The sequence below is a fragment of the Prunus avium genome, chromosome 8 (genome assembly GCF_965620075.1).
Source record: "Prunus avium chromosome 8, drPruAviu1.hap1.1, whole genome shotgun sequence".
In the NCBI taxonomy this organism is placed as follows: domain Eukaryota; kingdom Viridiplantae; phylum Streptophyta; class Magnoliopsida; order Rosales; family Rosaceae; genus Prunus; species Prunus avium.
This window is the reverse complement of record NC_142291.1, coordinates 27049025-27102329: the sequence shown is the minus strand read 5'-3', so window position 1 is coordinate 27102329 and position 53305 is coordinate 27049025. Positions and strand designations below refer to the sequence as shown.

General features: G+C 35.0%; 5 protein-coding genes across 6 annotated transcripts; 1 reads left to right on the top strand and 4 right to left on the bottom strand.

The window, feature by feature from the left end:
* Positions 1-3491: 3491 nt before the first annotated feature.
* On the bottom strand, positions 3492-5250 carry SRS3 (SHI-related sequence3). Its single transcript, XM_021972244.2, has 2 exons — positions 4462-5250; positions 3492-4210 (listed from the first exon to the last, which is right to left on the bottom strand). Exons 1-2 carry the CDS (start codon positions 4763-4765, stop codon positions 3816-3818), a joined length of 699 nt encoding a protein of 232 aa, XP_021827936.2. The 5' UTR covers positions 4766-5250; the 3' UTR covers positions 3492-3815.
* Positions 5251-17891: 12641 nt separating this feature from the next.
* On the bottom strand, positions 17892-18804 carry LOC110768477 (uncharacterized). The gene has a single exon (XM_021972220.2). It carries the CDS (start codon positions 18709-18711, stop codon positions 18115-18117), a length of 597 nt encoding a protein of 198 aa, XP_021827912.2. The 5' UTR covers positions 18712-18804; the 3' UTR covers positions 17892-18114.
* A 5925-nt stretch (positions 18805-24729) lies between these two features.
* Positions 24730-30968, bottom strand: LOC110768482 (uncharacterized). Its single transcript, XM_021972225.2, has 11 exons — positions 30819-30968; positions 30562-30671; positions 29915-30020; positions 29115-29213; positions 28941-29006; positions 28697-28813; positions 28108-28182; positions 27531-27633; positions 26336-26383; positions 25240-25361; positions 24730-25137 (listed from the first exon to the last, which is right to left on the bottom strand). The coding sequence occupies exons 1-11, from the start codon at positions 30900-30902 to the stop codon at positions 25036-25038; spliced, it is 1032 nt and encodes a 343-aa protein (XP_021827917.1). The 5' UTR covers positions 30903-30968; the 3' UTR covers positions 24730-25035.
* Positions 30969-35029: 4061 nt separating this feature from the next.
* On the top strand, positions 35030-36670 carry BZS1 (B-box zinc finger family protein). The gene is made up of 2 exons (XM_021972252.2): positions 35030-35700; positions 35794-36670. The coding sequence occupies exons 1-2, from the start codon at positions 35515-35517 to the stop codon at positions 36232-36234; spliced, it is 627 nt and encodes a 208-aa protein (XP_021827944.1). The 5' UTR covers positions 35030-35514; the 3' UTR covers positions 36235-36670.
* A 766-nt stretch (positions 36671-37436) lies between these two features.
* On the bottom strand, positions 37437-48182 carry LOC110768500 (Kinesin motor family protein). 2 transcript variants are annotated; one of them, XM_088245294.1, is made up of 25 exons: positions 47469-48182; positions 47234-47331; positions 46975-47064; positions 46765-46817; positions 45796-45861; positions 45227-45280; positions 44835-44894; positions 44552-44630; positions 44386-44453; positions 43828-43884; positions 43628-43732; positions 43147-43251; positions 42770-42877; positions 42522-42656; positions 42240-42422; positions 41590-41809; positions 40863-40999; positions 40550-40669; positions 40383-40433; positions 40165-40212; positions 39871-40008; positions 38741-39475; positions 38148-38277; positions 37952-38062; positions 37437-37764 (listed from the first exon to the last, which is right to left on the bottom strand). In XM_088245294.1, the coding sequence occupies exons 1-24, from the start codon at positions 47807-47809 to the stop codon at positions 37977-37979; spliced, it is 3267 nt and encodes a 1088-aa protein (XP_088101420.1). In that variant the 5' UTR covers positions 47810-48182; the 3' UTR covers positions 37437-37764; positions 37952-37976. The 2 variants fall into 2 exon arrangements, with proteins under 2 accessions (XP_088101420.1, XP_088101421.1); XM_088245295.1 differs by having other exon boundaries at positions 42522-42653.
* Between the last annotated feature and the right edge of the window lie 5123 nt (positions 48183-53305).

Here is a 53305-nt window from a genome sequence, read left to right as displayed (position 1 = left end):
GAAACATTAATACAACACAATCTGGTTGTTAAAGATAAGGAGGGAGTGAGGGTAATGGAACTAGCCCTTGTCACAAGTGTGGTTTCACCATTCGCAATAACTACATTATCTTTGTTTCTTAGTCTTCTTAGCAACTTCTATAATTTTATTTTATTTTTGAAGTTTTAGGTTTATGACTTATTAATTTTGAGTTTAAATTTTTTGACACCCTTTTAGCTAAACCCTAAGTGATTAGTCGAATAAGAAAAATAGTTTACCTTTTGGCCATTGTCACGGAGTGTGTACAATATTTTACCTTTTGGTGTCTATTATTTTGAATACTTTACTTTTTGCTGTCTGCTATGCAATGCCTATAATATTTAATATTTTAGAGACTACGTTGATGTGTCTATTTTAATGTTAGTGTATGTGCGCATGCGTGGATACACTATGTTGTAGCGTCTATAATATTTCAAACACTATGTTGCAGTTTGTATTACATTGTATACTTTGTATTGCACATCGTTAGCTTTATATATATATATATATATATATATATATATATATATATAGTTATTCTCTTATCCGGATGTACGTATATTATTATCATGCAAATACTATTGTAAACCGGCAGGAAAGTATAGAGGGGTAATACAAAATACATGGCATCCGTACGATAATAACGTCTGGATGTCCGCATAAGAGAATTTCTGTATATATATATATATATATATATATATATATATATATATAATAAATAATGATTTAAAACTTGTAAATTTGTGTAACATTGTATTGCAGTTTGTATAATATTTCCAATCCTTATAGACCTTTATGTTGCAATGTCTATAATATTTCATACACTACATTGCAGTTTGCGTTGCATCGTATACTTTGTATTGCGCATCGTTGGTTTTGTATATATATATATTTTATATATAATATAAATAAGGTTTTAAAACTTGCAAATATATATAGCTTTAAATTGATATATTTATGTAGAACTCTATAGCTTGAGTGCTTTTGTACAATTGGTATTGAAATGAATATTTACAACAACAAAAAGCCCTTTTAACTTTTAATATAAATATTATGCAACTCAAGAAATATCACAAAAATAAAATTGGTGTGGTGGTTTGTCGTTGAGGTTTCGTCCTTTGAGGGCCAAGGTTCAAGTCCAATGGCCGGTAGCCAGAGTTTGCTCATCGGGGAAGGTTGCTGGCCAAAAATGGTCGCCGGACAACTGGATATATATAGTTTTTCCTTTTTTTTTTTTAAAATTGTATTATTTTTATTTTAGATTATCTTTTGTATTGATTGACCTTATGTTAATATATATAAATAACAATTTCACAGAGATTATCTTTCATGCCATGTACACAATTTTTTTTTGTTCAGTTCAGCAAATAAACAACAAAAAGAAGATCATATGTTAAACTTCGATATAATTCACATTGCAGTCATTGTCTAGCTATGACTATTTTCACTGCAGCACATAACACAAAGAAGATCAGCAGCTAGGCTCAAACTATTGCGAACTTGAACCGTAAATAAAAAAACTTTAGAAAAACTTCATGTTTATACTTTCAAGTGAAAAAAATTGTAATACAATAAGAACCGATTAGAAAATGACAAGTGACTAATTGAGGGCTTTTCTTGTTCCGCCAAATAGATTCTCAAAGGGGTATTATACAAAATGTCATGTTAGAATGGTCCATTATGAAAACCTCGAAAGAAAAAAAGTTTCTCCACCATAAGCTTTGTTTTTGTTCGATTTTAACGCTTGAATTTGACCTGCAACTCCTTTATGCTAACATAGCCAATTGATGCCAACATATATAAGATACCAAAAACACAAACCAACGATTCACCGTCTTGCAAGAGAACATATTACAAGCAATCAGTGAGAAAAACAGTCATATTTTCTATTAAAAAATCACAAATAACTTAAGACAATCTTCTTGCCATTACTTATGAATATTTATTTCACACAGTGAAGAACAAATTTTAAAAGCATTCTTTCTGTAAAAGTTTTTCATTGAAAATTATCAATACTGAATTAATCTATACGAAAATTATAACATTGGTTGACATGCAAATTAACAAAGATAATGCATCCATCCACTGATTTTGACACTGCAGCTGACAGTGAAACATGAAAAAAGCTGCATAGAAGGTAAGATTGTGGATTGTGCATAACCAAACTTTCGACCAGCTAACCTAAAAGTTTGAATAATTAATATTAATTAATTGAGAAACACCTTTTATGATCACTTCCCACACAACACTAAAAATTAGAATAAAGTCCATGCACTCAATTATGAGTATTCAAGAATTATAAAAAACTACTTTTGGGAGTGGTTTAATTTAGTGCCTGCATGGTTCCAGGATCAAAATTTAAAGCTTTTATAACCTAAAAAAGAAGAAAGAAAAAAATTCAAAAACCCCCCCTTTACTCAAAAGCTATACAGAGATTTGGCCTACCCTCATTCATTTTATTTTTCTCCCCAATCATGTCTTCCTATTGAAGACTTTGTCCCAACTATAATAGGCAAGTCCTCTACAAAATTCCTCAATTATATATTTATATATCTGCAAGGCCTCTATCTTTTCAAGTACTGAGGATATATTCCATTGGTAGTGTGATTGTGGTATCCATCTTTTTCCTATATAGTCAGTGTGTGTGAATGTCTTTTTAGCACAAAAGATGTGAAAGATCAGGGCATGGGTGTTTGTTTAATTAATTACTGTTTTCTGATTAAAGTTTTCAGATGCCCCAACTGATCTAGTCTTTTTTTCTTGTACTGTTAATAATAAAATATCCACCTTATGGGGTTAGCTTTATGCATGGTTCTAGGTCTATAGCTATAGGGTTATGATTCCCCTCAAAGGCTCAAACTAGTCTCTTAACTGTGAAAGAAATTAATATACATATAAAACCCACTTTGAATCATATAAAAGTATGCATGTTAGTGCTACACTTTATAGAGAAATCAAAACATAAATATATACATGATTTAGAGTAACTTTCTAGTTTAGACTATCCCTTATACTCGATAAAAAATAAATCAGAGAGTCACGCATTAATTATGATGACAATGAGCAAATTATTAAAATAAACAAAAACAGCTTTTCAGCAGCAATTCCTCAAATCTATATGAGTCATGATTCATGCTCTGTGATTGTGTCTCTACATGTGTATATTTTCTTGGACATTTTGGTTGTAATTTTATATTTTGATGCACATGGATAGTACTTGAAATTATATGATAAAGAAAACAAGCTTGCAATCTTTGTAAATTTTGTCCAGACATTGCTCCTAGCCGGCAAAGAAACGGAAATGCTGGAGAAAAGTGGTTTCGAAGTTCATAAAATAATCTGGTAGATTAACCTTGAAGATGAGAATTAACCATAAACAAATATACAAGAAGACAAATTGCAAACCCTGCTGTACACACAACATTTCACAGAGAATATATCACATAATTTAGGCATTGAAATTTGAACAAAGCAGAAGTAGTTAACTAAAGCTCATCTAGCTTCTTCTTCTTCTTTCTGAATTTATATATCTTTCTCATTTTTGGAGTACTACATGTGGTTTAAATGTACAAGAACAGAAACTATGTATCTTGCTTTAAAGAGAAAGGGATCTGATCACGAGTCTCTTTAATTATTTACACTCCAATAATTAGCTGAACATATTACTAAAAATGGTTAAGATCATAAGAAAACTATTCAGAATTATTACATTAATTATATGTTTCCTTATTTTTTTAGTCACAAGAACAAATTACAGAGAGAGAGAGAGAGAGAGAGAGAGAGAGCCTAATTAAGACTCATTTTGGGTTAATGAAAAATTGCGTACCAGCCATGAAAGCATTAAAGGGAATCAATGGGTATGAAGAAGGGTGATGATGTGGTACTTGATCTGCAGGATCAGGAGCTGATGAAGTGGAAGCAGTATTTTCAGCAGCATTAATAAAATTACTAGTTTTCTTATTTAACAATAAATGATGGGAGCTGGAGCTTTGGCCTACAGTAGTGTAACAATTTTGATGATGATGATCAGGACCTTGATCATAGAGAATTCCCTTAAATACATGCCCTCCGATCACCACGCTCGTCTGATAAGCGTGCTGATCAACCATGTCTTCCACTGAGCTCACTCGAACACACTTAAAAGTTGCCATGGAATTCACTTCAGCTGGAAAATTCACCTCTTGATCTAGCCCTAAACATAAAGGAAACCCAATTAACCAAAATGATATCTACATTAATATTGATCATTATGAGAAAACAAAAAAAAAATAAAAAAATCAAGCCACATAATAAAAGTGGTAAAGTATTCCTAAACAGTATATCAGTACATGTACAAGTAAAGAGTAAAGGAAAAGGAACTTATCACTGTTAGGGTTAGCATATGGACATCGCATTTCCTCAAATTTTGAAAAAGAAAAAAGAAAAAAGAAAAATTAACAGTACTTGTTGAGGAAGACGGATTGGTCAGGTGTTCAGCTGGCCTCTTAGGGTTTTGGTGGTGATGTCCTTGTTCATGATGAAGCTGAACGTGCTGTTGAGAAAGAATAGCTGCTGCAGGAAGCTGCTGGTGGCGTCTTCTGTAGACAGGAACCCAAGTGCTTTTGACGTGGGTTTGGCAGTGAAACCCTTTGCTCTTACAGCAAGTCCTGCATCTCATGTACACACACTCCTTCTTTGCTTGGTTCCCACAGTCTTGGCATCTTGAAGCCATTATCACTCCTCCTTCTCCTCCTCCTTGCTTCACCATCTGAATCTCATCATAGCCAGCTAATTAATCAAGACCAACCCCTTAAACATTTCAACTCATCCATGGCAATTTTGATGATCTTTTCTTTCTCTTGTTTTCTCTTTGATTTTTGCAGAAAGATAGATGGGTGTACTTATGGGAGGTGGGGGTGGCCTTTGAGTTTTGGGTTTGTGTTTGTGGGTCATTTAGTACTTGTGAGCTCATGTGAGGCCAGCAGCTCTTTAAAAAAAAAAAATTAATCTCTCTTTTCTGAAGTGCTAAATAAGTAGGAATTTCGGGGAGTTTGAAAAGGATTCAGAGAGTTGAAAAGTAGAATTGCACCATTTGTTGTGCAACTTGACACCTCCATCGATTCTGATTTTGAAGCATAAACTCTCTCTCTCTCTCTCTCTCTCTCTCTCTCTCTCTCACACACACACACACACACCCTTTAGTTCACTGCAGTCAGCTCAGTCTTAAACTCTTAATAACCCGGCAGGACCTGAACAGAAAAGCAAATTAGAGAGAGAGAATTGAAAAAGGTGGTATGTTCTTTAAAGATAATATTGATGATAATGCAAAAGCACGGTTGTTTTTGGAAGTGTGTATTTTGTCTTCTTGTGAAATTAACTAATTTACCTCATCTACCTCTGCTTGATTTTCTTTTACTACTAGAATGTCTTTCATCAAGCTGAGAATTTGAACCATCCACGAATTAACGTGTCAAAATAAAAATATATTTATTTGGAAACCTAAGTATGTAATTAGAATATTACAATGCTTATTGAAGCTCTTCTCATGAGGTTTAAGTTGATAATTAACTTGAAGTTGCTCTAAGAAGGTCTTAGTTAATGACTTTAAAATTGTAATATACGTAGTTAATGATAATTTGATATGTCTTAATTCCCCACTTTACTTATTAGAACTAATCTAATTATAGTGATATAGTATATGTTGGATTAGCTAGCCTTATAAACTTGAAGTTAACGTTTAATTAGATTCGCATTTAGTGTATGTTTACAGAAATGTTATCGTGTTGTACAGTCTAGTAATATAAATATGTGTTGTTACAGGCTACAAATATTTTTTATTAAATAGATTAATAGTTATATAAATGTGTAGTACAGATTCACAGTTTTAGCAAACGACCGCAACTTTTAATGTATCTCATATTGAAAATTTGGTTCCGCCAAAGATGCTTACGGGCAACATAAGAGAATTGGTACTTAGCATGATAAGAGAACATTCTCTTTGTGGTGTAGATACATACACACCCACAAAGATGTGCCTTTCCTTTCTCAATTTCCTTTTAGCTATAAAGCATCAACATCATTTTAAATGGTAAAAATTGCTATAGTTTGCCTAGAGCCACAAATTTGCTCATATTCTCATCGTACAATTTATACAGTGTTCGAGATGCTTACTATACATGATCTAGTATGATGCATCTCCGTGAGACTAGTCTGTCAGCTTTTACAAATATATTTGGGTCCTTGCTCCCGAAAACTCGCATTGATTTCTGACCAATCTTCTTCTTCTGGAGGAAATTTGTTTGCCATGGTTTTAATGGATTGTCTTCCTCTATTTTCTAGTTTTCCCCATTAAGGTGCAAGTATTATAATATCTCTCTATTTTCTTTTTTGTTGTTTTAGAATTAGCGATAGCATTTTATTGAAAATATAATCGGAAACAAGTATACAAAAACGGGGCTAGCTACGTGTTCTAAAGGATTAAATGAGCATCTCTACATATAAGGATTAACTATATAGTCTTTCCTCTCAACCGCAAACGAAAAAAGGAACTTTACCCCTAATAAAGCGTCCCCCATCCCCAGAAAAATCATGCCGGTAAAAGCCACTTGTTATAATCTCTTCTTTATTAAGATACAAGAATTGCCGTGCTGATTTTAGAAAAATATGAGACCTCGCATTTCCTGCTTTATTATTTAATTTTCTTTTGATATTTTTTGTTATAATATTTATACACATCTCTCAAGGTTGTATTGTATTGAACAATTTGTTGTACTAGCTAGCTAGGGGCAGACTGGTGTCAGGTGTGCTTGTAGTTTGCACTATAAACAGTAATTTCCGGCGGAAAGGTCTTCCGCGCCCCATCTGCCTGCGTACGTACCTGGTTGAGGGAGACTACTCCTAATTACCTAACAAGTACCATTAACACATAAAGGCAATTTTTTTTGTACACTGTGTGTGAGGACCATAGAGTGAATATATGATTAAATTTTGTAAAAATATCTTACCATTTTTTTAACGGTTACCATGAGAGCTTGAATCCATAAACACTTGGGAGCACACCGAAAGCCTAGGTCAATCCAACTAACACCCCATTAGTTAAAAGTGTATTACTATTTAGTTTGATCAAATCGTAATTTAATAATTTTAAAATGAATCTTTAACCGGTGTTTAATCGCCAAAATTTGAGAATTTAAAACAAAAAATCGGATCAAATGGTTCGATTAGATTGATTTTGTCGATTTTTCTATAGATTTGCTCACCCCAATCATTTGGTTCAAACGCTCTTTTTCTCTTAAGGTACATACATGTGTCAAGAAAATCTCACTTAAATTGAACCTTTTTCTTACAAGAATTATTATTTATAATATAATGGCTTTAGAGCTCAGATTTTAGATTCGAAGTATTGGATTTTGAATGAATGCAACCTAAAATCTAAGCGGTTAATGGATACGAGACAAAAAATATAACGGTATGTTTGGATAAGGAAATTTAAAAGTACTAAGAGATTCATAAATAATGTAAATTAATGATATAGAATTTGTAAAGTTTCTTATTTGGCTAATGAATTTAAACATAGAATTTAATATTTTATAACTTCCACTCGCTTGAAATTTTAGAAATGATAAGTTTAGATAAAATTAAGTTATGATTCATAACCTCCAAATTCCATGTTATTTTTCACGTAGAATTTATAAATTTCTTTTTTTTTATTTTAATCCAAACACGAGAATTAATGTATATCAATTTAGAAATTCATACTCTTATCCAAATCCCAATTTTGTTTCCCTCGTCCAAACACACTGTAAAAGCTCTAAATGGTGTTTGTTTAAGTCCTATTTATATATATCCATCCATAGAAAGTAAAAAATTGTACTTCTAGTTGTCTGTCAACACGAGAAAGCACGGCCCCCCACATCCACCCCTATCGTCAATCCACGCTGCCATGGGTAAGTTCGGTTGGTTGTCCGCGTTTATATACCATAGTTACTTTTTTATTGTTTCAATTATATACCTGTTTAAATTTATACGGGTACGATATTTTTTACGTTGTTTCAATATATCTATACATATTTATATGGAGACAATATTTTGAATTTTTTAGAATATATCTTCACATAATAATATGGGTACAATGTTATTATATTTTAGGCACCCTTAAAACTAATATAACTTTAAAGCATGTAAAAGAATTTGATATTGCCAACATGGGTTGATTCAGTTGGTAACGTTCGAGCTGTGCGTTGGGCCTCAACCGAGCAGTAGTCCTATGTTTGGTGGACAATCTAGAAAATGTCATGTTTAATTCCACACCAAGAGACGCGGGGCATAATAATTCCTTACGTCAATCCAACCGGCTCTAGGTTGCGGGTTTGTTTTGTCCTCTCCTAAATTCTGTATAACCAAAAAGAAAAAAGAAAAAAGAAATCGATATTTCACACCATCTATCGAAAGCATCAACCAAAAAAAAAGAGATTGAATAGATGGTTTTGGGTTGGCTGTCCTTAGGAACACGTTCTACTTTTCTTGTTGTCACATCGGACGTGGTAAAGAAATGCTTTGGCGTTGAAAACATCTTGGTGGCTCCTGAAACCGCTTTACATTAAATCGTAAGTGGCAAAAAATAATTAAGATTTTAAGTGGCAGTACGACATAATTATGATGAGCAAATGGTGTCATTTCATGCAAATTTGTGTAGGTTTTGCCGTCAAAATTGGCACCATCTGGATGCAATTTACAACAACCGCAAGATGTGTGATGCAGACCAAAATGACACAGCCATGATGAAATGGGCTAGTCACGCACGAGCAAGACTCAAAGAATTAAAACTTAACACAAAATTAACGAGTATTATAATTTATCCTGGACACAAGCTTTTTATTTTTATTTTTTTGGTTCGCAATTTTCTCTCTTTCTTTTCTTTTTGGTTTCTTTTGATGGTATTTTTTGACTTTTACAGAATTAAAGGATTTCAATATTGGTTATGCTATAATGTAATATTTCATTTGTATGAGATAGTTTGACTTAAAGATCATGATGCTTAGTTTCTAATTCAAGAGATAGGTAAGTATGGTGAGAGAAACTTTATTGTATCTCGAGTTTACTCATCTTATCTATTTCTCACTCATCATGTGACTGTTCAGATGAAAATGGATGTATTCCCCACAAGAAATTTTTTATTGAGTACCGACACATGTAATAAACAAGTTGGACTAGCGTCATGTCATAATACAACAAGATTTTTTGGTCAATCATTATATAACACGATTAGTTATATGGGTGGGCTAAACATAATTCAACATAAATATGAAGTGACATAATTGGAAAGGGATGTAAATCGACCCCGTCGAAAGGTCAACCCAACCAAAAAATATATGAACTCAACTTAATTCAACGAGAATTTGGATTAACTTGAGTTTCATTTTGATTGCCCAATTTTGCAAAATATACCTTGGTTATTAAGAAGGAAGAAACAAATTACGAAATGCATTGGTTAGATGGAGTTTTATTAATTTGGATTAACGGGCTGTAAGGCGTTTTGTGGTATATGGGCCTAGGTAAGTTTAGAAGAAAAAACAATAATAAACATATATCTATATGGCCCACTACAAGAAGTCTCTGTCTTTTGGTTTTTTCATCTCAAAATATGCTGTCGGTTTTTTTTTTGTTGAACTTATCTCCTGTCTCACTTTTTGGGTGAAATTATATGTTGCCTTTGGCAAAAGGTTTTCGAAGAAGGAAAAAAAAAAAAAAGGAGATTCACTATTATACCCAATATACGAGCCCAAATAAAAAAAAAACCTCATATTAAATGGACTTTAGAAACACACACAAAGCCCATTTAAAACATAACAAAAAGGCTTTTGACTTCTTTTAAATTACAAAACTGCCATTGATTTCTTAAAACAAATCCAACCTCAAAACACTCAATAGGGCATTAAAGTAATTTAATAATTAAAATTAAATTCAATAGGGCCAGCTGTCATTTTTGGGGTGTTTTTTGAGTTTGTTTATATAAATTAAATAGTGTAGGGTTTATTGATAGTTTTAGTGCTAAGAATGAGTATATGACTAAATATCTATAATAATAAATTTAAAAACCATATGGCCCACCATCAACTACAACGCATTAGGGAAATATTATTTTCTCAAGTTTATTTGTATTCTTGAAAACGGAACAATATGTTAACCTAATTTGCTAATAAATAGGGATTTAAACTGCAAAGGTTTTTAAAAAAATCATTAAATTTTAATCTAAAAATGTTAGCTAGCCAACCCACCGAAAAATTCATAGTTCAGCCATTGCTCGTTAACATCATTTACAACAACATCCAATGGATGAGTGTTTTGCTCACATGATGAACCAGGGACTTACAAGGTTTGGAATCCAAATGGTAAGACCCCAGGACTGGCAATATCAATAGCCTTTGGCAACTATTGTGTAAATGACTTTGTGCTTATCTCAGTACATGTTGTCAGTCAAAGACACATAACCATCAGAGATCAGTTTGTCATTCTAGCAACAAACAGGGTTAGCACATTTCATTTTATTTGCCAACTTTGTTCCAGATTGTATCAAGAAAAGTCTGCGGTTTCCAAACCATACTGTTATCTTTGACTTTTAAAATAACAGAAATATTATTGTTGTGTTTAATTCATTGAAGAATTGTTCAATGCAGGGAGAGAGAGAGAGAGAGAGAGACTCACGTGGCCACCAGCCCAAGGAAAAGAGAAAGGGAAGCAAAAAACAGAGAGAATAGAGAGAGAAAGTTGGGCTCCGCACCTGGGCTTTTGAATTATGATTGGAGTTGGGCCACTGAATTTTTTGAAGAGAATTGGACTCTGAAACATTGGGCCTATAGAACTGGACTATTTTAAAAAATAATTGGGCCAGTCCAATTCAATGCTGACTAGTTTACTGAGGTGTAAAACCGGAACCGGGTTAAACCATTCTTTTTCGGCTTTTTGACTTTTGTTGACTTTTTAGCCAACTCGGTTTTCAACGTTTTTTTCTTCTTTTTTTTGGTCAAAGTGACTTTCATTCATAAGTAAGGATTACAAATAAAGCCCAACATAGCAAACATCAAAAGGCCTAAAACAAATAAAACCCTAGCAACTCGTTTTTTTCAATCTGGTTCAATTTGGTTTTTCGGTCTATATTCCCATCCCACCCTTAGCTAAAAGGCTAGTGGGACGAGCCACTCTTGCATGGAATAAATAAACAAGGCATTGCCATGGATGACATCTAATGGTGGACCCACAAAGACGTAAGGAGGTGCAGCTGTACCCAGTGGCGGATCCAGCAATTTTTCAGGGGAGGTGCAAAATGTCACTCATAATTAAAACAAATAAAAGTTTTACGTCTACAACTAATTGATTATAGTCTATATGGATATCAATTAATATGAACAAAATCCTTGTCATTGACACAGTTAGTTTACCAAAATTCATATCAAATATGAACAAATTCCATGTCAATTACATAATTAATCTAACAAAAGTTAATACCTATTAATCTAACCAAAAGCACATGTAAATTGGAGGTCATGAAATAAACGTACACATGATTAGAAGTTTGGGGGAATTTTCGTTGAATTTTTTGGCACACATATGAGTATTTAATAAATTTTTAAGCTAGACCAATTAGAAATAGACATGTGTTGGCTTGCTATTGGGCCATTTAAAAAAGAATCAAAATCAGAAGCGCTGACGCAGAGTCTTCTTCTTTCTTAAACTGTGCCTCTGCAACTTAACTTCAAAATATTCAAGAAAAACTTCGAAAATTCATAACTTTGGTTGTGTAGCTCCGATTGATGAACCGTTTTCTCCTACATGCTCGTGAGATCGAGCCCAACAATATAAGGTAAATATTCAGGGTCTCACTGTTGTATTCCTAAAAGGACACAAATTAATGTGCAAACAACCAATTAAAAATACCCGCAAGTGCACAAATCTATTAACGTATAGATTATGTAAGTACGGGGTCGATCCCACGAAGAACTTGTCGGCTTCTTATAAGTTCTAATTTGAGTACGTAAAGAACACTAATTTACAACAACACACAAACACAGTACAAATTGGGAACTAAAAATGAAATAAGAAAGGTAAAAGAAAAGAAACAAAACAAGAAAACTAAAGAAAAACACAAACAGCATTTTCTATCACCATTTTATCACCACTGTATCACCTGTAAACAGTGTTTGGTGACCGGTCGTATGAACAGTGAGACCGGTCGTTTTTGTACAGATTCGAAACTTGATTTTTGCGTGACGCGTGACCGGTCGCAAGGCAAAAGCGACCGGTCGTTTTTGGGTAGATTCGTTCTCTCTCTTTTTCAGTTTCGACCTCTGTCCAGTTTTTGACCTATAACTTTCCAACCGTTTATCCAAATTTCACGTTCTTTATACGGTTGGATTCAGCACAGAAAATGGAAGAACACAACGCGGACCAAAAGTTAAAAACAATTATAGAAACAAACAAAATTCAGTAAATAAGACACACAACGTGTCAAACACACAACTCACACACACATTAGGGGGGGGGGGGATTGGTTTGGTTCAAGTGACCTATTTCTATTGCATGAAAGTAAATGGACTTTGAAATTAAATGAGAATGGCATAGATGAATTATCAAAAAGTGAAAGTACCAAGTAACAAACACTAGGGTTTCAGAATCCACCCTAAACAATTCTACCAATGTTCATGGATACTCAAGTGATGAGCTCTAAATGTGTTGATGAAGATGTTCGCAATCAAGACCATGGGTCATGGCTCAAGACGCATTGATTCTCTCTAATATATGTAAAGTGCATGGTTCGTGTTACAATACTTGTGCCCTCCCCATAACCGAACCTAGGTATGGTTCGTACTTCGATTCAATTACAAGGAAAACCCATTAAGTTCAAAGAGAATATGAACATCACAAGAATCCTAATAGCATGGTGTTTACATTAGATATTCAAGAAACCAATTCACATGGATGATTCTTACTTCATCCATTTATTGCTTAGGACAACATGAAGATACACATAATCCCAACAATCTCAAGAAGCATGCTTTCAAAGATGGCCAACCAAGGAAAAACACATATCAAGGATAGATTAATTTGGTGAATTGGAATTCATCAACAATATCTAGAAATTCATACACTTAAGCATCAAAACAATAAGGTTTTCATGTTTAGGGCTTCAACCTAAGCCCTAGCTATGGAGTTTAGTTCCTCATAATCATTTCAAACACAAATTCGAAATATAACTGGAAAGAGTTTACAGATTTGGAAATGATGAAAGCTTGAAGTCTTCAATGGTGGAAGTCTTCCTTTTTTTTCCTTGCTTGCTGCACCTCCTTTTCTCCCTTGGTCCCAGCTCTCCAAAACCTGCTCAATCCCTCTCCAAGGAGGAATCCTACGTTCAAAAGCTGAGCCATTTCAGATTGCACTCCCTTTGCCTTTGCCCATCATTTCCAGCTCACTTTCCAGCTTTCCCTTTTAATATAAAACTCATTCTTTTTCCAAAGCCTTCACCCCTTGTCCTTGTCAATGATGAAGTTTTGTCATTATAAATATGCTCTATGTCTCAGAAAATCCCACTCAACCAAAGTGATTTCTTGTTACCAAAAGGCATGGTAACAAGTAGAAATGAGGTAGCACCAAGTGAAAGTAAAACTGGCCCAAAACAGATTTCCAGAGCTAGCATCAATTGCTAGATCAGTTGGATAGGCTACACTTGTCCAATGGAGCTCAAATTTGGATATGTTGTAGTCAACATCCATTGGAACAAGTTTCATGACGATCATCACCTTATCCAAGCACCGGACCATGGTGATCCAAGGCCACGAAGTTGACCTACGAAAATGAACAAAAATCAGAATATATAATCAATAATGCACTTTTAGCTCATTTTCATTCTAACTAAGGTAAAACCTATGAAAACACAAAAAGGAAGTAAAAAGCTATAAAATGTCAAGAACTAACTCAAAATAATGGGTGAATAACATGATAAATCATGTGTAAAAATGAACCGAAAACTCACATAGCAGCAAACAATACAACGTCTTTGAGGCATTTAGTCAAACAATTGGTGGGCACTAGCGAAGGGGCAAATTCCAGCATCCCCAAGGAAGTTTCCGGCGAGGGGAGGTGCAGCTGCACCTCCTTGCGCCTCTGTGGATCCGCCAGTGGTTGTACCTCCATTTGTCATAAAACAGCTTGGAGTTAGTAGAGTTTGCACCTCTGGTCTGTTTTGGAGCTGCCCACTGAGTGCTTGTGGAAATGCCGCAGCACAGCTTCTATTTTGATTTTCATAACGCTCGTCTAGGGCCGCCAAGGGGGGAAGTGGTCACCAACCCTTCTCCCCTCCCCTTTTTGCCTTCCTTGTTCCTCCTTTCCTCCCTCCCCCCCTTTCCCCCCCTTCCCCTCCCTCTTTTTGGGTCTTTTTTCTCCCTCCTTCTTTCTTCTTTGGTTCCCTCTCCCCCTCTCTCCTTCGTCCCCCCTCCTCTCCTCCCTTTTTTTCTTCTCTTTTCCTGCTTTCTACCTCCACATTTATTATGTTTATGCTTTTGCTTTGTTTTCTTTTTCTCTCCTCTCCTTCTTTTTTCTTTCTTTTATGAGTTTCTCCTTCACCCCTTTTTTCCCTACATTCTCCTCTCTCTTCCATCTCCCCTCCCCCCCCCCCCCTAAATTTTCCTTTCTCTTCCACCATTTTGGAGTTGTTGCTCTGTTTTTGCAAAGCCAATTCCTTTTCTATTTTTCTTTCTTTTTATTAAAGTTTAATTTGTTTCATCTTTTAGGCCGTGAAGGCTTCAGTTTTATTTTTCAGGTGCTCTTTACAGGTTTCTGCAATGCATTTTCTCTCCTCATTGTTGGAGGTTGCGTCACATCGTTTGGTCTTAACCACTGTCAGCGGCTCCTTAACTCCACAAATGTTTCTTCCATTGTTTATCCTCAGTGGAACTTATGGAGTTTGGAATGCCCTTAAAGTGCAAATAGCACTTATTGCTTGGATTATGGTAGCACTACTCTTACTAGGTGTAGGTGGCTTGCTCACCACTATTTTCTGTTGGTTACTGGTTTCTCTTTGGTGGTTGTCGGCTTGCTTTGGTGGCGCAGCTTATGGCTATTGGATTGTGCGGCACATATTTGTTATTGGTGTTAGGGTTTCCAAATGTTGTGTTGTGTTTTGTGGGCTTTTGCCTTTTGTAGGCTTTTTGCCATTATGTGGGCTCTTTGCCTTTATGTGGGCTTAATGCATTTATGTGTGCTTTATGCATTTTGTCAGTTTTATTTGTAGTGGGCTCTATGTATGTTTGTATTGCATTTTGTGCGAACTCAATTATTTGAGTTCATTTTAATATAATCTGGCTTTGACCTTCTATTTAATGAAACTCGATTCTGACAAAAAAAGAAAAAAGAAAAAAAGAATACCGCTCTTCTCTTGCTTGTTGCAGTGCAGAGGTGAATACACAATCCTAATCCAAACAATATATCAATTAATTGAAGACCCAATCCCAATCTCAAATCCCAAATCATTTTTTTTACTTTCAATTTTATTTCTTCTTATGTTTTTTTTTTTTTTGGTATTTTTGCTTTAGTTTTTTTCTTTTCTTTTTTATAATATATTTTTTTCTTATTTGTTTCTTTTAGCTCTCTCTATATCAGATATCAATAGCAAACTCGAAGATGTTGTGCGGCACACAACTCGAGGTCTGAATTTTGATAAATTATAAATGACAGTAGTATTGATTATTTATTTTAAGTATTACTTTACTTTAGGATATAACATGGAGGAGGGATATGTTCAAATACTAAATGGTTTATCAATTATTTATTTTCATTGAATTAGTCTGACAATTGGGGTCAGTCACTTGAGAAATCTTTAACTTGCTCAAGATTGTATTTTGTTAACTTTCTTGGATTTCAATTGTAATAGCTTCTGATTTAAAGATAAAGGACTCATGATAGGTCTCAGTACAAAGAAACTTTTATGTAGTGGAAATATACTTCTTTTGTGTCTTTCTCACTCGTCATGTGACTATTTATATGATAAGTCAGAAATAGAGTAAGGAGATAGTATCCAATACAAGAAAGTTTTTGTCGACTACAAACACGTATGATAAACAAGTTGGACTATTGTAGTTACGTAGATTCGACAAAATTCAACATAAATATAAAGCAACATAATACGATAGATTTCTTGAGGTTGGAAAAAAATGAAATCAACCCAACCCAAGGTGAATTTAGGTTAACTCAGGTTGGGTTCAGGTTGCCCAATTTTATATGGGTTGAACTCAACCCCACACTATAGAATTTTACTAGCAAGGTTTATCATAACTTCTTAGAAAAGTGTTGCTAAATTAATCCTAAAATTAATTGAATACACCCTATTATCAAACTATTTATTGAATTATTGACTTATCCAAATATAAAATGATGAAAAAATGATTTATTTAATTGTGAAACAAATGTAATTTTAATAAGTACACCCTACTCATCATCGTCAACCCTAATCAAAGAAATGTTGTCACATATTGATTCCAGTATGCAACTAATAAAAGAAAAATAACAAAAACAAAAAACAAAAAAACAAAAGAAACCCCGCCACCTTGGCTTCATTTATACTTAGTTGCATAAAAGAAAAATAACAAAAACAAAAAACAAAAAAACAAAAGAAACCCGTCACCTTGGCTTCATTTATACTTAATTTCAAAAGAGGACAACATTCATGTTCCATGGGGGAACACACCCAGGCAAGCCAAAGAGCACAGTGACATGAATTTGGCTCATGTAAGTAGGAAAGCTCTTTGAGATTGATCGAGATGGAAATGGCACTGTCTTGGATTTAGTTGACATGATGAATAAAAGAATAAAAGTGCTAGCCCACTTGATGTACGATGGTCAAGATGATAATCTGGGAGTACGGCAGGGGGTTTGGTACCTTGATAAATTTTCTGTTATTTTAAAGGGATGTGTGGTAGGGAGGGTGTAGAACTTGGAGATGGGTGGTGGTGGAGGAAGGAATGGGCGGGCCACGGGTGGGGGTTGGGTGTGGAGGCGGTTGTTGGAGGAGAGGGAGAGTGGGGGACTGGGTAGGTTTTTTTATATTTTAGTTTTATGAATAAATATTTTCAATTATTTCATTTGTATGGGTATTTTTGGTAGTTAAATAGGATGTACTTAATTAAATTTATATTTTAATTTAAATATTATGATGTACTTAGATCTTAGGGTGACCGGGTTGTGAATTTTACCCACACAAACAATGCTGCTGGCAGATCATATTTTTCCAGTCTCATGGCAAGCACTCCCTAGTGTCTAGAGAAAACCTTGCATGAAATTGGTTAATGTAATCTCTCACTCTATCTCTCTCATCACGTGAGCGAGCGAGGGTTCGAGCGAGTGTCGAGTGATGGGAAACATTGATATTGTGTTGTGGAACATATATCTAAAAGAACACTCAATCCCTACATACACCAATGTATTTCCAAAATCAGAGCTGATAGGCACAAAACAAACAAATTGTATAGAGCAGTTGAGGAAATGGTTGTGCCAATCCTCTTCAAGGAACAGTCTTCTCAAGTGCTTTTCAAGGAACAGTCTTCCTTCTAATAAATTCTAACCCCAAGCAAGAAACCAAATATCAAGTTTTGCAACAATGGTTACTTCAAGGAGAGATCAATGCCCCAAAGTCAACAAATCAACTATCAAAATGATCAAATGAACAGCAGCAATTGCACCAGACATGAACATGAACACCCAATTCCAAAATTGTCCAAATGGGTTTCATTTTAACCCTCCAAATTTTCATTTTCCAATTCCAATACCCTAACATCCATAAAATGTAGAAAAAACCATTGATCCCCAGCCACATCAAATGCGAAAGTGTAAAACATATACACAGTGAAGTCATCAACAACAGAAATTTGATTCTTATATAGACCATTGAAATATAACAAGTAAGAGATTCAGAATCAACAACCACATGTTAAATCCAAACCCCATATTTACCCAAATTAACATAAGACTACTTCATCCCAACTACAAATAATTACATCCAAAACCAGTTGTAAAAGATACCCAAATCTCCAAAGATCTAATCTTTCCCAGCAATGAACTGAAGAAATCCTTTTAGTTTATGTGCTTCAAACCCAGCCCATGCTTCCCACGGACGCAGCCAGGCCTCACAAGCAAGTAAGGCGATCGCTTCGAATTGTTCATCTTCGGAAATGTCCTCTTCCCCAATTTCCTCATCCTCTGCCTCCCAAACTTGTCGCTCACCGACCACGGCACGAGCTCGTCATCTAAACCATACCCATCATCATCGTCATCATCACCATCATTACCAAGGCCCTCATCCTCATCACCACCGTCAAAATCGTGACGGGGTTTGAGATTGAGGCCCACATCGAGAAATCGAACAAGATGGGGACGACGATGGCTATGGGCACCGACTGGAACTGCCATTGGCGGAGAGGTCGAAGAGATTGAAGAGGAAAATGAAGAAGGCCCGATACTGAGCCCATCAGACCCATTTGCTTCTTCGTCTTTGTCTTCTTGTTGTTCGGAGTCAGAGTGGTGGTTGTGGTGGTGTTTTTCTTCTGAGTCTGCATCAGAGGCATCAACGAACTCCCAGTGCGAAAGACCCACATAGTCTTCTTCTCCAATTTGCAAGAATTCAAATTCTTCGTCCATGGAATTTTGCCCTTGAAACTTCCCCAATTCCATTTCTCTCTCTCTTGTTTTTGGTTCTGTTTAAGTTTTTGATCTTTTAGTTTTGAAATGAATTAATTATTGGGTTCCTTCACTAACTTCAGTTTTATAAAGGCTTCGTTGCCTTTCTCGGGAATCTGATGTGCGCATAAAGGATGAGATGTCCGCCCCGTCCGCAAGTTATCTCGTTCCATTGGTGCACGCGACTCTGCCCAATGGCTTTCTTCCACCTGTCACATTCCAGTTTCTAATTTTTTTTACTCTTGCCTAAACCAAAACTACCCCGCTAACAAAGTTAAAATACTTACATGTAACGGAAGGGCTTGTTACTCAAGTGCTCAAGATTCTCGGGAAATCCATTTTCAGTTTTTGTTGAGCGGCCTATTGCTCAACGCTGCTTCCCCATGGGAGTTAGAGACGGGATCGAGAACGATGTCCTAAGTTCAGTTTCCCCTCCCTTAATATTGCGTGTATAAAAAACAAAAATAAAAAACCGTCACGCACTAAAATTTAGCTTTTGTTAAATTCTCTAAATTTAGCTTTATAATTGTTCACAAAACTACCTTGAGGTATAGTTTTTATTTTTTGAGTTAGCTCTTGGAGTAAAGTTTTTGTGGTTTTTGAGTTAAAATAGCCAAATAACATGGTTTAGTTAGACTGTTGGAGACGCTCATTTGCCCAACTGATGACAGAAGATGAGAATCAATCCTTTCCAATATAACCCAACACAAGAAAACTAAATTGTAATAAAATGTTTATTTTTTCAGTCATGTATAAAATTGTGTTGCCTAAAGTTAAGGTATGGGCTTCAAAATCCCCGATGCTTGGTGTGAAATTGAGTTTGGGTCGGAAATTTGACTTCAAATATTTTGTTTGTTTTTGTGGCAATGCTAATTGTGATTTATTCTTTTTGACAAACCAAGGAATTGAAAGTGTTCGTGGACAAAGAAGCTGTCAGTCTCATCATGATTTGTATACGTTTCGTGGGCACTTTTTATATATCTAAATTGGCGCCTAAATTTATTATTATTACTTTTTTCATAGAAGCGATATTGAGGAAATGAGGAATCGAACTTAAGATCTTGAATACATGAGTACTTTTAATTACTTGAGCTACAAGCTCTTACATTGCACATGCACTTTAATAATGAATGGAGTAGATTAGTTAATTGAATATTTGCGTACACGTAAAATAAGTGAATTTCATAAATTGTCATCCTTCTCGTGTTCAAGAAAAAATGTTAATGATTTTTCAGTGACAAATATCTATATAGTTTTACAGTTGGTGAAAATCATGAACAAATCTTCGGAATCGTGGAGGAGCTACTGAAATTTACCGTAGTTTTATGTTACATAAGTTTAGATGTATATGCTTTCTTTTACCGATTTAGTTGGGTATGGTGGTAGGCAAGTTCATAAACAAAAGGCCGAAATCATGGAGTAAGCTACTGTAGTTTATGTGACATAAGATAAGATGTATATGCTTTCTTCTATCCATGATATTCTGCAGTTGTTCCCAAATTATCTAAAATTTTATTGGATGATGTGTGAGGGTTTTTCTACCGGAAAAATAAAAATTTTATCTTTTAATAATATTATGATAATCTCTTATTACAAATGAAAAAAAATTTCAATTTCAATCACGAAGAAATGAATTTGAGGGACCTAGGGTTTTTATTTTATTTTTGTAAAGGCTGTTCTTGTTTTGTATAACTGAAAGGAATTTCCATTAAACCCTAGTAAAGGGAACAAAAATAATGAAACCAGACCAATACAAGGAAATTCCCAGCAAAGGGAACAAAAACAAACGAAACTAGAGTCTAGACCAATACAAGGAGAACTCCAGAAGACACTACCTACTGAAACTTTCGAAAACATACGAAGGGAGAAGGGAGGGGTGGTGCATGGCGCTTGGGATTGGAGGTTGTTGGCGAGATATATCCTATTCTATTTGGGTTTTATTTATTTTTCCCTTTTGTATAGATATTATGTAATTAGGATTCCTCTTATTTCCTAATTCAACCCTACTAGGGTTTGTAACCTTGTATTATAAATACCTCCTTTCGGAGAATGAAATATATCTGAAAATATTCTACCCATATTGTTTGACTGAGGTGGTGTCTTTCATATTTTTTATTTTTTAAGTTTTAGGTTTTTTTTAATAAATTTTTTAAGTTTAGCTCTTATTTATTTATTTTAAAATTGTATTCAAATAGTTATGTTTTTTATATTAATATTTAAATAGTTTTTAAATTATTCTAATATAAAATTTAACAGAACAATCCACATTGGCTAACGGTCCTAATACACAGGCTCAAGGACCGCTATGAGCACGTTCACAGTCAGATATAGGTATCCAAATTGTTATATAAAATATAGTTTTCCTCTTTTTGTAAAAGCCAAAAGCAAAATTCTTTATAATATAAATAACATATAAAATAAATTGGAAAATCTTTTAAAGTAAAGTAAAACTAAATAAACAAATAATAGGTAAATAAAAGTAAAATAAATTAAGATTATGAAAGCAAGCCAAACACAGGGACTGAATTGGCCAGATTGCAAACACGGGGGCTAAATTGGCCACCATAGTATAATATTTTAAAGAATAACGTAGGGCTAAATTTTCCATCTCTAGCCATGCAAGACTATATTTTAGGGCCCTCCATATTTTATTATTTTGAGAGGCACAAGGAGGTGCATCTCCTCTTGCCGGAGAAAAGGTTGCATGTGCCGGAAAGTTGCCCCTTTGCTCAGTTTGTAGGGATGGCAATGGGTCAAATCGGGGGTGGGTATATCATTCACATTCTCATCCCCATCCCCGTCAAAAAATTTTCCCCCATTCCCGCCTTCATACCCGTAATATTCATATCGGGGATTCCTCATCCCCACCTTCATTGGGGAATAGATTCCCCAACCCGCCCCATTACGGAAGAAAAAATCAATATATAACTACTTTGTTGAAGAAGAAAAAAAGTACTAAGGCAAGATAATGAATATATATAATAATACTTATAAGACAATATAAGAATATTTATATATATTAAAAGTTAACTAAATAAATAAGTAGTGTGGCTTAAGATTTGTATAAATTATATAAGTATATAATATATTAATATAAAAACATAAAAATATAAAACTTAGTTAGCACAATCACTTTAATAGCATATATATATTCTAAACGGGGAGGGTTCGGGTTGGTGATTAAAATACCATCCCCACCCCTCCCCGAACACCATACCCAAAAAATTCTTCGTACCCATCCCCATACTCCTTTTTTATCCTTCATACCTGACCCATTAGGGTTGAATCCCTGAGAAGACCCTTACCCGTGGGGAAAGTAGCCATTCCTATCAGTCTGGTTGTGCACTCTACCTGTTCGACAAAAGGCCTACTTTCCTTTGTTGCGTAGCACGAGCGCTTATATATTCTTTTAAAAATTCTTGATCAAAACGATGTCGTTTTGAACCAGGAAAAAAAGAAAAGAAAAAAAAAGGTATGCATGATGTAGACGGAAAGGGAGGGAACTCCTTCACTAAGAAGGAGATTTTGCTTTTAAAAAAAGAAAGTCCCTTTTTCATTTTTCTTTGAATAAAAAAAAGTCCCTTTTTTATTACATCCCACCAATCAAATCCAAGTCCTTATAAAAGAGCAAGAGCGCTAATATATTCTTTTAAAAATTCTTGACCAAAACGACGTCGTTTTGAATTAGAAAAAAAAAAATGTATGTGTGATGTAGATGGAGGGAACTCGTTCACTAAGAAGGAGATTTTGCTTTTAAAAAAAGAAAGTCCCCTTTTTATTTTTCTTTCTTATTAATTTTTTTTAAAAAAAAACCCCTTTTTGATTACTTCCCCACCCACCAATCAAATCCAAGTCCTTGTAAAAGATCATCAAATTCACAAAAAAAATTTCGTCTCCACCACCAAATATGTTTTTTTAGAGAACTCGAGTCTTCTATAAAATCTGATTCATCAATCAAGGCAATGGCGAAAGGATTTTATGTGTGTGTCAGCCTCTAACAAAATATAAACAATAAAAGTTGAACTCAAGAAATACCAAAACATCAAAATAATATTGTCTATTCATTAGAATCATAATTTTGATCGAAAAAAATTTTCATTACAATTCATAATTGTCCTCGACAAGTTTTCATATTTTGAAATCGTTGCATAAAAACCATGTCATCTATACTATTAAAAATGTTTTTCTCAATATATGCAACCAAGCAATCATTCATCCATGAATTAACCAAATTTTAAAACTTGATAATATAATATTGAGTTTGAGAGAAAAACTCACAAACAATGAGAAAGTTTGCTCCCGCCAAAAAAAGAGAAAAATGGATTAAAATCTCTTTGGTTTTTAGCTATTTGTGTACAAAGTTAATATAATAATAATAGTTTTATAAAAACTTTTGGGAATGGGTATGCAAAAGGACGTGTAGTCTTGGAGGAAATGCAGGTTTGGCTAGGTAGGGCCCACGTGGTAAAATAAATATGTTAATTAATATGGATTATCTAATAGCAACATACTTTTTTTTGTATATAATAAAAATTGAGTGGGACTTGGGACTGCACTGGTCCTAAAGTGCCTCTGCCCCTGGATCAAGTCTTATGCCAAAAAGAAAATATTGTATTCATCAAGCTTCCAAAGTAAGTTCCTCAAACATGTTGAGGGTTTTTTTTTCTTCTTCAGCAATCGTTGTGTTAGTTTCGTTTTTCTTGTAATAATATTTGGCCTTTCAAATATTTGGTTGTAATTTTATTTTTATAAAGCATTTAGCCTTTCAAAAATGCACATATGCTAAAAAATTCTTAGGTCCGCTAATAATACAACACTCATACATTCCACTAATATGTATTGTTTAAATTAGTTAAACTACTATTTAGAGACATTTAAACGAATTTTAAAAATATTTATTGTCATTTTAAACTACTATTTATTGTAAAAATATTTAAATTAATTAAACAACTATTTAGAGACATATTTATTGTTTTGCAAAAATTAACTATGGTACAACACTCATACATTCCACTATTATGTATTGTTTATAAATTTTTTAAAAATAAAATTTATATACATTTAACGTTAAAAGAAAAAAAAAGTTAACGTTCTAAAAGGTTCTGACCTCCAACAGTCAAAACCAATTTTTTATATAATTTTTAATAAAAAAACGAATTTAAATACATTTAAAACGTTAAATGAAAAAATATATATATTGTAATGGCTAGCTAACATTAGCGTGCCTTTAATATCAGCCATTGAATTGCATTTGCACGAGATGTTCTCACAATCACGCCCACACATTATACTTCCTTTTGTAGGGCAACACATGCGCTGGGCCCACAAAAAATTTCTCATGGTCTATAGTTGGGCTACAAGTGGCATGATTGTAGGGCTAAAGAGCTAAATATGGCCCTCAAAATTTGGCCAAACTTTTTTTAACCCATGGCTGGAGATGGAGAAACACTTATATGAAACAGGGATAACATTATTTTGCTATCCCAGCCAATCATGGTATGCCACGTGTGATCACTTTTACACATAGCAGTCTGTGATTGGCCTTAAGGAGTGCTTCTGAAAGGACCAAAAGTACTTTTTGAGAACCAAAAGCACAGTTTTGACTATAAATTTGGTAGAAATATTTAAAAGTGCTTATGAGTAATAGAAGCACTTTCTTGAGAAGCTTCAGAACGCTCTTCCAAGTACTTTTCCAGGAAGTACTTGAATTATTAGCAAAAAATCCAGCAATCTTCTATTATAAGCGCTTATAAGCATAAATACTTCCACAAAAGCAGTCCCAAATGAGCCCTTAACATGTTATAGGGCTACATTCAGGCAAGGCCAACTTCCTATAAACAATATAATACATATTTTGGCAAGGACCTGCTGTGAAGTACATTATACGATAGACTGGGATCTTTCAAGCCCAGTTGCCAAGTCTGGTTTGATGATCCCAGAATCTTAAACAGAAAGGAAAATGCTAACTTAGGCATGTATTATTTTGTTATATGTCGCCTATAGCATCTAATCTCATCAAACTTCATGATCAAATGTTATTATATCATTCATGAATGTATACATTGGATTTTGGCCGAACACAAAATGTGCTTATATTGGATGAAATTCCTTAAACCAAAAATTATATTTTTAAGTAGTAATAGTCTTCTGACCATTATGTATGCAATAGATCATTACCTGACAAGGTATTCACATCTAAACTTCTTTACTCTCTAAAATGGTTCGTCTTAACTTTCGGAACCAAAAGAGAGTTGTGCAGCCAGCAATGCCTTGTGATCCCAAACTCCCAAGCCCATATTTTCAAATCATGAACATATACTATTGCAGCTTGCCCTGAAGTAGTTGGACAATTTGCTCTGCTCTCAATTGGATGCCATTGAGATACTCTGTAAGAACACGTTGCTGGTATGAACCTCCCTCCTGTTGTACGGAAACCAAAAATAAAAAAGCATCAACATCTGGGAAATAGAAGCAACAAAACGAAAATAGATAGGTTATTCAAAAACCAAGGTTGTTTCTCACTGTTCGGATCAGAGTCCGTTCAACCCTCTTCTTAATGACAGCATAGAGCTCCTGTGGTAAAATTTCCCCTTTGCCAAGTGTTAATCCATTGAGCAGCAGCTTGTTCCATTCTTCCTCAGGAGCTGCAAGGCAGATCCACCAGACATCAGATAAAATTGAGTGACTTTCTAATTAACTGCTGAGAAATATAATAGAAAGGTCAACCAACCTCCCCCCACGACAGTTTTAGCTACAGCAAAACCTAGAAAATGCATCTTACACGACACAACAAAAAGTAGCCAATTCATAACAAAATAATCAGAATGTGATCAAAATGCAGAGAGGTAGTTTTCATATCTGTTTTGTGGTTATGTGTTACAGGCAAGTACCAATTCCACTTCCTTTTATTCAAATCAAGCAATCCCAGTCCACAACTCCATGAGGCATGCATAAACAAGAAGTTAAATCTAATGATAACCAATTATATGAGTAATTGATAGAATTTAGGATCAAACTTTTCGGCGTATGGTTCACAATGCAAAACATGTATCTCTAAATTGTTTTAGTTCATCTAATAACCCTTATGTATTTTTTCCCACGTTATGTACACCATGACATAAGCATAATTACCATGGGAGAAACCCTTAGGATCAAACTTTTTAGCGTATGGTCCTGGTCATCGAACCAATCTATTGAGTTTACAGGATGCTTTTATCTACAATAACCTGAACCCTAAACTGAAGCCCTATTTGTTATCTTATACAGGATTCAACCAATCACTCCTTTCAACTTTATGACCCCACATCAGGAAATTCCTTCAACATACTAGACCAAATAACAAACGTGTTGCAATACCCTATAAACAGAATATATTCTTTTGAAAACAGCAAGAGACACCAGATTCTCCGAAGGAGCACCATCAATATGCATGAAATTCATAACAATGAAGAAACCATTACTACAGAAAACATATGTGGTTAGTAGAAAACACTTGAGGTTAGGAGTTACAACAAAGCTCTTTATCAAGAACCAGCAAGCTAATTCTTCAATTATAAGTTCTGCAAGATAATTTAGATTATAATGACAAATTCTCTTTTATAAGTTTGATGGCAGACACCTTTGATTATGGTTTCTAGAAACTGCTCGGCCTTCAGAATTTCATCCCCTGCAAATAGTACACAATTATTAAGAAACCCGACTTATGAGATAAAAAAAGCACAGTAGTATTACAAAGAAAATTATTTTTTTATTAAAAAAGGTATTTGTTGGTAAAGTTTGTTGATAATTAAAGCACTATTCAGAGACACACTAGTCCAAATATATAATGGAATAAGACAAGGTGTGTCATAACCTGCACCCAGAAGGTCAAATATTAGAAATATCAAAGGCCACCCTATCTCTCATTGTCCACTCCCCAGGTCAACATGTCTTCATGTAGTACAACTCCGCAAACTTTCGAATGGTGTCAACTCTTAACATGATTCTGTCACAACAATCCTTAAATGTGCTTGCCACATTGGCAGTTTGGCATAATACCTCAAAAAACTAGTCAATTATATAGTCTAGATCAACCTCCCACATTCAACTCCCTAATGTATTCCTCAAGGCCCATAATCAAATCCACTACATCCTCCTCAGGTGCCAAACTTGTCCTGCAATTCCTTTGAACCCATGTGGCACTACCGAATTAGCTTTGATACCATTTGTCGCGATACAAGGAGCACTCTATCAAAGTGAATGAAGTATCCGAAGAGGATTAGTTAGAAACAAGGCTTTATATAAGTATAACTTAGATAGACTCTAGTACATAACCAATGAGCGATTCAACACATGTTCACACAACCCACACTAATGGAATCAGGGAATCACTTTGTGAATAGTGAACCATAATGGTTTGAAATGCCACCAACAATAGCATCAGTAGTGTCAGAGAATATAAAACCCTACATCTGGAACTGGAAGCCATGCATTATAATCTATTCGGTCTCTCCACCATTGCCAATTGGTTCTAACAAGTACACATCATACACTAGTTTTGCTACCCATGCAAGAGCACTACTAATTTTATGTCCAGGCTCCAGCCCTTCCTCAGGGGTTATCCTCCCTCTCTTTTTCCTCTTTTTTGTTCGAAATATACTCATAGGAATAAACACAGAAACTAACATGAAAAATACTACTAAAATTATCAGAGCATTACATCAATTTTCAAACATTGGCCAAGGTCTTCATAAATCCATGACACCATACTATTTGCTTTTATACAAGTCCAAAGCATATGATAGCATGTCTAAAGGCAAGGGCACTGCAATTACCTTTTTTTGCATAGCTACGCTTGCATAGAACAGTAGAAGCATAGAGTTGTAAAACCTTTTGTAACATAGCCTCAAACCCTGGCTTATCTCCATCTCCTTTTGCCTGAAATTAACTAACAAAGTACATTATAATTGAATCTTATATGAAGATCACAAAGATAAAAAAAAAGTGTATCCAAGCAGTATTGCAAAAGGGTTTGAACTTCAATTCAAAAGTCTTGTAAGGAAGTTTACAACTTAGCGTGTCTAAAGCATCAAATGGAAGAGCTTGTTCATGAAAACAGCAATACAATAGAAGGACCACAATATGGATACCTGTGCACATTCTAGTAGCATCACTTTGAACTTAAAGGAGAAGAAGAAGAAGAAAGAGTAAATGACAAATTTTGAAGATAACTTCTTATACAACATAAACAACGCAAGAAAACACCACAATTCAAATTTTCTAGAGCCAATTCAAGGGCAATGTGAGAACGTAGTAGCATATGATTTACTACTCCTATAATGATGAAGGATCTTATGGTTCCAAGAAAAGAATATTCAGGCGGTAGCAATAAAAGTATTAAAACAAACTCACTTGTCGTAGTTGCGCATTAACTTCTGAAAGAAACCCTTCGTCCAGTTGTCCATCTTCCTCCCTTTGGACTAATTCCTATTGATCAAAAACAGAAAATACTGAATAAACTATATATTGAAAATAGTTTTGATTTTGCATTAGCAAGTTGTTATGGTTGGAGCATCCAACCCAAAACCAATTAGCTATTGTGGAGAGATTCCGAATTTTACATATTGAGATACACAGCTTAAAATACCTAATGGGAGACTTATAATTGTCAACACTCCCCCTCATGTGTGGCCATAAGAGAGCCAAAGATGTGGATAAATTATATGAGGAGAAACAGAGCACGTTTAGTTCAATTGGGTCTGACATGTGGATGAATTGCCCACTCCAGTACCATGTTAGAGTTGCAGCATTTTACACAAAATTTATTGGTTACAGGTGGAGATCTCCAAGATTTTATATTAAGACGTAACCCAATGTGGGATTCTTATATTTACAACAACAAAAAATTAATGATTTGAAAAAAAATTTAAACAGGCAAGTATTGCATATATTCAACTGTGAAGTAAATTTACACAAAAAGAAGAAAGAAGAAAGGACTCACTTTCTCCATTAATTTAAGAGCCTCAGGATCTCTAGGAGGCCATTGAATTTCTTCTACTTCATCAACTACAGGTTTCAGAATCCCCTTGAGGACATCAGTAGCTGAATCTATCTTTTCCTACAGGGAAAGGGGGAAACAATAAATATAAAAATTCGTGTTGCATAAAACACTCAGGAATATCATTTAACATAGACCCAAAAGAAGAATAAGTCCTGGTGGGTATGGTGTAGAGAGAGAGAGGTACATTGGTCTTATGAACAAGGCGATCCACTATGCTCATTATAGATATAGCCAATTCCTCATAGTCCTTCTGAAAGAATGCAAAAGATTAAGCCTTCTTTCACAAGCTTGAACTGGAAAGAAGCCAGCAATAAAAGTATCAACATAAAATTAGAATTAACCAAGTTGAAAACCGTGCTTTATCATCCTCCGATTTGCAGGTATCAGTTCTTGCGGCAAGCCGTATCCAAAAGCCCTCATTAAAAGCCAAGACATTTTCAACAACAAGCTTCTGAAGCTGTTCACCAAGCATAACTAGCAATAAGGATTACATTTTTAATTTTACAGGTGGAAGTCAATGAAAGCTGCATTGAAGTCCCAACATAAAAGAATCCATGTTTAATCAAACAATATATACCCCAAAACCCTTCTTTTCTCCACACATTCCATATGATTACAAAATTATATCATGATACATAAAACTATAAATCTAGTGCAAAGAAGATCAAATCCTATTCCAAATATTCTAGCATTCACAGGTTAGGTTGACAATGGGTGGAGAGACCCATGATATTATATGCACTCATGCAAGGCTTCCATTTCCCAATGTGGGGCAGTACTCTCAACAACCTTATACAAGGAATTTATTAATTATATGTCCTTGGCCTTGAAAGGCACTCCCGAAAAGAAGCTATTAAGGAATTGCCTTTACAGCCCTATCTCATGAATCGTCAAAATTTCAAACAACAAAGTGCCTTTACTACTGCCATTCTGCTTAAGATTATTAACAATACTAATTTGCTCTTATCTCCTTTATCTTCAAAATTTCAAATAAAGTAAAACCCTTAGAACTAGTATTATTTCACATAACAGTGTTAGTTTATAGTCTCACTACCACAGAAAGAGGACAATGGCAAGTAAAGAAATCCAAATTAGTTAACTGATTGCTGAAAAAGAAATCATATATGGAAGGAAAGTGCAAACTCCACGTTTACTTACTTCAATTGGATTTGCATCTCTTAGTTTGTCTATCAGCCTATCCACTTCTACAGTCTTTTTGAATGCTCCCTCGGCATCTTGATTGACTGCACAGATCAAAGTTCTCCTGTTTTATTAGATCGAAACACTCAATTTTACTATTGACAATTCCATCAACCAGATTCAAGAAAAGCGCAACCATAAAAATGGAACAAAACAAATCAGCATATGGAGGCACCAACAGAAAAGCAATGACCATGGCAACTGACTTTCCAACAAAAAACCGATAATGTAGGCCATAAGATTTAAAAGAATAACCAAACAACCCAAGAAAAAGGAAACTAGAAAGAATAGTCCTTTACAACGAGCTGAATAAGTTATTAACGGCTACAAATGATCATTCTTGGTTTTCTTTTTATTTTCTTTCGAAAAACAAATAGTAAACTATTAACGGCTAAAATGACCATAGTAATCAATTTCCCTACAGAAAAACAACAATTGAGGAACTCAAATTAGAAGGGAAAAAAACCCCAAAAAATAAGAATCATCATTTCTAACAAACTAAACGACAATTCTTGGGGTTTTCTTTCTTTAAAAACAAATAAATAAAGACATTGCCCCAACATTGAGCGACGGTAGAAAGAGAATGACAATTGAGTTGACAATACCTCCTCTTCCAATTCATATGAGTTGTGGAGCCGAACCGCTTTGAACTCGACACCCCCGTAACATCCCAATTCTTGAGAAATGAAGTTCTTAATCCAACGCAATAATATACCTATTCAAAATGTAAATTTTTTTTAAAAAAAGCCCACAAATTGTCAACAATATTCAAAATGTACATTACATAGAAATGCATAAATATAGAGAGAGATAGGGACTGGAGTTGAATGAACAAAAAAAGAAAAGTTTGTAAAAGAAGTACCTCTTGGCGGGGAGAAGGTGAAGAGGAGCATCGATGAGCTTGTACGGACGGAGGCGCGGGCATGAATGATAAGGAGGAGGCCATTGGAGGGAAGCTTGTACGGACAATGGCGGGAGTGAGAGTGAGAGAGAGGCCGGTGATGACCGTTCAAGTTTGTATATCAAGATTTTTCTTCTTTTATCGCTTTCTGGGGAATTTTTAGCGGATGGGAAGCTTTGGGCCTACACCCAAAGAGAATGCTTTTTTAGGCCCCTAAAAAGGTCCAGTTTTCAAATGGGCCCATACCAATCTAAGAACTTCTCCATGAGTCTTTATCCATAAATCATTTCAAATTGGGGACCGATTCTAACTTTAGAGAGATGTATCACTATACTCAGAGCTAGTTGATTTAGTCGGTCACGTTATATTATTTGATCAAATTTCAATGATTGACATTCAAACTAGGTCAAATCTCAACAAAGTATTTTCTACACTATGAAAGGAGGGTTTCAGTTTTCTTCTTATTTTCTCATGAGCTAGGTAGACTTACCAAATATGAGAAATCATCCAAACCCATTTTCCTCGAAACCAAATGCCTTGGAGATACGAAAGATGGTCAATTGAGACACAAAAGTAATTTGGTTTCATGACCAAAGGTACCAAGAGATGAGAATTGCAACTCAACCCAACAACCCTGTGTTTAGTTGGCCCAAACCCTAATGTTTTCCTTAATGGTGTGCAAATCCTAAGTTCGTATTAAGTACCACATGATGACTTAATTAGTTAATTGAGGACAAACTGACAAAACTCTTTTTTTTCATCAATCAATCTTTGTCATCAATCAATCCATCGCATGAAATCAGCATCAGCATATATGTTGTCACTTGCCAGTAGAGCTCTTTTGTCCATGATCTTTTTTTTTTGGTTTCCCAGGGTATCCCCCGCGCGACTGCGGAGACTAAATCCCTCGAGGTACGGTCGGGCGCAAAGCGGGGACCTCTCCCAACAGAGTCTGTTCTATTCGCAAGTGCCTTGGATCGAACCCATGATCTTTCAATCTGTGAATAATATTGTAGTTTGAATTACATTTCAATTTGGTCCATGATCTTTCAAATCAATCATAATTTTATGCCCTAATGTGGAAAAGGAAGCAAAAATGTAATCCATAGATTGATGAAAGTGCTAACTCACTGTGAATTTATTTAAGTATGATTCTAATTGTTTACATGATACAATTACACTTTGGACACGGACGCAAAAGTAATCTATTGGTGTTACATAGTTGTAATGTATGTGTCAACATCTTGTCGATATGATTCACACTCTTAGTAGGTACTTTGTATTTAATTCATTTAAGGGAGATTCACTATTATACCCAATATAGGAGTCTAAATTATAAATAATAAATAATAAAAACCATATATGAAATGGACTTTAGAAACACATTCAAAATCCATTTACAACTTAACAAAAAGGCTTTTAACTTCTTTTAAATTACAAAACTGCCATTGATTTCTTAAAACAAACTCAACCCTAAAACCTCATTAAAAAGCCCAAAACACTCAATAGGGCATCAAAGTAATTTAATAATCAAAATTAAATTCAATAAGACTAGCTGTCATTTTTTGGGTTTTTTTTGTTTGTTTGTTTATAGAAATGAAATGGTGTAGGGTTTATCTATATTATTAGTGCTAAGAATGGGTATGTGACTAAATATCTCTTCATTTAACTTGGAAATGACATGACTTAATTTTGGAATAGACATGCTATGTTAATATGCAATTTATTGTTTTTTTTTTAATAGAAAAAATTTCAAAGGAGATGAGATTTTAACTTGAGACATCTTTTAATAAATTAAAGGAGCACTGTTATTAGACCAATGTTCAGTGTGTATTATGCACTAGTGGATCCATTTAGGGTCCAGTGAAGGCATAATCATGTTCTTTATCTATGAAGGCACCAAATTTTCATGAAATTTTGTGTTAGATGGAAGCAAATTGTTTGATAAAATGCCTCAAAGAAGACTAAGGCAAGGCAAGGGGGACAACCTTTATTCTCTACTTATGTTATTCTTCTTGTTCTTTGGACTCACTTTTCTCATTATGTCATGTTATAGAGGAATTAGGTAGAAGATGTAGAGTTTATGTTATCTAATTTGTGCATGATGTGTTTTTGTCTTTTACATATAAGAGTCGATTGATCTTCATTATTGGCAGTAGTGTTTTCTTGCTCAAAAAAAGAAAATGCATGGATCCACCACTGGTATTATGTACTTTCTTTTTCACCGAAAGAGAAATATCACTAAATCAATAGCTAATAAAGGGTTGTATATTTGTGGAGTTGCGATGCTTATCTAATAATCAGAACGTATTTAAGCCAAAATGATTGAACACAATTAGCATCGGTGTCGTGCTCTCATCACCAAATACTTCGTATCTTTCAAGTCTTAACATAATTGATGTCTCACCAACCGAAGTAGACATTTTTCATAGAAGACTGCTTTAGCAGATCCATACAAATTTGTGCTCAACTTTTGAAGACTTTTTAGAGAAAACAAAAGATCTCTAATATTCCCTAGCAGTGCACCATCCCCAAGTGATCAAAAAGTTCACCAAGTATATATATTTTATCACTGCCAAAAGCGTCTTAAGACAAACAGACAATGCGTAGTGAGTAAGTGAGTAGCTTTCCACATGGTCTTATTTATGTTCCAAAATAAAATACCATCCATGTGAGGAGAGTATTGGAACTTTACAACCAAAATAATAAATAATTACAAGAATAATATTTATAAAGATATGATAGCAGATTTTCTTCTCTCTCTCTCTCTCTTATCTCCTTCTACCTTTTCTTAATCTTCTTCACGTTCTTAATGTTTAATGATTCAGTCTCAAAATCTTCCATATCCAGGTCTGAAAAAGTGTTCTTTTGTCCTCTAGTGCTTTGCCGACTTTTTTTTATTTGCAATCTTCTCAGAAGTTTTTGCTTTCCCATGGTGGAACGTGCATGTATGATTGGGAGGGAGGAGCTGCCAACCACGTTTCTAATTTTGTTAAATCTTGAATTGAATCAATTCCTAAAGGTTTAGTTGAGACTTACCAACAAAGTCACCTAAGTCAATGGTCCTCTAATGCACAAGGCAAATACAATTTTTCCATGTGTTCCAATTGGTTTTAATTATGGGATTTGAAAATATGGGATTTGAAGTTTTAGAGTTGGTAAATTGTTAATTACCCAACTAACCTAATAAGCATGATGAGATTTAAATGCATCGAATTTAGATTTTCTTTAAAAACGAATCAAAATCGTATATAAATCTTGCTGATGATGCAGATGATTTTGAATTTTGTTATGTAATAATGGCAATAACGGCCGCAATGACAGTTGTTCTTTGTATTAAAATCTCGTTGTCTTGTATTTAGAGATTGTGATGTTTGAAAAACGTTGCTTTTGATAGGTAGAGATGTTTGTACGTCATGGACTTTGAGCACACGAGAATTCATACCAGTGGTTGACCAAAACAAAAGGATTCATAAGAGAAGATAACAATTTATTCTTTTTCTTTACTTCTTTAGAGGTTTATAGCTTTTTGGGTTTTTAAAAAGGCCAATTTATAGCTAAATTGTGCCAATTCTAAGAGTCAGTGGTAAAATATTTTGCTCCACAACGACAAGGCTTTTTTTAACTCATGTGTTGGAGAAAAAGACCAATTGGACCATTTCCCTTCTGGTTTGGTCTGCCTTTTCGTTTTCCAATTTATTTAATTCCTTCACATAATTATGGGGAAGAAGAGGGCAGCTGGTGTGGGTGCCGACAAGGACATAATGCGGCTAGTACAACTTTTTATAAATGAATTGAATCCTACTTGCCAAATTGTGCATCTATAATGTATCCAATATATATTATAATACTTCCCTTCTTATCGGGTAAGTAGAGTTGCTACATTTCTATCAATGATAATGTAGAAATTCAAGATATGGGATTTAATACGGTTAACATTCGCTCAAGTCCTGAAATTTCTTGTGAATTGTATTCTACATACATCAATAGTTGAGAGTAATCGAGACGTGAATAACTAGGAAAGCAAAACCTCTAGCTAATTGTTAATTACTCTGTGATCTGGTCTCCCATATGCTAACACTGCTCCATCCACATCACCTCTCTCTCTCTTTCTTCTTTATTATATATAAATATTATTCTTAGCAGAAAAAGGGTGGGATTTACCTCTCTCTCTCTCTCTCTCTCCCACTATATTAGAGAGAGAGTCTAGGATCAATGTTTGCCAAGATGTCCATCTCCAACCCTAAATATTCTCAGACTAATGACACTGAAAAGTCTGGTTGGGATAGGATATAATTAGCCAGAAAATAAAAGAAAAAGCCTTGGTAGCTGCCTTCTCTTTACTCAAAGAAAGAAAGAAAATAAATACACAGTCGAGAGACAGAGACAGAGACAGAGAAAGAGACATCATCCAGAGCTTTCTCAAAGACACACAGAAACAGTAAAAGCACACACCTTCTCTGAGCTTAGCTGCTCTCTCTCTCTGGTCCTCCCTAGCCAATGCCCGAAAGCCCATACTAAACTTTGTCTGCATCCCAGTCTCCCCCATAACATTTCTTTTGCACCCATCAACACCTTAAAAGAACATAAAAACACAGCACATCACAAGCCTGCATAGAAATCTGAAGTCACAAGCCTGCATAGAAATTTAGAGATCATGAAGATCCGGTGTGATGTGTGCGAGAAAGAAGAGGCCACTGTTTTCTGCTCCGCAGATGAAGCTGCTCTCTGCGATGTCTGTGATCGCCGTGTTCACTACGCAAACAAGCTGGCCGGCAAGCACAAGCGCTTCTGTCTTCTCCACCCAACTTTCAAAGACTCCCCTCTCTGTGATATCTGCCAGGTACTGCATACTTCTCTGTTTTTGACTGATAAACAATGATAATTTTCAATACAAAAGTGCTCTGTTTTCTCATTTTCTCGGTGGGTTTTGCAGGAGAGGCGCGGATTTCTGTTTTGTCAACAAGACAGAGCGATTCTTTGCAGAGAATGCGACTTTTCGATTCACAAAACCAACGAGCACACACAGAACCACAGCAGGTTTCTTCTTCCAGGCGTTAAGCTCTCAGCTGCTGCTTCTTTATATCCAACCTCATCCTCCTCATGCTCCGGCTTCTCTCAAGTTGCCAATACCACTGATGCAAGAGCCACCAAGTCTTCTTCAAAGAGACCCAAAACAGTTTCTGATGAGGCCTTGAATTGCTCTCCATCAGTGGAGCAAACGACGTCGTCTTCCTCCTACAAGACAGAAGAGAATTGTGGCAGTGACAATGGCTCTGTTTCAACAAGCAGCATATCAGAGTATCTGATGGAGACGCTGCCTGGGTGGCATGTAGAAGACTTTTTCAATTTTTCGTTTGCTCCCGATGGTGTCTGAGTATTGCAGCACACCTTACATCTAGAGAGATTTGAAAAAACCAAAGAGAAAAAGAAGCCATTGTTATGGTGATGTATATTTGGCTGATAACAAGGCCAATTTTGCTTGTGTTCTTTTGTGGGATTTGCTCTGCTTTTGGTGAAGCAAGATCTTGAAAACAACATAAGTTTTTTTTTGTCATCAGAACAATTTGGCCATCTGGGTAGCTCAAGTTTCACCTGCAACTCCATATGACCCTGAGACTGGTTTTACAAATATGGTGAATAAAAAGAAGAAGGCAGTTCAGTTCAGTTCAGCAGAGGAAGGGGGCTGATGCTGGTCTCTCAGTTCCTTCAAGAAATCCGAAGCTGTTGATAATCTGTTGTATAAACATTTCTTTTTTAAGGTTTTTATTTGATAATGGTTGTTTCAAAAGTGTCCTTTCCTTTTTCTGTCATTGGAGTGAGTGTCCTCATGCTTTATTTCAACTTCACAAGTTTATGCAAGTCCTTGTGGAATGCCTATTTTAATCCTTAACTGTTACTGGATATGGATGGTTTCCCAAAAGAAGGGGAACTACCAAAGAAACATTTGAAAAGGTTTTGGCTTTCAAGCAATCACAGCTTCAACTTCTCTATAGAGCTAATAGGGTGTGAGGAACAGAGGCAAAGACACGAGGACATAGATATAGATACAGATACAGAGAGGGGGTAGTGCAACTGGAATAGTAAAGTCATTCCCATCGTCTAATATTAGGGGCAGGCAAGGTGCAGATTGGTTCGGTTTCATCCAAAACTGCGGTCTAACTAAATACAACATAGAACGGTTTGGTTTGGTTCGATTTCGACAAAAATCACGGAAGAAACTGAACCAAATCAAACTAATTAATATATTGTTCTATTCTATCAGAGGCAAAGCTAGTAATTAATTTAAAACAAAACCACATCAAACAAGCAAATATCAAACTCACTGCAAATATGTAATGACTCGCATCCATAAAAGTCAAATCCGAAATCTACTCACATCCACGTTCTGTTCATTGAACATTATTTTTATGGTGACTTAAAAGATTGGCTCAATAGCAGTGAGAACCACAATGCAAACAACCCACTATGTTCTCTCTCTCTTTTTTTGGGTAAATAACCCACTATGTTGCAGGAAACAAGATAACTATTTACCACCCAAAAACAAAAAGTCAACCCTAAAATCCCACCGTGAATGACTCAAAAGAAAAGAACAGTGAAATAATGAATTAACATTGCAGAGGTGGAAGAATATTGCTTCTTAAGCATTACATTGTTTTTTTTCTTTCTATACATGGTTTCAATCACAACATTTTGCTGCATACTCCAAACAAAGCAACATTCTGCATCTCAAACTCCCAAATTTGATTGGTTTCTATTTCCCAACTTTGTCCCTTGTTATTTTACAGGACCCAGGCGAGAGAGATAGAAACAAAATATTGATATACCTTTTACACAGTTTACATACAGGCAAACTAATTAAAGAATCGCACCCACTATTTCACATAAAACAGAATCATGATAAGGCCTGCAAAATAAAAAGTCCAAAACAAAATGAAAACCATCCTCGTTAAATTACCGATCCAATACTGCAAATCGATGAAATAAATGTTATGGCATCGCCCTCTTAAAAGGAACCATAGCAGATAGGATTTGCTTTTTTTTAATCCGAAAAATAATCAAAAGGAAAAAAAAAAATTAACAAATTGCATTACCTTCATTTGAGGGCATAAAACAGTGTTATGAGGTAAATGCAAAAAGCCTATCTGCAATCTTTGTACGACAAATTGGGCACTCGGAACAAGCAAGTGAACAAGATTTACACACTGCAAAAGGTACCATAGTTACTTACTATAAGAAATGACGAGCATATATTGGTTTTTTTTTTAACACAGCTTCAGAATGACTTACAACAAAAATGCCGGCAGGGCAGAAGAATTGCTGCAGTTGGTGATTCAAAACATACTTTACACAGATGGGAATTGGCATCTCCGTTGCCCTGGTGTTTGAGCTCTTTGTCCTTCATCTCTTGCATTCGAGCCTGAAAAAATAAAAGGATGGTGCACAAAAACAGTCAAGCTTTTAATCTACTTCACAATATAATTCATTAATCTTTTTCTTCTTAAGCAGATTTGACCTCCACATGCTTTTCCAAAAAAATGGCTGATCCCTCACAATCATAAGCACGATAACATCTAGAATAAGACCATTTTGATTGAGCCAAGATGGCCTAATCTCTATGCAAATATGTTTTAGGTCCAAACTTAGTGGCCTAAGAAAATATCATCCTTTTAAATTTATGTAGTAGTAGACTTTTTTAGTTTTCATGTTCTCAAAGCCATTAAAACATCATTGAGAGCTTTTGTCTCATTGGTTTAAAAACATTAAACAAACCTTAAAACAGAATCGATCATCTCTTAATACGTCTCCAGAACAAATTGCAAAAGAATTCCAAAACAATCTAGAACAATAACGTTAAAAGATAATGCAGATTCTCAGGTTACCTTGAGGCGAAGAACGAGAGGTTCTTCTGTAGGACTTTCGTCATCAGCTGGTTTCGAAACATCCAAAACTTGTCTCTCTTTGGGGACAGTATTACTGTCACTTGTTTTTAAACCATTACTATTTCTCATCACATCATTGTGCCTTTCTTCTGTGTGTGTCTCAGGGATAGATCCACCCTCTTTTTTTAATTTTGCAACCAACACCCACATGTTCGCTAAATCATTTTCTAGAGCTTCCTCCCTTTTCTTTGCATCTTCAACCTTTTTTCTGTATTCCTCTTCTACAAATTCCTTTTCAGCAAGGGCAGCCTCAAGAGCTGCCTCTCGCTGTTTCCTTGCCTGAAGTTCCATCTTTAAATCATCAGCATCAAGATTCCATGACTCAAAGTCATCAGACATCCCTGGTACCTCATTAGCACGACCAGAGAGCCTCCCTTTCCTCCCAGATCTTGCTCCATCATTGTACTTGCGGTTAGCACCATTAACAGGTTGCATAACAGAGCTTCTAGAATTGGCCAACTCCCGAGCAGCCAACAACTCTTTCTCTAGTTTTGCACTCTGCAGTGAGAGCTTTGTCACTTCACCAGCCAAATTCTTCAACTCCACAGCAGCAGCAGATGCCAGTTCTTTTGCATAAGAAGCTTCTTCGGCCAGTTTTTGATTTTGTACATGTAACCCACTGTTCTCTTCTGAGAACTGGACGTGCTCCAGCTTCAGTTTCTCATTCTCAATCTCCTATGAGAAGGAACAAAAGCATCAACCAGTTAGAAGTATAGCATGAAAGCTAAAGCAACCTCTTACATTAGTATAATAGCATCTTCAGGCACGATACAAGAAAGATTAAAAACTGATATTAATGAAGTTATGTGAAAACAAAAAAGAAATGACTACACAAAACTATGGACTGCACCATTCTAACAAAAGAAAAAATTATCACTGTCAAGTAATAATGATAGAGGAACTAAGGTTCTACATGAAAGCACAAATGAACGAACCAAGAATAATAAACTAAAACAAGAGGAGTGCAAGTCAAGAGTATGGCAAAATACTTTGACACTCAAGGTAACAACTAGAAACTACTAATCTATCAAGCTCTATGGATTGATAAGCTAGAAAGTTCAAATAATCACCTGAGACTGAATTTTCTTTTTGAGCTCCTCAACATATTCTTCAGATACACAGTGCTCGGAAGACGTTTCACCAGAAACTGAAGCCAAACGTCGCTCTAACTGATTCACTTTTTCGTGCAATTCCACGTTCTCTGCACACTGCAAATAAGCAAAGATAGCTCAGCAATATAACAAGAGGAAATAAAAGTCTGCACTGAAACATGGAAGAAAGCTTCAGATAAATCAGCTGGATAGAATAAAAAATTAATCAAAAAATATGACTGAAAGGAACCAAGGAAGATAAAATATTCTAACCTTATTTTGCAATTGCTCCTGAAGAATACGATTGTCTGCTGATTTTATCTGCATGAACGTTACACTTAAAAGAATAAATTATACCGCCATTATAATGCATTGGGCAAATGTTATAACATCAAAAAGAAAACTAAAAATTAAAGTGTTGCATGAAATTTATAAATGAAACACTGCCCATTTAATGTCCATCACACTGATATAGTAACACATTCACTCACTTCCAACTCAAATCCTTTCTCATTGCACTGGGTCGTCAGTCTTTTAACTGTCTGTTGCAGAAGAAAATGAAAGCAATTAAAACAAAGCTTCAGCTATCTGTTGACAACAGTAGAACAAAAAATGAGAACTACTTATAATAATGAAGATGATGAGAACGCAAAACTACCTGCTGCATCTCAACCAAAGATGCATTGGCAATTGAAGCCTCACCACTTTCATTTATGCGCTGTTCTAAAACTCTCATTTGCCTTCTCTTTTCATGGATATCACGTTCCAAGTTCTCAATCTGTAAGCATGCAAAGTTGTTCATCAGGGTCATTTTACGGAAAATAAACATACTTCTGCAGCTGCCAAATGAAGCTGTAAACTCCTAAATTATTTAGAATGGTGAATGCTAAATTTTTAAAAAGGAATGCATATTAGCACTTCTAAAAATAATGATGCAGAATAGGATTAATAAGAATAAATGGAATTTATACTTGAGTTTTTGCGCTATCAGGATCATTTACAGACTGCTCCACCAATCGCTTCAAGGAGCTGGTGCCAAGTGCAATCTCTCCAGCAAGCATCTTAACTTGCTCAACAAGCAGGTCTATATGATCTGACATTGTCATCCCTCCCTAAAGTACATTAAAATAAGCAGTCATGCTTACATCAAAAGAATGAATGATTAGTACTTAAATGAAAATATGACTATTTTAGCCAACCAACGAAATCATACAGACACTCACCCAAAGACAATTCTTAATTACCATAAGTTTGTTCATAAGAGATATAGTTGTATTAGGTGGCAATCAAAGCAAATAGTGTATAGACAAAACTTCATGCCACATCCTAATTTGATAATTGTTTGTAAGTAAAATTAAGACTTCCTGATTTGACAATTGCATGTCTAAGTTGTGAACAGAAAAAATATATACAGGAAGAATTGACAAAAATCTGGAAAATAGAGAAGATATCTTCCCTACAAATCCTATGCGTAAACTCCTCCAAGGGTATGCTTGTAGATGTCTACAATATGCAGTGTGCCTACACCAATATATATGTGTTTGCATGCACGCATGTGGGAAAGAAATTAGCACGTTTCACTTCCCTCTTCCTCAGAAAGTACCTCTCAGAAAAAATTTGCGAGATTACTAGGTAAAGTAATCGAGCTTTATATGCTGAATGGCGACAAAGCCAAAGTAAACGAAAAAATAGCATAACTTGCCATTGGATGTCTCGAACCACTGATAAGTTCACCGGCTTGAGTTGATTCCGTAATAGTACTGCTAGCTGGTGAGAGATCGTCATTCCACCTGCTGGAAGATCTTTTGTGTCTAAAATCATTAGCCAGATCTGAAGGAACAGCAGAGGCAGAAGACGGTGACTCCTTCTGGTTCTCACTTTCTAGAAGTAAGGGCCCATCTCGCACTACTTCTACTTTCTGACAGAGAAAAGTCACAAAATGTAAGCATCTGACCATGCTTTTCCCACCAGAAAACAAGAAGTACGAAGGATCTGTTGCCACTATAAATCTTTTTAAGAGCATAATAAACTAGAAATACAGTCACACACACACATACAAAATGCATGAATATCAAAATTGAAGTGATGGGAATTGCAATCCTTTTCTTATTTACTAAAACTAAGCAAGCAAACAGTGACAGGAAACATGCATCCTTGTCTATATAGCTTACAAAACAAAAGTAACTTCTCCAACATTCAGCATAATACTTTTCCTCGCTTATGATTGGTCTCATTTCGAATAAATATTATCAACATTCAAAGCTCAAACAACTAAGATAAAGAAAGGGGAAGAAAACAACAGCACAGACCATGCTATAATCTACAACTTCATTGGGTAAGGAACTCACATCATCCTCACCAACCGAATAACTACGCTGGTGGCTGGGAATATCACCCAAACATCCAGGAATTGTATTTTTTGAAGAAACAAGAATGAGCTTCGTCAGCCTCTGGATTCTACTCATAAGAGCAGCCTTCGCTTCCTCTTCTTCCTCCAATCTTGATTGCATTTTAAATTGGCCTTCTTCCAACTATTTCCAAAGAGCAATGATCATATGAAAATCTTAGTCAAACTCATACTAAGCCATTGCCACCATCAAACAAAACTGATATCATTTCAAAAGCAAAACCTTTTGTTTTAAGGTGATAATCTCCTCATGGCTGATGCCAACAAGCATCCCCTTCCTTAGCTGATCAAGTTCTTCTTTAAGGACCGAAATTTCTCTTTGATACTTCTTAATCAAAGACTTCTCATCAATAATCTGCTATAAATAATTTCAAAAAATAAAACAGAAAACAACGAGCAGAATTGTGAGCTCAAGTGTTTACTTTTGAGTATTGTCTTAAAACATTATTCATGCAATGAATTGTAGAACACCTTATTGCGTGATGCATAGATTTCTACTCGCTTTGCCCTGCTTGCAAATTTCAATGTATTATGAGTTTCCTCCATACTGCTTGATGCAGGGGTAACAGTGCAAATAAGCTGGGAACATACGCATAAGAACAAAATAAAGGCAAGTTATAATAGTTTTAATTGCATAAACTTTCGGAACAGTTGATTCAAAAGCACATCCCCTGGTAAAGGTTTTTTTTTGGTCCAAAATCTACATTGGAGAGGTTTTAAAACAAAACAATAAACAATGAAAAATTCAACAGAAGGCCATGGGAAAAAGTAAATCATATATATTACACATTACATGATTTACAACAAAAATGGAATAATGGGCTAACAATTGTAGCATTCAAACTCACCGAAACATGACCGTGCCCACCTAACGAGGATTGTAGAAGGCGGGTAAGCTTAGAATCTCGATATGGAACATGGGATGCCTTTCCCTCACTCAGTTTTCCTATTACCTTCATTGCAACCATACAATCAAGTTACGAGCAAAAGATTAGCTTGTTTATCTTTTCACCCGAAACATTAAAATGATTTATAAAAATAGTGACCATTTTCTTGGTAAAACTGAATAGAGTGACCATTAAACAATAAAGCAATATAAATTTCCTCTCAGCTAGAAGTGAAATTGCATCAGCATCGTGTTGCATCAACATTGTCACCAAATACAGTCTTTCATATGGCTGGAATGGTATGCATGAAGGCTTTGCTTAGGCTTGGGAAAATAGATAATGCAAATTATGTAGTAAATAATCTATTATAATATATAATAAATAAAAAAAGGCCAAAAAAATTTCTACGTTTGGTAATATAATTGAATTGTCAGGTACTTACAGTTCCAAGAGTTAGAAGGCTCTTGTTTATGTAAGATCCTTCCTTTCTTCTTAGTCCAGTTGTTTCGGTTTTTGAGCTCTCAGATCCAGCAAGATCAATCAAATTCTAAAGAAAACAAACAAACAAAAAATATGACTAAACATACATGTATATAAATAAACAACCTAATATTTCGGAATGAAAATTTAATTGAGCCATACAAGTTGAGAGAAGATCACTCCATCATATTCATCACCATGGGCACTACTTTCAATCATCTGCAAATGCATCGGTCAGTTAAATATTAATTAGCAGGAATGTAGCAGAATTGATAGCATTCACAATTCCATGTGCAGAAATGAAGAGACAGAAAATTACTCCAACAGAATGCAAAAATTTTACAAATAAAAGTAGGCAACTCCTAAATACAATTACTGCCCAAATTATTATAAGGAGCTGTTAACCATGTATTATCCAGGAAAATATTATTTGAAATCATTTCATTCACAAAATTTTAAAAGTTATTTATGTGTTCCAGAAGGAATACCAAAGGCTCAAATAAGGAACAGTGTGATACGGTTTATATTTTATTTAACACTGACTTACATGTTGCTTTATTCGTGAATGCATTGCATGTCTTGGTGTGTGCACATATTGGTCTATCCACATTGATAAAAGATACAATACCAAACACAATCTCGAAACTATAGATTGATTTGTTGGCAACTTATCACGATCAAGGCAGTACAATTCATTGATACATTATGAAGAATGTTTACCAGTGTAAATATGGTGTGGCTTCGACTACTCAACAGATTAAAATTGTTGGATCCAACATGACGATGTTCTGCCATTACCATGCACCAGTTAAAAACTCAGTAAAAAAATCATCTTTAACCTAACAAAATTGGGAGAAAAACTAAAGTCATCACTACAAGTAAGTACCTTCGCCAGCAGCAATAAAAGAAAGTGCATGCCCAGGAGACAAAACAACTTCTTCCTTTATACCCTCAACATATGTACCCTGAAAATATAAGCATAACGACACAGACAACTGATAAATCCAGCAACAAACTAAATGTACTTACAAAAATTAAGCTTTAAAAAGTACAAAAGTACAAACCTTTTTTTTTTCGAATAAGACATAAGTGGGGTATTTTAGAAAAGGCCTTAGAAAGAAAATAGATACAGTTAAATAAGGACTTCCAATAAAAGATAAGTAACAAACCTGTGAATCTTCTCTCACACGCAAATTTTGACCTGTTGGATCAAGCAAGTCATTTATCACCTGATATGAGATGCACAAATAGCTCCAGAAATCAATACAAATAAGAATGATGAACATAGCAAGAAACTTTGACTTAGACAACAACTATAGTCTCCATGTTAAGGTTAACACAAAAACTAAGAAGGACAAAAAGAGCCATCTGTCAAGTAGAAAATTAGATCATGAACATGAAAACAAATAAATGATGGTTGAAAGAAATCCCAGAGTTTAAATTATAGAGCTTATTTTCATAACTAAGAAGAATGATAAATACATTTTACCAGGAAAGGAATGAGCTACCGTATAATCTGAAGCCTTAAAACGTGACTGCCAATAAGAATAGTTCTACTAACCTCATTGTAGATCTCAAGATATGAGACACGGAGTAAAAACTCCCTCCCTGGGGTCTGAAATGAGAATGCAACTTTCAGTTAGTCATCACAGCAGGCAACTCAAGTAAGTCATTTGTTAGTATCAACAAAAACAGAAAATAAACCTTCCATGAGTATACAAGGCAAAGCAAATAGTCATATACTATTGGCAAGGTAAGAAAGAATGCAAGATAAATTAGTCCACAGAAACTAGTATATAGAACTCTGGTCTGTCAAGTATTAAATTGGTTCAATAAACCTAAAACTCCATGCCCATGAAACAATTATGGAACATTGGTCTGTTAAGTATTTTATTGGTTCACAGAAACCAGCAGAAGATACAATTAAAAGTCTATAAAGCAAATTACTATGATAACTTGCTGAATAAAACATATTGCAATCAGGACGAGTATGTTTTAAATCATAATGCAACATCAGTGTGCAACATCCTGTACAAAATAAAACTGAAAAGATCCTGGGACAATGTTAAATTGAACAGAAAGGGCGGAGGAACAAAGAACAGCTCATACAAAATTCATAGGTGCCCTTACATCTTGGATAATACTGAAGACATCCTTTATCGCCAATGGTATGATACCTGGAGAGTTTTGATCTCCCTGCGTATGATGAGAAATGGGTTAAGTAACAGTATTGTTACTGTCCATGGAATATACCATAACAGTGAGAAAGTTTCACAACATTGTAAGGTAACAGAAACAAGAAATATCAAGTACGGTATTCATAAAGCAAAATGTAGGGTAAAACACAAACATATGGTGAAGATTATGGAAGATAACAAATACATCCAAAAGATGATATTCTTGCAGAATCTACAATTGGACTTTGCTTCATAACAGTGTTCCAAAGTAAACGAGTTCAACATAACTACATGTTCGTGCATAAAAAGTTATTTGTTACATTTCTGCTAAGCAAAAGCCAAACCTAAGACTTCCCCAAGTGCACCTTAAAAAACTTAATCATTTATAGCCTCCTTAAATTAGATATTGATAGTTATTTAGATAGGTCCCACCAGGGGTATTTTGACTAGCTCAAAGAATTAGAAAAAAAAAACGACCATTGATAATTTGATATCAATAGAATTGTGCCTTAGGGAGGGTCTCTTTACATGTTGTAAGAATGCAGAAGAATCTAACTTATACTCTGTCTTGTAGCTTGGGAGCTTTTGGGGTTTACTCTTGCACTTTAGGATTCCAATGGGCTATATTAGGTCCTGTTAGTCTGCACGGTAGATTTGTAAAGACCAAAAGCTATCTGGAGACCAGCTCCTAAGTATCATTTGGTTCCTGTGGCTTGATTAGTTGAGAGACATGAAAAGATTTTGAGGGAGTGGAACACTACATTAAGTAGTTCTCCATTAATCATTATTCATTTATTTTTGCAGGGCCATACAAGTAAAGTTTAAATTTAATTGCCTAATGTGGAACCAAACAGGCCATCATGGTTTTTAACATTCATAGGCTTTCAGTAGCAAAAGCCCAAGAAAAGACAGTGGCACTTACATGCATAGTGTGTGTCTTTCCACTACTTGTCACACCATAAGCAAAAACAGTACCTGCATTGTTAGTAACCAAGCCATAAGATAAGGAAAATTAACAAGAGAACTGAATGAAATTTAATTAATTAGCATTTTTCAAATAAAGCTAATAGACTTTTCATTACAAGCAATAACGAATTCTCCCTTTGGAGTCTACAAGAGCAGTGTGTCATACCATTGACACCTTCCATGGCAGCTTTGACAACAGGTTTAGCTGCAACCTCGTACACCTCTTGTGAATTGGCATGCTGTCCAAAAACTCTATCTGCAACAACAAAAACATCCTCAAATCCAACAATTTTAAAACCCTGTAATTTCTACGTTAAATGCAAATGAATTCTAACACATTTGCTTTTGAATCTACCAAAATCGAATTAGATTCACATTCAAATTTTCAAATTTGGAAGTACAATTAATAACAATTAAGACAATACCAAATGCATATGCTGTAGCCGGATTGTACTCATTCCTCACTATCTTATCGCCGTCCGCGTACCAAGTGATCTCGTCCCCTCTCTGAAACTCCCTCTCGCTGCAAGAAAAAGCCCCAAAAGCAAAACCATTCAATCACATTACCTCAAGACCAAACCCTAGAACCAAACGGTTCAAAATCCGCCAATCCCAAACCCCATAGATCTGATCCAATACGCTCAGATCTACCATTATTACCTCAGCGGCCTAAACCGAATGGTGACCGAGATGCTATCCCCACCCCTCGGCGCCTCGACCATCTCCGCCAAAAGCTCCTCGGACGCGAAGCCCACCGGCGCGCGAGCACTATAACCGCCTGAACCGTACTGCATTGAATCGGAGCGGCTGCGACTCGGCGTCATGGATCGGGACCCGAGTCCACCTCCCGAGTTGTAAAACGACGTCGCTGAGGTCGAGCAGGAGCGCGGAATGATCCGGCCGTTCATCAACGAGGACGAGGACGAGGTCGACGAGTAGGGGCTGGAGGGCTTGCGGTAGGAGAAAGGCGAGCTGCTGCGGGCTCGTGAGGACGAGGCCATCCAGCTGAGTCAACACGGACGGTGACTCGGAGAGAGAAAAATGCAGCAATTAAAAAACGAAAACAAACGAGTGGAAGGAAGAAGAGGAAGAAGAAGAAGAAGTAAAAGAAGAGCAAAGAGAAAGAGAATATGTCAGAGAGGTCACATGGCTTGCGAGCCAAAAGCGAAGAACATTGTTTTTCCTTTTTTATTTATTGAATTAAAGCCTTCAGCTATTATTCTTCTTCACTCTCTCACACTGTGTGCGCGACTGTAGAGAGAGAAACTGAGGGGGAGAGAGAGAGGGAGTTTCGTCTTCTTTAAGACAAAGTGAGAGTTGCAGAGAGAGAGAGAGAGGGACTAATAACCGGTGAGTGGTGAGAGTGAGGACGACGGTAGTGGATTAAATTTTGAAATTTTAAAAAATAAAATATTTAAATTACTTGGGGTGACGTGGCGAGGTGGTTTAAATTTGGTGAAGGAAGGCAACCGCGCGCATTATGCATTAAAAAGATGGACTTTGAAAAATAAAAACGCTAAGAATGAGCGGGAATAACAGCGGCCGCCGATTAAGACAATTTATATAATGCCAAAAAATTATCATCTAATTTATATAATGCATTGTAATTCGTACTCTTGCATCTATTGAACGATATTCATCGTTTCCTTTCCAAAAAATACCATTTAATTATTTTTTGGGTTTTTTAACTTTTATTATGTGTGAGTAAATAGTAAATACTTGCTCATATGTAAATTAGGCCTTTTAGTTAGAGTAATAAATCCGTCACCTTGCACGCAAGTTTGAATCCCTCTCCACATAGATTATTATCGAATATTTAAAGTGACTTGCAACCTAAGTCTAAAATCAAAACAAAAAAACCATATTTATACCTCATATAATATCTCCAAGCCACGATTTGACTCTCTATTTGTTAAATACTTCTGAGCTTGCACATATTTGTGTTTAGGGATGAGCGTGGTAGATTTCTTGAATATATGATGGTGAAGAGTGATATACAATAGGAGTCTTGTTTGCATAAGTGCACGTAATGGTTGATGAGGTGTGTGTAGATGAACTAAGTTTTTTTTTTAAAGACCTTTTTTTATTGAGAAGGGCAACAGCTTCAAAGGCGGCCCTAGGGTGGTGCAAGAGGCGCCACCGCACAGGGCCCCTAATTTTTGAGGGCCTCCGGAAAAAAAATTTCTTTATATTACATATATATTAATATTACAAGAATTGTATATATACTTTAGCGTGTTACATGTTGGCACAAAAGTGTGTGGTGGAGTTGGCTTTCCAACGCATATCCCTTAATAGAAACTTTAAATAACTATAAATAAAAAAACAGAAACACTTTATAAAAATAAAAAATAAAAAAACATCAAACTAAGCTAACCAGCAGCAGTATTTGTCAATCTCTTTTGTTCAAGTATCGAAGTACTTTCTTCCACAAAAAAAAAAAGCTTCATGACTTATTCTTTCCCTTAAACTCTGATTTTCTAATAAGTAATTATCATCATTCATCAATCTCTTTGGTTCTTTTTTCAATCCTTTGACAATTTTTGTTATTCTTTCAATTTCAGGAATTTCAACACCAAAAAGCGAAAACCCTAATTTCTAAATTCATAAAAACCACTTAAAATCATAAAGTCAGATTCAATCAAATCTCAATTCAAATCCAGGTATGTATCTAAATTTCAATCTATATATTACATGACTTATTTTATTAAATTATTATCATATTGATGATTGGTTATATAAGAAAATATAGTTTTTATAAATATTTATCTATTTATTGTTGGGGTTATCTTCCAGGTTATAGGGTTTTGGAATTTTTCTTTATAATCTAAACATGCCACCTACTAGAAAATACGTTTCTGGATATACAAAAAGACTTAGAAAAGAAACATCGAGGAATTGACTCAATATCAAAAAGGAGCTCTAGATAGATTCATTGTTAAAGAATCACGTGCTGCAATTGATAAAAATATTTCCAATGAACAACAAGAAGATGATGTTGAGGAATTGAAAGATACTGAAAACAATATGGATGAATGTGTGGGTAATGTTGACAATGAAAATGCTGATATCGATGAAAATGTTGTTTTATGACATTAAGGTACGACAACAAAAAATTATAGTATTTTTGTATTAGATTATGTGAGACCCCAATTTAAGTTTCGCACAGGGCCCTCAAAATCTCACGTACGACCTTGTATAGCATACTAAACTAACACACACTACACGAATGTTAGGACTCGAACCCAAGACCTTTCCTGAGGGAGCAATTGCTCCACCCCACTACAATTATGGGTCCTTTGCATATGATGATGAACTAGGTTTCATTTTTGAAGTATGATGTCTCTTATTGTATTTTTACGCTATAGTAGAATTAAGAAAAATAAATAAATCACCACTGGGGTGACTCAAATCAATATTGAATTTTAACATAAAAACTCGTTAAAATTGATATCATCAATTGGTAATCAAAAGTTAATTTTATTAAAAGAGAATATTAAAAAATATGATTAAATGTTGCCAACCGGGTCTAACCCAGTGGAAAAGGACATTGACTTGCAAACTAGTGATCTCAAGTTCGAACCCTCATGACTTCTTAGTAGTGTGTGTCCCTTATAATTTAGACTATCACTTGTATTAAAAAAAAAATTGTTATATGTTAATTTAGGTTGTTCAACGAACTACTTGGCTCAATGCCCAATCATCTCTATTGAATTAATGTTTTTTTTGGGCTGTTTTGTGTATTAATTTACTATATTGAATGGTTAATGTAAGTGGTTGTAACTAATACTTTGGCATATTTGAAATAAATTTAAAAGTCACGTTGACTAGGATTAATGGGGTTTGTGGTATACTCCATCAAAGCTTAAACTTGTTATATAAATAAGGAATTGGATGAGAGCATCTTACCCAAACGTGTTTCAATGTATATACAATTTAACTATTTTTTTCTCTTTATTTATTTTATAACATACTTAAATAACAAAACTAAATTTAATTTTTATAAGGATTTTTTGTCCGACCAAGACCAATCATGGCCGGCATGACAAAAATTGTCGTTGGAGAATAAAAAAAAATCCTCATCGATTATTTGTTAGAAGATAAGAGTTAAAATAGAATATATATATATATATATATATATATATATATATATATTGTGAATAAATTAAGAAGGCAAAAGAGTTGCCATACTTAGGCCATCTCCAACCCAAATGGGGCTAAACTCAAATCTCCCCTTCAAAATACAACTATTCATGTATTGTTCGGACTCAAAAAGTTTTTCCCTCCAACTATGTAGACTCATAATTTGAGTCCGCAACTTTATTAAATTGTTTAAAAAAAGGCTAATCCCTAATTTTTATTTATCGTTAATTTTTCTTGACATTATTTTTGTTTCACTTTTAAAAAACAAGTACAACAACATTTTTTTTCATAAACTTTAATGAGAATTTATAGAGTTTGGGATGTGTTTTGAGGTTAGATTTGATTTAGAATATTTGATTTATTTATTTTAGCTGTTGAGTTTTAATTTCAGTCGTTGGATCATTTGTTTTCTTGTTAGATTGTTTTTTACAGTTGGATTTGCTCATATTAAATCTTAGCCGATAGATATTACATAACCTTTGAAATTAAATTGGAAATGAAAAAGAAACAGTAGTTTGAAGGAACCCATTGGATTCCTACAACCCTTCATCCCAACGCGCCATGTGTCTTGACGACGCAGGGCCCTTGCTGCAAGTGCTTCACATGGGTTGCATCATACATTGGTGTGGGCTCCACTAAATTACCAGTCCGACTGAAACACAGACTGCTATTTGACCCCAAAAACCAGTCTGTGGAAATTTTAGCCCGCTCCTATACAAGGGTTGGAGAGGTTTTCGGGCTAAAAACCTAAATTTTGGGTTTCGCCAGGGTGGGTTGGAGATGGCCTTACGAAATAAACCAATGTCTTTTCATAATGTACATACATGTAGTTCATGATTCGACTGATGGATAGTCAACTACCAATCTTCTTAGAAAGATGGAAATTCCCATTGTTTGGCTGAAAAACTTATCAAATTAGAGAAAGAAAAAAATGTATGGCCAAACATTGCAAGCCTCCACAATGACTGCCTCTTGCCCCTCATATTTGAGTATCGTTGGGTCTTGAAATAGGGGCTTCATGCTCTCAAGTGTCTCCATTGTGGGAGCCATCTCGTCGAGTGGCGGACGCACAACGGGACAAATGGGGTTAGGCTACCTCATGGATGTCAAAAAAAATAGATGTAGAGTCCTCAAGCGATCATATGGCCAGCATATGGGCGACCCTAGATGCACACAAGGTGATTGACGAAAGATGATGGATTAATTTTTTTATATTATTTTGGGTAGTTTAGATGTAAGTTTCTTTTACTTTGGAAGAAAAGAAGACTTTTGGATGTTATTTGGATTGTGGTGTATCTAATCTTGACTATGGAATATATATTAATATTGAAGTTTGTTATTCTTTAACTATCAGTTTGGTGACAAATGAAGGAGGTCAAAAAAAATTTGTTGTCAAAGTTAGGAAGTGAGAGGGACGTTTTCTCACACACACGCACACACTGACAATTCGAATGTGTCATGAGGGTTTCAATATGAAACTATTGATATGCAAGTTAATACTTTTTTTCATTGACCTATACCTCGTTGGTAAAGTTATATACATTCAATAATTCCCCAGTGTATTTTCATGATCCGAATTGTTCATAAGCAAATTTATTGCCATTTTACTTACAATTAATAAGCAGTGGTTGAGAATCACATAATAACGTGAAACCCATGATGTGAGGGAGACAAACCTTAGAGATATTTAAAAATAAAAAATAAGCTTTTTTTTAATAGGAGAAAGGAAGTTTACTAGTATATCATATTCCATTGCAATAATAAACTACCAACTAAAATAATAACATTATTAAATTAGCCAGTGGTCTCCTTTGCAACTTTCCAACAGTGCGTGTAAAAACGAGCAGGCCTTTTAGACGGTGGAGATTTAACATATCTTCCCATGTGATATGGCGGCATACTTTTACCTCCCGCGCCTTACACGTCGGATTTGGAAGGCAACGTGACAAAGGCATTTTGATGTTGTGTGGTGGGGCCACTTTCGTCTTTTCGTATCCTCCGTGAGCTCGTTGTCCAGCGGTTCATCTAAAACCATGAGACGTGTCTAACAAAAAGAAAAGAAAACCTCTCATATATCAGCAAAATATGTACTCAAATTATTCCCATTTCTGATTTTATCTTGTGATTATAACATTAACATTATAATTATTTAAATTTCAGACTTGTTATGTGGTTATTAACACATAATGAATAAAAAATCATGTGGGTTACACAATAAAATTTGTAATTAATACCTGAAAAATAGAAAATATATATTTATTATGAAGCAATAGTTTATCTCATGCTCTTTTATTCTCTTTCATATTCCTAACTTCACCGGTTGATAACTTCTCTCAATCTGAATAAGTAAAGAT

What these genes read in the sequence shown, in the direction of transcription:
- SRS3 (XM_021972244.2), bottom strand. Translation starts at nt 4,765, where the DNA reads ATGGTGAAGCAAGGAGGAGGAGAAGGAGGAGTGATAATGGCTTCAAGA. An exon ending in CAATCCGTCTTCCTCAACAA is followed by an intron (nt 4,211 to 4,461) that starts GTACTGTTAATT and finishes CTTTATGTTTAG; the next exon opens with GGCTAGATCAAGAGGTGAAT.
- LOC110768477 (XM_021972220.2), bottom strand. Translation starts at nt 18,711, where the DNA reads ATGGAATTGGGGAAGTTTCAAGGGCAAAATTCCATGGACGAAGAATTT.
- LOC110768482 (XM_021972225.2), bottom strand. Translation starts at nt 30,902, where the DNA reads ATGGCCTCCTCCTTATCATTCATGCCCGCGCCTCCGTCCGTACAAGCT. An exon ending in CACCTTCTCCCCGCCAAGAG is followed by an intron (nt 30,672 to 30,818) that starts GTACTTCTTTTA and finishes CATTTTGAATAG; the next exon opens with GTATATTATTGCGTTGGATT. An exon ending in GAGATGCAAATCCAATTGAA is followed by an intron (nt 29,214 to 29,914) that starts GTAAGTAAACGT and finishes CTTGGTGAACAG; the next exon opens with CTTCAGAAGCTTGTTGTTGA.
- BZS1 (XM_021972252.2), top strand. Translation starts at nt 35,515, where the DNA reads ATGAAGATCCGGTGTGATGTGTGCGAGAAAGAAGAGGCCACTGTTTTC. An exon ending in CTCTCTGTGATATCTGCCAG is followed by an intron (nt 35,701 to 35,793) that starts GTACTGCATACT and finishes TGGGTTTTGCAG; the next exon opens with GAGAGGCGCGGATTTCTGTT.
- LOC110768500 (XM_088245294.1), bottom strand. Translation starts at nt 47,809, where the DNA reads ATGGCCTCGTCCTCACGAGCCCGCAGCAGCTCGCCTTTCTCCTACCGC. An exon ending in GCCTTCTAACTCTTGGAACT is followed by an intron (nt 43,252 to 43,627) that starts GTAAGTACCTGA and finishes GTTGCAATGAAG; the next exon opens with GTAATAGGAAAACTGAGTGA. An exon ending in CTTTGGTTGAGATGCAGCAG is followed by an intron (nt 40,434 to 40,549) that starts GTAGTTTTGCGT and finishes CTTCTGCAACAG; the next exon opens with ACAGTTAAAAGACTGACGAC.